Source organism: Gastrolobium bilobum, unplaced genomic scaffold (assembly GCF_033153095.1).
Source record: "Gastrolobium bilobum isolate Gb01-03AN ecotype WA unplaced genomic scaffold, APGP_CSIRO_Gbil_v1 utg41201, whole genome shotgun sequence".
NCBI classification, from domain to species: Eukaryota; Viridiplantae; Streptophyta; class Magnoliopsida; order Fabales; family Fabaceae; genus Gastrolobium; species Gastrolobium bilobum.
In genome coordinates, this window is record NW_026896352.1 from 132,866 (window position 1) to 204,954 (window position 72,089).

A 72,089-nucleotide genomic window follows, 5' to 3' on the forward strand; every position below is an offset into this window, starting at 1 on the left:
TTGGATTATGATAAGCTTGAATTTGATGTGTTCGGGTTGCAAATAGCTTGTAACAGCTTCATTTTGCATGATTTTGCTTTGCTTGTTATGTGCTTGGTAATGGTAGAGAAGCTGCACATTGTGTTCCTTGTTATGTGCTTTGCTTTCTCTCTGAAAGTTGAAGTGAGTGAGGGTTGAGAGAGAATGGGAAATGTGATTTTGAGGAACAAGATTTGTGTGTGTGTTGTGTTTTTTTTTTAGTGAGAGAGATAAAGTGTGAAAAGGTTGAATGAGATGGAAAAGGAAAAAAAAAGTGGAGAAAAGGAGATAGTAAAATTCAGGTAATGGTGGATCCAGCTAAGGTTCTGTCTTTTATTGTGCTTTGTATTTATTTCGACTTTTCACCCTTAATATTATTGCTTTATGTGATCTCAATCAGTCATTGTCCTTTTTTCTCTAGCTTGTTATTATGTGATATTTTTAACTTTTTAACTTGTTTTTAGAGGAAAGTTTTGTGTTGTTGATCTTTAAAATATTTGACAGATATAGTTCTTTTGAAAAAATTTGTTGCTGAAATTCCTCAAATAATCACAAACTACCGAGAAAAATCTACTGATGGTCTCTCTATTGCTTTCTTGTTGACATGGATGATCGGGTGAATTGAGTTTTTTTTTTTTTGAAACTTTCTAAGGGCTGTTTTCTTTCTTTCTTTTTCTTTTTCTATTCTTTTTATCAAAGCTTTTTTAGGTTTTAGTCTGAGTAAGTGGACTGCTATGAATTAAATCTGAGATTGTTCAAACCTTTTTTTTTCAATGTTGATGTTCTTATTGATTGGGAAAAGAAAAATATTATACATTAGTGCCACCAATAACCCATAGTATTTCGACTTATCTAGAGTAATGACAATTAATAAAATAATCAACCTGTCAAAAGAAAGAAATATCAATTTGTGGGCTAAGGATCCGCGTGACAGTAATATAACATCTATACACTGCAGAGAAGCACACCAAGCATGTTCATATAAAGCACAATACTTTTCCAGCTCAATTCAATAAGTGTATTCAATCAAATAGGGAGGAACTCACATGATCCAAAACAAAAAATGACATTAACCTATCTTCCTCATTACATGGCTTCTCTTTTCTTTTTCTTTTTCTTTCAGATTTTGTTATATCTGCATTAAGGTCTTGCCATGTCCAATATTTTGATACTATTTTGTTTTGCAGAGATTTATTCAACCTCTTTGGATGCTTACTGGAACCTGCTAGTGTGAGTGTTTCTGTTGTGTCTTAAATATTCTATGTAGCCTTTCTTTTAGATTCTGTAAAGTTTGCTTCAACTTTTTCTTGTTATTTACGTTCCCATCACAGTACTATTGAACAAAATCCAAAGATCAAAGCAAGTTTAGGAGACTAGGAGAGGACATTAGCTATATAACTCAATTCATACTTGAAACAACAAAATTTTTATAACCAAACTATATGTTCTAGAAAAATTAAGTTTATTAAAGGTTTCTTAGATGATGCCTTTTTTGTTAGCCTTAGATTTTGAAGTGAAGAAATTACTTGAAAAAGCCTGAAAATTCTGGCTTCACCTTGACACCCCTTAAAATTCTATAGCTTTTATAGCTTTCTTTGTTTCTATTTTTTATTTTCTAACTTATAAGGAACCAACCCAACTCAAATAATAACCCTGCCATTCACCTTTTTTAATTTAATAAATCATTACTGAAAAATTAATTAACTAAGGTATGGCTTCTACTCCAATGGTAATGATTTATATGGTTATTAATGAGACTATGGTTATTAATTAATTAACTTTTTCATCTTGCTTATATACAAACGAAAGAAGGAAGAATTCCTCTAGAGTTGGATGCATTGTTGGGCATGGCTTCTACTCCAATGGTAATGATTTATATGGTTATTAATTAATATTGAACTCTATATAATACAAGTTCTTGAGTTAAGTGCTTTATTCGATGTAGCATTCTAAAAGAGTACAGTAAATTGTTCTTTGACAGAATGAAGGAAGTGAAGCTGGCCCAACACCACGCATGAGTTGACACTATATATTGTGGATTATGGAGCTTTAAGATGGATGTATTGTGTATTTTGGTTTAGGATAATTGTAACTTTCTTACTATTGTTTACATGGCAATGACCTTTATGCGTTCTAGTTTTTTTGAGATGATAAACGTTATGTCTGTTCGAATGTGTACAATTACAAAATACCTGTTTACTATATGGCAATTGTGACCAACAAATATTCCATTGTCCTAGCTTTCTTAACTAACTAATTAGTTTTCTAGTTTTTTTAAACTCTCTGTCACGTTTGTTGACATACGTGTTCCATTTACATGTATCTATGCATGCATTAGAGACATATGGAATCATCTTTTAGATGGTTATAAACACGAGGGGGCAAAGTTCAAATTATTAACCACATTCCGTGCATGCCAACAACTATAAAATTAGGGGGGAACTACAACTGGAATAGAACACAGATAGTGTTTTTTTTTTGGGGTGGAGGGGGGGTTCAAAAAATGCCAAAAAATGAAACTTGTGGGGATTAGAAAACGTCAGAAAATGAAGCATATTGTAGAGGTTTATAAATGCCAGAACATGCAACATTTTGTAGAGGTTTATAAATGTCAGAACATGCAACATTTTTTGGGGGTCAATAACCCCCACAAATTTCTTCAACAAATACTGGAGGTCATGCCAGCGGCTGCATAAAAAATGCTACAACATATGTTGTGGCGAACGTCATACCAGCGTGTTGGTTGAATGCTACAAATGTAGTATGTGGAGGTTTAAGGCCCCCACTATTTGTAGATATGACCCCCACTATATGCATATTTTTTTGTAGTGATTGTTGTTATAACAAATTTTGTTTTATTTTATTTATAGATAAAAAATTCTATTTATTCATATAAATCTATAATATGCATCAAATCCAACCTTAAATTAAAGTATATTTTAATACAAGATACATCAAACCTAAATATTTTTTTTTAATACAAGATATACATACTAATATATTATTATGTTATGTGTTTATTCTTTCTGCTTTTATTGCAGAATATTTTTTTTTAGTGTGAAATGCTCAATGTTGATGATGATGGATTCCTATTGATTGTGAGGCTCCCGGCCAACTTGGTATCAAAACCTATGATACTGTGTGTGTCAAACCATCTCTGATGGTAAGCTTAATGCCTTATGTAGGTAGTATTGGGAAAACTATGTAGTTTTTTTTCCAGAGAGAGGGTGAGAATAGTAATAATATTATATGAGGTGAGTAGGAAACACAACAAATCATGGATAACCCAAACACTAAGAACACTCAACTAATCAGGACTCCCTAGACACATCACTTCTAAGATTTCCTCAAAAATAGAAAACGTCATAAAATACTCTTATGTTCCTGAAGATACAAAAATACTGGAAACATTACCATCGTTGTTTAGTGTTTATAACATCTTTAAGCGACAAAGATCTGTGTTTAAAAGTATTTCTAAGTCGATCTCTACCTAGAGACCTACTATGAAAGAATATGTTCAATCCTCCAGGATGGATGATGGGATGTAAATTCGTTCCCATCTAAGCCCATTTTGATGGCAAAATACTATACGTTGCCTCATCTGATGAGCAACTTCAGCATGAGAATCACTTGTTTTACACATTTGTGACAAAAATACAGTGGGGGAACGGATGGTAACGTATTCCTTTAAAATATATTAAAAGGGGAACAAACTGAGACGCATTTAATGCACCTGCTCCATTCATTTAATGCTTCTATACACTTTGCAGGTAACATAGAGTTAAAGACTTCTAAAAAGCAAGGCGGTGCACCAACTGAGCAGCTGAAAACGTGAAGAGCAGAGAATCAAGAGTTCTCATTGGCTGAAAACAGAAGCAAAACATGGGAAGGTCTGCAAACAAACGGCTAATCATCACCAAACCCTATTCCATTCAGCAATTCACGCAAGCTTCACACTCTGCCGCCATCGTCCCGTCCCCTCATTCAAGCAACTAGCTCCAAGAGAATTACAGTCTTGCCACTCCTCTTCCAGTTATAAATAGGACCACCCTCACACAAAAACATCATCGAATCCTGGAGGGTTTGCAGTCCGAAAGGAAGAGATCACTTAGTAGTAGATAGTAACTTAGTTTAATTTTTAGTTGTAACTGTAGTTAAGTGACAACCCCTTTTCTCTTCTCTGTAAACAACCATCAAGACTCCTCACGAGCAAATACCCATCTTTCTCCATTTTCTGTTTCTTTTTGTAAACTGTCTTTTAAATTAATATAAGTGTTTTTCTCTTCGTTCCAATCGTTATCTCTTGACTGAATCTCGGGTCTATGTGATCTCAGTTGCGAATAATTATGTTTAAACTATCAGCCATGAGCTGAACTATCTGTGGAACGGGTAAACTGTGAAACTCTTAAAGAACTGTTTTCAAAACTCTTGACCAAAGTTTTTTGTATTTCTTTGGCTAAGTAAGCTATATTCATTGTGCGCCAATTGAAATTGGGTACATACTGAGAAAGGAACTTCCATAAGGAAGGGATTTGAGACAGCTTAGCCATTGGGGGAAGGTAGATGTCATGGCAAAACGCTACTGGTCACCTTAGGAATAAGGGGCCAACTCGTCCATTTTAAGGTTCTGAACTAAGTACCTGTTGGAGTCAAGGGAACCATAGGAATATGGAAACTTGTGAGCCATCTAGACCATGAGCTGAGAAATCAGAGTTGGCAGACAAAGAAACTGGGACAAAGCCAAAAGGTACTAAGTCTTGAGCAGAGAAAACAACCCCTCTAAGAGTGAAGCCGTGAATCCGTTCCTTCTGTTAAACTGTTTTAACCACCACCCTGTTGTCTCTTGATTATAGTTATTTCTGTTTTAGTAGTTTTATTTTATTTTATTTATTACTTATAAAAACTCCAATGATTGTTATCTCACCTTCTTCTAAACAGGAAGGATCACATACATAACGCAGCGAGCAACTGTTTGCCATCAGATTGAACCTATTGTTCCTGAGGAACGTTGTCAAGACAGTAGGGAACGTTTGATCAGACAGTTCATTTACTAACTTTTCTTCTCATTTTCACTTTTTATAAACAGTGATAAAACAGTAATTAGCACTCTATCCTCGTGGGAACGATAATTTGGGCATTAATACTCCCTTTATTACTTGATGTGTGCACTTGCGCACTTGGGTTGGAACTAAGGGACGAATCTGTGTTCTGCAAGAACAGAGGAATGTCCCCTATCAGAACTTATATTTTTCCACCATCAGCAAACCACCCAACAATGGACTAGTGTGAACTCCAAGCCACTTCTCAAGAACAATATATAGATCTAGAAATTCCTACAGAGATGATCACTCATTGGAGAAGAGAAGGCTATATGACTCTTCACTTTGATGCAATCAGACTAATCCTTTCACTCTAATGAACGAAAGGTCTTCCAGTTACTGCTCATATTGCTTTATTATATTCAAGTTTTATCCACTATGAAAATGATGCCATAGGCACTTTGCTTACAACACTTCACGCAGGAAGTGTGGTGTTAACCATCTTTCCAAATTATAATGTTAGTACGAAGGATAGAACTCTATCCAAATGATTCAAGGTGCAGATACAGCAAATAAGAGCTGACTAAGTTTCTGAAGCGTACGCAACTACTCTTCATTATCAAATGATCTATAGACTTCAAGATCATGTTGTTGATCTCCCACAACTGCCAAATAGTCATAGTGATGCTTTGTTTGTTGTTGCAAAAATTCCAGAAGATACTCCTTCAATTATTCATATTCCGAAAAAAAATATTTCGTGAAGAATTAACAGAACTGATTCCATTAGAATGAGTAACTAATTATGAAAAGATTTATAAGGCCAGCAAACCTATTCAATCTCATGAGGCAAGTTTCAAAAGATCTATTGATGGAACTGTTAAAACAGTTTTCAGAAAGCCAGATGCATTTGCTAGCAGTTTATCTCTTCCTATTTTTCAATTACTGATGATTTCTCCATGCTGTACTGAAGAACAAATTTTCGTCTGTGGAATCTTATCAGATGGATCTCCTATCTTTATTGATCGTGTCAATGGTCATTTTATATGGGATACTGATCCTAATATGTGTGACCCCGAGTTTGATTGTTGGATACACTCTGGAGATACCAGTGATGAAGATAAGGATGAATATGAAGAAGATACAAGGAGACATAGGAGATGTAAGCCTCCACCTCCTCAAAAGAGATTTGACCCAGACAATTGATCATGGATTGTTCTTAAAGCTCAAAAGAAGTCTGAGCCTCTTTGGATCTATAAGAGAGGTTTAAAAATTCTTAGAGAAGAATGATTGCTTCCTCTTGAGCCACCAAATGACCCAAAGTTACATAGTTTCTAAAAGATACTTTTTCCAGATGCAGTCTGAATCGTTACATATGCCTCAGCCAATACCCAATATGATGTTTTTAGGAATTGACTTCCCACCTTTAGAAAGGCAAACCAACCCAGTCACCAAAGTTACCACCAAACCAACTGTCAACCAAGGAGAGGTTTTCCAAGATGGAAAACCTAAACCTTTGAGCCAAGCTGAAGAAGTGTTGAATTGGTAGACTGATAATGCTCAAGCTCAAAATTCTATTCAAAAAAGACTTGATGTTAAGATAGACAGAATCTCTACGCAGATGGATACAACTGAAGATCGTCTGCAGCATCTCTAAAAAAAATGAGAAAGTACTAAGAGAAAAATATAATGATGATAGCTCAACTTGAAGAAGAAGTCAGAAAGCTAGGCTTTACTATAAAAGCTAGCTTAAGAAACGAGAAATTGAAAGTTGCCTTTTGTAGACCATGAACATAAAGGAGGAAACAATTAAAAAATTTGTGCGGAAGAAGTAACCTTTACCTACCCTCAATCATGTTTAACCTATGAATCATGCAATAGACATGTTAGGGGTTTAAAGTTGATACCTTTATTTGGATAACTATTCCTGATCAGATGCGTTCTTGATCAATTCTTCAGACTTAAAGAACACAAGTCCTCCAATGGAAATCCACATCACCTTATTATCTTGTAAGAGAATAATGTTCTTCGAATGTCCAATGTCCTTCAATAGATTTTGCTAGACTCAAGAGAAGAGCATACATTGGATGGTGCCTTTGGTTATTCCAAGAGAGGGAGAGGTAGCCGCTACACTAATGTGTGTGTTAGCTAGGATTTCAGTTGAGAAAATAGAGAAAAATAGTTACAAAATTAAGGAATAAGAAGGGTTATATATATGTGGCGCCTCATTAACATAAGACTAGGTCAAATCAGCGCCCTCATCAAATCCCAATATTACTGGGTAATTTTCTTAATTTTATCCAATAAATTCAATTGATTAGTTTTCTTAATTTCAGCCAATTAATTTAATTATTTGATTTTCTTAATTTTATCCAATCAATCTAATTTATTGGTTTCTTCAATTTCAACCAATTAATTTAATTAATTGGTTTCCTTAATTTTGGTCAATCAATCAATCTAATTGATTGATTTCTTTTATTTTCTCCATCTTCATTAAATTTAATTTAATGACTATATTCAAATTCAAATTTCAAATTCAAAATTCAAAATTAGTATTCAAATTAATTTTATTAATTGAACATTTAAATTAATTAGGTTACATTATGAATCAAGTCCAACTTGGCCCATGATGCCACCTACCCTCTCTTGACCCAATACGTGGGTTTTACCAACTTAGGCCCATCATGCCTTATTGGGCCCAAACCACATATGCTAAAATTCAAGACAACTTAAGGTCTTTGTGTGTGACCCATCAGGCCCAACATAGCCACTGACATAAATGGGCTTGGGCCCATTAGGGCCAATCCATCTAATGACAACACAAAGCACTAGCAATGCTTTGTTGTCCCAGAGCTAGTTGAGTTCATCGAATGATCAACCTGTTATACTTATTTGGTTACCGTGTGAATTGTCCTTTTGTCTCGGTTATCCGTCTCATTGACCTAGGTCAAGGAAAACATATTAACCCCTGCGGTCTAGGGTTAGCTTTTGTCGAAATAGAGAATCTTCATTTACGGACTCTAAAGAGCAGGTCATCTCATGACTCTTTTATTATGCATAAATTTCTGAGTCTCGTAAATGTCATCCCAATTTCATTGGTCTACGGATAACCTAATTTCTCACAGAGATTGACGAATTCCTTCAGCTTGTCACACTAGCCCTGAGTCCTTAGGACATGTCCAAGAGTATACTTACGAGTCTCCATGTTTCAAGCAGACAAAGTATACAATCAAAGCAAGCCTTCCAAAGCACAGGTCTATATGAGAACGTCAGGTTTAAGGAAAGACACACCCAAATAATAAGAGACATTACCTATTAATATTATCTGTAAAATTTCCTTGTAGTGTCTCTTTGTGGGTCAATTCAGTGCGAGCTATTCTCCAATAGGTCCACCCACAAGTCAACTAAGACATCTGCATGTCTATAGCTCACGAGGACTCTACCTTGCATCTCCATGCAAGTAGCTAAGTCGTGCTAGTCTTACCCGATATCACCAATGCCCATTATCTATATCTCTAGACTAGGAACATATTTCTGGCAATGGATGTGTGGTGTTATTGAGCCATCTTGATCGTGATCCCTATCACAGATCCTCAATGTGACATCTGTTTCATTCTAAAAGCTTTATTCAATTACTCATATTCAATATTTGAGACATGTAATATGAAACAAGATAAAGAATGCTTTTATTCATAACAATAAAGAAGTACATGGGTCCATCTGATTCTCAGATTGTCTCTAAGACATCTATGTACTAACAGAAATAAGGAGATTAAAGGCAGAGATTCAAGATCTGGAAAGAATCATTGAGTAAAAGATCAATGCTCAACAAAAGTCAGAAAGAGCAGAAAGTTACAATCCTCTTTTGCTACCACCATGACCAACTTGTTACTCTCCTTTCCAGAAACCACCTGAATTCTAGACAAATCCACATCCTCTCAAGCCTTGGACCTTCCCAACTTCACAATTATGATCATAAAACCCATAGAGAAAGCAGAGAAAGGGGTAAACAATCATCCTCTTCTAGACGACATTCATCTAGAACCAGAATGGAAACAACTCCTTCACAATCATCAAACTTAACTGAACTTATTGAGAACTCAAATCCATCAAAAAGAGCTTTTTTCCTTTGAAACTACAGATATCAAAGACCTATCATCCCTAAACCAAGTTGAACCGCAAAACATAGATGAATCAAACTCATCTGAGGATGATACTCAAAGTTCTGAGAATTCATCCAAGTCATTTGGATCCTCTTTGATACCCAAACCTTTGAATCTTAACTAGAAATAACCATTGAAGAATAATCTGATTCAGTATCAAACTCATCGAAAGTTGCATGTGCTGATATTACTGGCATACTGATGGCCAGAACTGCAAAATCAAGAATTGAATCATGGTATGATTCCCCTGATTCAGAAACAGAAGGTGTTGCTAGTAGGAATCAAAGAAAAAAGACCACAAGTGTTGTTGGACCGTTGTTTAAACTTAATGATATCCCTCCAACTCAATGGATAAAAAGAATTTTAAAATTTGGAGCATGGATTGATACAAAGTTATTGCCTGCTGATGTTGATCCTTACAAAGTTATTGAAGAATTCTGTTCCAGAATAATTAGTTCACTCAAAGAATGGTATCATAATCTTAATAGTGTTAGACAAGACTAACTCCACAACATTGGTTCCACCTCTGGAATGCTAGGTATACTTCACCAAGAGTTTATTGGAGATGTAGATATCATAGATACATGCAAGAACTCTTTGAAATGAAATGTAAAATTAAAGATTTAGAAAAGCATTTCAAGAGGATGATGCAAAGATTTTATTTGCTGAATGGATACAATGATCCCAATCTTAAGAATACTCATGTTGCTTTATTGCCAAAGGAGATTCAACCTGAGCTTAACTGCATGGTTATAGCTCAAGGCAAAGATTTCACAACTCTTACAATGGGAAAATTCATCAACTGATCGTGGAAGCAGTAGACAAGCTTTGCAAGCATTATAAATATAAATGACTGACTTAATGAAATAAAAATCAAAGCATTCCAAAGCTTGCAAGAAGTCTTATATGAAGATAAAGTGCAAAGATAACAATAATTGTGATGGCAAGATGAAGAAGAAAAATCATTTCAAAAGGTTCAGGCAGAAAAAGTCTAAGAGGAATTTTAGATTCTTTAAGAAGAAGATATTTCGGGGAATAAATAAAGGCATAAATGCTTCATTTGCAAGAAGAATGACAACTATGCAAAGAATTGTCCCAACAAAGGTTGTAAAGCTGTGAAAATGATTAATGCTTTGAATCTTGATGATAATGATGATGAAAAATCGTTGTATTCAGAACAAAGTTATGGAAAAGAAGAGACAATTTTTGCTCTTCAAGACTCTTCCTGTGAGTCAAGTATCTCAAATCAGATGTTCCAATCTTTACAATCCATGAAGTTTATCATCTCAGCCAGCTATACTAAAGCCTAGTGTAGAAGTCCATATTCTCTCATCCAAATTTAGTCATCTAAAAATGGTGATTGATTGCTTACATGGACACAGGTGCTCAAAGGTCCATGATGGATCCAAAGATTTTACAACCAGATGCCTAGAAAAAAGAAATAGCCTATATTGTTGCAGCTGATGGAAAGATGTTCTAGACTAAATTGGTTACCAAACATCCCATTGGAATAAGATTTTTTCCTGAATGTGTTGTTTGGACCAATATAATTGGAACTCCATTGCCTAATAAAGATATTTTCATAGGAATGGATGCGTATACCCAGGCTCGTAGACTATAAATTCTTCCATAGGGCATAAAATTCAAAAGAGAGCTCAAATCCTATTCAGAGACAATGAGATTGTATGCACTCTCTGAAGCACCACCTGAACTTGATTTTATCAAATAAAAGCTCAAGCCTTTATGTGTAGATAATCATGAAGGATTCTCACATCCTAGTCCTCTGTGGAAAAATGAAGAATTCTTCAGTTAGCTTCCTTTTAAGCTAAATGAAGACATCAATCCTACAAAAGCAACTTATTATGGTATGGCTCCTTCAGATCTTCAATTAGCCAGACAAGAATGCCAATAACTCTTGAAGCAAGGATTAATAGAACTAACCAAATCCCAATGGGCATGTCAAGCTTCTTATGTAGAACAAAGATAAAAAAAATTCGAGGCTAAAAGAGAGTCGTGATAAATTATAAGCCTCTAAATTATTTTTTGCAGAATGATAAATTTCCTATTCCAAAAGCCTCTTCTTTTTCCATCCTGATTAAAGATGCTCATTTTTTTTTTCAAAAATTGATTTGATGTTTGGATTTTGGCAACTTGAAGTAGATCCTACTGACAGACACAAGACTGCATTTTGCAATTCAAATACGCAGTATCAATAGAAAGTTCTCCCTTTTGGTCTCAAAGTCGCTCCTCATTGTTTCAAAAGGCGATGACCAGAATCTTTGATCCTATCCTATATACTATACCCATCTACATTGATGATATTTTGCTTTTTTCTAGAGATATGGATTCTCATAAAAATCTGCTCAATCAGTTTGCTGATATAGCTCATAAATATGAAATCATGTTAGCTAAGAAGAAAATTCACTTAGCCCAATCTGAGATAGACTATTTGGGTATGCATTTCTCTCAAGGAATGTATCAACCTCAGCCACACATTGCAGAAGGACTCCTCAATTTTCCAGATGAAAATCTCAGTCAAATTAATTCAATAATTTCTTGAAATTGTTAATTATATAAGAGATTTTATTCCTCATGGAACCAAGTACACTAGTCCTCTTTCTAAGTTATTGAAGAAAAATCCTCTTCTTTGGAGTCTTGAACACACCAAAGCAATCTAAGAACTTAAAAAGATTGCTTGGAGTCCTCCAGCCCTAAAGAGTCCAAGCATAAGGAAAAGAATATTGCAGACAAATGCTAGCGATCATTTTTGGGAAGCTGTTCTCACAGAAGAACTTGATGGCAAAAAGCACTATTCTGGACATACAAGTGGACAATTCCAAGATGCTGAAAAACATTATCATACCACTTTCAAAGAAGCATTAGCGGTCAAAAAATGGAATCAAAAAATTTGATTTCCATTGTAAAGGTTATATGTTTGAAGTCCAAATATATAATTCATCTTTTCCAAAAATTTTGGAATTCAAAAACAAGACACCACCAGATCCTCAAATCCTGAGGCTAAAAGATTGGTTCTCAATGTATAACTTTATTGTTAAACATATCAAAGGAAGCCTTAACACCATTCGTAATTTCTTATCTAGACCTTCCATATCCAAACCTCCCATTATTGTTCAAGCCATTTCCAACATAACTAGTTTTCTTTGATATTCCTGAATGAACCTCTTCCTCCAAGAGCTAAACACAAAAGAATGAGTTAGGACAACCAACCTTTGTTGTTCAAATTCAAGAGTTTGCCAGAGAATATTACTTCTATTACCTTCACAGAACAGTGTGAACAAAGAATGTTATACCTGTAGCTTTTAATCCTAAAGTTCTTTACTTAGGGATTTTAAAAGTATTATGTGAAATTGGTTTTGAAAAAAATCTAGACACTCTCTAGAGCATATGGTGTCTTACAGTTCAACATTCAATTCCCTTAGCCTTGAATGTGTGGAGAACATATGATATTCTGACTCATCCTGAGAACTTAGATTATTATTTATAGACACTATTGGAGTGTTATTCTCCCTTGTCTTGGTAGAGAAAAGAACTACACAAGATCATCCAAGCTAAGGAACGAGAAAAGAAAACACAAAAGGAGATTTCAAAGGTCAATGTTATTTTTATCATCCTTAAACCTTATTGGCAAAGACCAGATGGACTTATATGATCTCAAAACATAGTTATCTATGGGGCTATTTCAATGACTCCAAAACCCAATTGTTAAAGAACATAAAAGAAATAAATAGATATGATGATCATCAGAGATCCACTCGGCCTATAGATCCATTTCAAGGCCCAAGTTCTTCTTAAGACCCAAGCTCTTCCCTAGGCCCAAGTCCAATGTAAATTGAGATTGTTTTTGACCCAGTCAAAGAACTAGATAAGCTTAGTGAATTTCATCTTGACCCTATATGGCAAGATTCACAAGATCCAAATGCTGACATCATGAATGAAATAATGCAAGAAAATGTGCAGACTCAGAAGAAAAAGACAACTTAACCAGTCACTCAACAGTGATGAGTAAGAGACAAGGTCACTTCAAGAATCGACTTTATAAAAGATAATGGACAAATGTATGATTATAAAATGAAGAGAATGCTTAATAATTAGTAAAGTATGATGCTTGCTTATGATGTAAGAAAAGTTAAAGTATCTTTTGTAAAAATATCTCATCGTATTAGGTGACATATCTCATCATGTCAAATGATGTGTCCCTAGAGTCATTATTATCATTTGCTTGTATTGTAAGTCGTGTATCTTCCTTGTCTATAAAAGGAAGTTTATGATATTGGAAGTGGCAGAATCAAGTGTGAAGAAATAAAACTCGTGATATTCTAAAGTTTCTCTTTTCTTTCTGAAAACCTAATATAATGTTGTTACTATGATTACTATCTCTCAAAGAGGAAGCAAATATGCTCTACACTTGCCCTGTAAAGGGATCATGTGTATTAAAAAGCAAACTCTGATATGATCCAATATTACGGTCATCTTATCTTTAAGGATTGGGTGATAGTCATTAGGAAAAGAGCTAGTAGGCTAAGGTGTGCGTTGAAATGCTTAATGTTGATGATGACTAACTCATGGATTCTTAGAGATTGTGAGGCTCTCGACCAACTTGGTATCAGAGCCTATGATACTGTGTGTGTCAAACCATCTTTGATGGTAGTATTGGGAAAACTCTCTGAGTTTTTTCTAGAGAGAGAATGAAAATAGTAATAATATTATATGAAGTGAGTAGGAAACACAACAAATCATGGATAACCCAAACATAAAAACACTCCACCAATCATAGAAAAATGAATGGTCTCAATATAAAAAGTAGAAAGAAAAAAAATATTAAAATAGAATTCACTAAGGTAAAGTTAGTGTATTTGTATTCACATATAACACTCTAAGTCTAAAATTCTATACACTCTAACTCCCAATGGTAGCTTAGTTAATAACTGAGTTTTCAAAGGTTGCTTGGGTCAGGGATTTAAACCCTGCCTTAAACAAATTCTTAAAAAAAATTTGGGGTCTAGAGGACGTGTTTCTCTCTTCAAATGAAGAAGTTCAATGCATCCACTGTTCTAATAAAGAAGTGGCGGCCTTCGGGATCCGTGTTCGAGCCGTAATCCAAGAGGAAGGTAATTAGAAAAGGTTAAACCAGGATACTACCGAATTATACCAAAAAAAAAAAATATATATATTGGTCAAAGAAATTCCTAACAAGAAGGACGTGAAACAGTGAAAGTAACCCCTTTTCACTCTAAACACTTCTTTTTTCTTTTTCTAATCTCACAAAAGTTTTTTTCTTAGTCTCTCACTACAGCAGACCAGACACTCCGGTCAGGTCCCCCGCCAGCATGCCCTTCAACCACCTCCTCACGGCGGCTCGCCGCCGCGCCTCCACCCTCTCCTCCGCCGTCAGATCCGCCTCAACCGCCGCGGCACTTTCCACGCCTTCCTCCCCTCCTTCCCCTCCTCCTCCAAACGTCATGATCTACGATCGCCTCGCCGAGGCCATGAAATCCAAGCTCCTCCAGCTGGAAAATCCGGACCCGCGCTTTCTCAAATACGGGTCACCCATCCCAACCCTCTCGGACCACACCCGGGTCCTGGCGGCGCCGGAAACCCGCGTAACGACCCTACCTAACGGCCTCCGCGTCGTGACGGAGTCAAGCCTCGCCGCGAAGACTGCCACCGTCGGCGTCTGGATCGACGCCGGGTCTCGGTTCGAGACGGAGGAGACGAACGGGACCGCGCATTTCGTCGAACACATGATCTTCAAGGGAACGGAGAAGCGTTCTGCCAGGGAACTTGAGGAAGAGATAGAGAACATGGGAGGGCATTTGAATGCGTACACGTCGAGGGAGCAAACAACGTATTACGCCAAAGTCACTGATAAGGATGTGCCGAAGGCGCTTGATATTCTGGCTGATATATTGCAGAATTCTAAGTTTGATAATAACAGGATTAGCCGGGAGCGTGATGTGATTCTAAGGGAAATGGAAGAGGTAATGGTCATTGTAGGGGGGGTTTCAATTTATTTTCTATTTTTTAATTTTCACCCTCCATTTTGTGTTAATCTTAAATGGTGTTGATTTATGGTGCAATTGGGTTTGGAAGAGTTTTCTTGCTTCTAATTATGGGAAATGGAGGAGCAAATGGTAGAATAGGGATTTGAATTGCAAGTTGTTGTTGTTATTATTATTTATTTATTTATTACTGTTATTATTATTTTGTGGTTGTATGTGTGTTTATGTAAAGGGAATTGGTTTTCGTTGTATTTGAGTTTGGAAGAGTATATATAAGGGAAAACTTCGAAAACAAATACCTGTAACTTTCCTCGAGATCATTTGTCCCTTTCCAAATTTTTGAATCATTTATTCCCTAACTTAAAGTTTTTTTATCATTTACCCCCATAAGTGAGATGGGTAAATGATAAAGAAACTTTAAGTCAGGCTAAGTGATAAAAAAATTTAAATAAGAGTATAAATGATTCAAAAAATTTGTTAGAGGTAAGTGATAATTGAGAAAACTGATAGGGTTTTTTTTTTAAGTTTTCCCTATATATAATGTGGGTTTCAATTTCAGGATTTTCTGTTCCTACGCCACCCCTCCCCCCTTCTTCCATTTTTTTTTTTTTTTTTTTGTGGCTTCAAATTATGGGAAATGGTGGGGGAAATGGTGGAGGTAATGGAATGTTGGGGATTGGAATTGCAAGTTTTTTAATTGGTTTACATTTTTTGTTTGTAAACATAGAGGGTATATGTTTTTTGGTCATTTGAGTGTGGAAGAGTTTTGTTGCTTCAAATTCGACTGTAATTGATCAAATGGCCTCCAATTTAATTTGTTTTTGAATTGGAAATGATTTTTTTTTAAATAAAATTTGAGGAATAATTGAGGAAATGTCGTCTAATTTATTGTGGCTAGGCCTGTGATAATTGGGTTATTATTGTTGCTATTGAGTGGTGAACTGAGTTGTGTATGTGAAAGTGCACCCATTGTTTTGTGGTTATGGGTTGTGTCTGATTGCAAGCGATGTAAATTTTACGCACCCTAGATCTGTTGTTTCTTTCTAGTTCAACCTTTTTTTGTTGGGTTTAGAAGATAATTTTGATTTTACACACCCTATTGAGTGTTTTAACTTAAGTAAGTTGGTAAGTTTATATCTTTGCATTTACTTGTATTATATTTCAAAGTGGTTTTCATATCATGATATTATGAAATGGGGTCCAATTTCTTACGTGTAGCACAGTAACCAAGGAGTAATTGTTGGTAGTATTCCTTAGCTCTCTCATTAATGTCATGATGGGTATTAAGCCTGGTAAAGGCATGTCTAGCTTGTAGGTAAGTATTAACTGTCAGACAATATGTGTTGGGTTTAGTCAATTTGTGTTCTAATTTTCAGTGGTGATGTTTGTTCTCTTGTTGGGAACATAGTTGTATGAGGTTTGAATTTGAATTAGAATTGGGTTGTGATTTTGTTTGTTTACTTACTAACTTATACGACAGCCACTCCATCCCCACATCCCAACCCGTAGAACTATAGGAGTCTAACTTGTTATGTGTGTGTGTCTATGTGATGAGAACAATTAATAAATTCTTGTGTGTCTGTGTGTTGTGTGTTTATTCCCTTGCGGCTGCCTTTTTTCTCCTAAATTGGTTTTAACAGGCTCTCATTCTTGTGCTGATTAGTTTATCATTTGCAACTGCTTGTAGGTTGAGGGACAAACAGAGGAAGTAATTTTTGACCATTTACATGCAACTGCTTTCCAGTACACTCCACTTGGTAGAACAATTCTTGGACCTGCTCAGAATATTAAGACAATCACCAAAGATCATCTACAGAATTACATACAGACACACTACACGGCTCCTAGGATGGTGTGCAGAAAATTATTTTGTTCCTGTTTGTATATATCATCTTTTAGTGATGGATGCGGTAGTATTCTTAGGACATGGTTATTTTGTAATTTTTATTCTATATAAATTATATTTTAATGCCTAAATAGACAGGTGCCCTCATGGCTATTTTTTTGGGTCTGCTTTCTCAGGTGATAGCTGCTTCTGGAGCTGTCAAGCATGAAGATATTGTCCAGCAAGTAAAAACATTGTTTACTAAGTTGTCAGCGGATCCCACCACAGCTTCTCAATTAGTTGCAAAAGAACCAACCATTTTTACGGGTTCTGAGGCAAGATTATTAGAAAATATATATATTGAGCGCATATAAAACCATCTTGGTAGTAAAATTTAATCACTATTTTGGTACTTATTCCAAGAACAGGTTAGAATGTTGGATGATGATATTCCCCTTGCACAATTTGCGGTAGCTTTTGAAGGCGCAGCTTGGACGGATCCAGATTCGATTGCCCTGATGGTCATGCAAGCCATGTTGGGTTCTTGGAATAAGACAGCTGGAGGTGGAAAGCACATGGGGTATACCACTTGAGAACCTCTTTTCCCCCCCAAAAATAGACTAATGGAGAACTCCTCATAGTCACATAATTGAGTAAATTTTAATTGTGAACAGTTCTGCATTAGCGCAACGAGTTGGCATTAATGAAGTTGCTGAAAGCATGATGGCCTTCAATACCAATTACAAGGATTCAGGTCTTTTTGGTGTTTATGCTGTTGCTAAGGTGAGAATCGTACATGTTTGACAATGCATTACAGTAGACTTGAGTACAAGAAACTAAGTATTTGCCAGTAACAAATGAACTTTTATCCCCATAATTACCGTTTTGTTTATCTGCTTTTCTTTCCTCTTTACTTCCAATGGCTTTTTAGTTTCCTTTTATAATCATTAAGACTTTATTTGGACAGCAACAACAATAGTTTTCCGGTTCTTGCTTACCGATTTGGTGCAGAAAACATGTGGCTCCCATGCCAGTTTCCCCATAAATTTATCTTCCTTCCCAAACAGAAGAAGATGCAATTTTCTCCCAATTCTTTTGGTCCTTATTCTTATTCCCCCCAGTTTTCCCCAAGTCCTAAACCAAATGAAGCATTAACGGAGAAAATATAATGATTAGTATGCAGGGTATTTATACTTTTAGACTTAAAAGCAATTAAGGATGCTGTTTTGGGGCTGTGAATAGGATCTACAGATGGTAATGCTAAGATTTAATGTGATTAAGAAAAGTGCGTAGAATGTTGGTCTAGTATTTTTTATATTGGGATAGTTGAAGCTGTCTTATCAAGTTAAATTATATAAGAAGATAAAGAAAAACCTATGCTTCACACCTAGGGTTCTTAGTCATCTCAACTAAGATGCATCAGTCCTGGCAGCTAAAGTTTAGTTGAAATAAAACTATTTATTTAATTTTTTTTTTTGACTGAACACATCACTTGATGAAGTTTAAACCTACTCATCACTCTCTAACCTTTCTGGCATTTAACATGCTTCAGAATTTTGTAGCATTGTGAACTTCTCTAATTTATTTGTGAATCAGAAAGAATTGGTTTCACTATTTGTAATGATGGATGTGCTTCATTACAAGCTTGCACTTGTTAGGAGAGAAATTTTGTATATATTAACCAAGGGAAATGTGAGTGTCATGTTACATGATACATCTTGTGTCATGCCATAGACACAAAAAGGTGGGACCCACACCTTATTTTTTTTCAGTGGGACACACAACTTTTTGTGTCTATGGCATGGCACAAGATGTGTCATGTAACACTGACACTCACATTTCTCATTAACCAAGTATGTTAATCTTAGTTGTGTCCAATATAAATTACTTTCTGTGCAGGCAGTGTTGAATTTTTTTTTTTTTTTAAAGAACGTTATGCTTAAGTTGCGTAGAGGATAAATTGTCTTATACATTCTCTGCCCCTAGAAGGTTTTTTTGTTACTTTTTTTTGCCCCTGTATCTTAAATTCTTCTTTGATAAAACCATGTTTTAAATTTGATCTTTCAGAAGGATTGCTTGGATGATTTGTGCTATGCAATAATGTACGAGACAACGAAGTTGGCTTATCGGGTCTCAGAAGATGATGTTACGCGTGCTCGTAATCAGGTGGGCACCATTTCTCCTATTTTACATACTGATTCCTGCCCAGCTAATTCAATGTGAAAAAAAGGAATTTGGCTTGTGCTTGCAAGATATGATAAATGGATTGGCACTTGATTTTGGTATTGCACCTAAAAATGATTCACTTACTATGCATTCTGCTTGGATGAGTTGCTTGCAATTGGTTTTTGATGAACTTATATGCAACATAAAATTGTTGGTTTCTCAAAGTCTAATTCTTTAGTTGTTTTATTTGAAGTATCTTTTTGCCTAATAAAGGGGTAAATGTCACTTATGTTGATTGGATGTAATGTCTCAGGGGAGCCATGGCATACTATTTGAAATGGAGATTTTGAGTCATGAAAGTTTTAGATAAATGAAATACGTTGTTATTGGCTCTCTATTTATGATGCCAAGTTTTTTTACGCTCAAATTAAATTAATTTATGGCTGACATGTTTCATCGCATATGAAATGGTAATGCAACATCTGAGCGATTTTATTCACTCGTTTAATTACATATAATTCACGTGCAGTAGCTATCAATTATGTTTTTATTGTGGCAATGCAATTTGACATTGCTACTTCCTAAAAAATGTAGACACTGGATAAAAAATTTACTGAAGTTGACCCAATATAAATCATACTCTCACCAATTGGTGTATGTTATGCAATAAATTGACTGGGTTACAACATTCAGATTAAAATTTTGCTTTTGTGTCCTCAGGATACAATCATTCCCTCACTTAAGTGGTGTATGTTATGAAACTTGAAAAGATGAAATAAGTTGACTGAGTCACAGCATTCCCAAAAAATGTGATAGATGCCTAACTATGAATAAATCAAGGTTTGCACCATTGACAATGTATGTACACGCATTCTACGACACAGTAAACTAGCCCTAGTAAATAGTCTTTGTACCTCCAAAGGGCCGGTGGATCCCTAGATATGTAGAGTCCTCCGTAGAACCTATATTCTGCTTAAATCTTTCTTCGGTTTTTTTCATTATATTGGTCTTTTGCATTTATTAAGCAAAGCTTAAAATGTTGCTTTACTCAATTTATTTCTGTATACTATTATTGTGCTGTAGCCACTTAAAATTGTGTTTTTTACAGTTGAAATCTTCTCTCCTGCTCCACATAGATGGAACAAGTCCAGTAGCCGAAGATATTGGGCGTCAGGTACAATAATCTTAACTCTCAACTTCATAATGAATAAAAGGGGGATGAGAGGGCTTTTCTACTTTACAGGTGTAAATAAAATTATTTACCACTTTATTGCATGTAGAATATCATTAGCCTGTTTAATACAAAATAGACCTATTACTTGTTACTTTTTAGTTTTCTAAATAATAAGTCTGTGTCCGCAGCCAACACTTTGTTAAAACTATGCTATGTCCGTTGACAGATGACTGACTTTCATGGTTTTATATTTTGAATGCATGCACACGTGAATTTTTTTTAACACTTTCTTCTTCTTCTTCTTTTTTTGGTGCATTAATTTATTTTCTTTTTGAATAATTATTAATTTAAAAGAAAAAAAACTAATGTTATAAAAAATATTTTTGCAGCATTGCATGTAAGTAGGAATCTATTTTACAGCGGTGCTATTTGTCACGAAAGAGATTTTCTGAAAGAAGTTACGAATGAGATAGTTGTATTATAACTACATCGCTTTACTTTCTTGTCAAATTAAAAAATATGAAAATATTTTTAAATGCAAGCCAACTCATTCGTAACCATTTCTACTAAATGGTTTCGTGTGAATCATCGTTTTTCTTTCAAAGTGTGTAAAAAATTAATAATACACAAAAGTAGAAATCTATTTTTAATAATTTGTGGTTGAATAAAAATCTTTAAAAATCTATTTTTTCTTTCATGCAAGGAATATTACATTCATTATTTTTTCATTAAAAGTTATATGAATAAAAAAACAGATTAAACCAACTATTTTTTATTATAAAAATTATAACTTTAATAAAAATACTTTAGAAATTTGCAGAAGATTTTTTTTTTGCACCACAAATTCTTTTTAACTATATATTTTACAAAAAAAAATTGTTAAATTTAAATTTAAAAAATAATAACTAAATAAATTTTGGTAAAATATTTGTTTAATTTATTCTTATTAATTAGTTTTTTAAATGTTTAAAAGTCACTTTTTTAAAGTTAAAATAAAAAAATTGTTGCAATGTAAGAATTACATTAACTTTCTTAAAAACTAAATTTTTTTAGTACATGCAATTAAAATATTTTATGCATGCATTCATTGAAAAATTTAACCATGTCAGTCCTTACTTGGATGGTTTTAATTTAAGTCTTGTTTGGTATATGTTTCTATAGCCGCTTCAACTTGTTACTTGTACTGTTCACTCTGCGCTGAACAGATAAATAAGTATCAACTTGCACTAAAGTGGTAAATAGCTTTAGAGGTTTATACTTTATCATAGGAAAATAATATCTTATTTCTTACTATTTTTCAGTGACTTTAAATCTTAATGGTGATAGTTGATATTAAAGCCATTACTATTGATAAACATAGGTGGTGTTGGAAAATGGTGCTATTTATATAGTAAGGGTGTTGGTAAGTAAATCAATGACATATTCTTTACAAGCCTCTATAACTGGTAATTTCATTTTCAAATTAGAAATCTGTTTAACGGCGTGATTATATCTTTCTGTATGTAGAAACAATGATATTTAAGTATTTAGTATTGACAGTTTGAACTGGACTGTATATAAAACCTTTCTTATTTAGGCACACTATATTTAAATAAATAAATAAAAAAAGCCTAGTAAGATGAGTCTCTAGACATTTCCGTGGTCAATAGCTTGTCATACTAAAAGGTTATTATCTGTTGCCCTAGGATTATAATTGAATATGTATCATGCTATTGCTATACAGAAAATATACTGCTACAACTTGATATTTCATTTATTTATATCTGCCCTTGTGGTTGTTTCAGCTACTCACCTACGGAAGAAGAATACCATTTGCAGAATTGTTTGCTAGAATTGATGCTGTTGATGCAAGCACAATTAAGCGTGTTGCAAACCGATTTATTTATGACAAGGTCTTTCTTGAACTATATAACTCATTCAGTGATAACAGCATTGTGTGCTTTTCTCGGGTTTCAGTTTCAGAACTTATGTTATATTTTCCCTTTCAGGATATTGCAATTGCTGCCATGGGACCTATTCAGCGTTTGCCTGATTACAACTGGTTCAGACGCAGAACATATTGGAACCGCTATTAGTTTTCATCTCTGTTTCTGCTTCATTTCTATTTTATGGGAGATCTGGCCAAGCACATTTTTGTTCAAATTTGCACCTTGCATGTCTCCGGAAAGCTGCTGCTCTGGCCGTCATTTTTTATTTATTTGTTATAGGTATGTTTTTGTAACATTTTTGCAAAAATAAATAAGCTGTTATGAGTGATGTAATTGTGCTCTACTCGTAACACTTGTTGAAAATTTTATGGGCAAAAAGTTGCCATTGTTTCCCCAGAACATGAGGCCAAGCTTCCTAACCCGCTAAATCGTGAAATAGTGAAGCTAAGCTTAGAATTAATGAAAGAGATTTAGTAGTGGCCTGTTCGAATTGATTTATTTTCACCCATATATGATTTTGTATTCTTCTCACATAATGCTAAAGTACTGAGCATATCAATACCGTCCAAACGTAATATAAACCCTTTGTGTCACGATTAAGCATTTGGAAGAGTTAATTCATGAGATGGTATCAGAGTCGATCTATAACCGAGTAATTTAGAGTTTGAACCTTGTTATCCCATTTTTTCCGTAAAAGTTTAAATATAAAATAGCAGACCTGTATATTATTCATACTTCAAGTTATAAAAAGATTCAAGGTGTGAGGAAACATGTTATATAGATATAATATAAATTATTTGTGTCTTAATCTAAACGTCTCTTGCGAGTGATAATTCTAGATTTGCCCTTGGTCTACCCTTTGCGTTTGGAAACATTACCAAACACTAAAGCCCATTATATTCACGAAACGACGTGTCTTCCTTCGGTCTACCTTTTTCTTTTGGAAACATTACCACACAATATGTGTGTAATTGTCATCTTGAGACAGTACCTTTGAGACATGGGCCTTTGTAGGTAAGCAGACGTAGTAGTAAATACGGGATAATGTTATGGATGATTATTAGAGCCGAAAAAGGACAAATTATCTGGTTTAGGTTGTAACTTGGGTTAAGGTCAGAAAATGGTTGAATTTGGGTCTTGGACCTAGTTGAATTTAAGAGTGTATAATAGGAGAGGATTTATTGTGGTCCGGGACTATCATTTTTTAGGTGGTCCCTTAGTATAAATGGGAGGATAAAATTGAAAAAGACGAAAAATAGCAGGGGTAAAAAAGGAAAGAAAAAATTAGTGTTGTGAGAGGGAGCACCAAATCATTGGGTGGTCTTAGAGCATAAAAAATATTTCCGTGTAATAGATATTGAGAATTTCACTTGTGGCGAGATTTGCATGTTATTTGAAAATGTAATGGTAAAAAAATTGCTTAGTAAAATATTAGTTAAATTTAGTTTTTATGAGTAGTGTGAATGTAAGTATAATTTTTTATATGTAGTTACAGACTTTTTTGAAAAAAAATATAAAGTAAAGTTAATTACTTTATTCTATACTACTGTCGTAATATACATAAAAAATTGTGCTGGGTCGTGTCAGACATGAAGAGACGCCAATTAAATGGTAATTTGTACGATGGAAATAATTATTGTTGAAGTCAACCCTAAACATTTAGGGAGCTTTGGTGTAGCAGAAATTTTTTTTACGGGGAATAAAAAAATTTTGAGAAAAAAATGTCAATTTTTTTTGATCGGGAAGGTTAAAAAAATGTGTTTGATATGTCAAAATTTCACCGAGAAAGTTTGGTGAGTTTTACTGATGTTATGTTTAGATAATTATAAAATATTGATGGGAAAGAGAATCAAAATTACCAAATGACCCCCAATTTTTAGTAGGGCTCATTAGCTGAGGTTTGAGAAATGTACTTTGATGCAGGGTATTTTCGTCACACAAAAGCAATCTGGATTTGTCACCGACAGGAAAAAAAACTTATCACCCCATCCATGGCAAAATTTTCTATCCCATTCGCTTTTTTTCCCAGCCAGTTTTTTTCAAATTCTCCTACTAAATATGGCCATATTATTTTTTTTATCCTATTTTCTTGGCCAATTTTTTTTTGCCCCCTACCAAACAGCCCTTATGGTGTTTGATTCATCGAATATATTCATACTATTGGATTTTCGGGACCTTCTGAATTTTCATTTTTGTTTCAAGATTTTGAAAAAACAAATTCACGAAAAAATGATTCTTGAGAATATCTTTGCTCAATATTTACACACTTTTTTTTTGTAATGGAATATTTACACACTTTCGTTCCTATGAAAAAGTATTTTTTTTTTCTACTGAATGCAAAAATCTGTTGCTTTCTCATGACACGAGAATATATTCACATAAAATGTCCAATATGTATCACGAAGCAAATTCGAGGCGTACATAAGCTAAATTAAATTCCTGTTTGGTGAGATTTTTGACATGTAGACGCTATTAATTACTTCAAAGTTCAAACTCAAAAAAGAGTGAATTGAGATTTTAAAACAAGTTCTAAAACTTTTTGTAAAAACTTGATCTTTAAAAGATTTTGTTGAAGTTATATGAACTTCAATTCAATACTATACTCAATGGATAATACTCAACCATCAGGTTTTATTCTCCAAATTCAATACCATGGCATCTAATGACAGTGTCTATTTATTTATTTTTCCTTTAATTATAATAAATATTCACTTTTTATTTATTTAATTGGAAATGATGATGTTTTGGTGGGATGGATGATGAATTAAAGGATTTTAGTATATTCTCTGTAACATGCTTTAGAGCGGACCTACATGCTAAAATTTGATTTAATTTACTCAATTATTTTGCTTCCGTACTAACCATTTTCCGCAGTCAAAGCTGGCGCGGAAATGCTTATACGCTTTGTGAAAACTAGAAATAAAATTCAGAAACCTTTTTATTCTCTAAATTCAATACCACGATACCTTATGCGTATTTTGCCCTTGCGATTGGTATGAAACAAAATTAGACCCTTCTAGTGTAGAAGTCAAAAGAATAAAAAGTATAGAAAATTGAGCAGATGAAGTGAGAATATGTGTTCGATCTTATGAAATATTTTCTTTAGAAAAGAGTTAAAGTTTTAATACTGGGATTCGCTTCAAATCAGACTAGTCGCGAAATGATGAACCGATTGAAATATCTTTAATAAATAAATAAATCAATAAATAATACAACTTTAACTTAATAGAATATATATTTTATTTTATAGTGATTTTGGTCTAATTTAATTAATGTCAAGAATTCAGAATAATAATAATAATAATTAAGAATTAAAAATACAAAAGAGAAAGGTTTGTGGTGTGTCACATGCCGAGTTCTGAAGTGTTCAAGAGAGAGTGCAATAGCAAAATGGCCAAATCTCCTTTCTCTTGCATCAAGACATAGCATATGATTATATTTATATTAACAATTAGTATCAAACGAAGAGTTGACACATAAAAGTTGAACAGGCGAAGATAAGAACATGTATTCGATGATTCTTAGTATTATCGTTTAGATAGTTTAAAGCCTTAATTATGAATCCATCTTAAACAGAATTACCTCCCGTAGAAGATACTTATAATTTATTAAAAAGAAAAGAAGATATAATATATGTAAATGATGTGTAATATTCCAGAATGTACAAAGGTGACAATAAAGTTTAGTAGGTGAGTAAGTGAATATGCCAAATGCGGGGGAATCAAGTTGCAATGATGGATAGTTGTTATTTGGAAAAAAAAAAACCGGGGATATATTCCATGTTGTGAATGTTTTGTCTCGTAGTAAGAACCATGAAAGAAGCCAAGTTCACTAATCTATAACAACAATTATATTTATATCAAGAGTTTTATTAATCTCATATTAAAGGAGATAAGTTATTTCATGTTATAGAGATAAATTTGTAGATCCTACCACCTGAAAAAAAAGTGGCACAGTTATCGAAGAGTGTGTAGGAGATAAAGTTACCACATGTAACATAAGGGTAATTTTTTTCCTTATATCAATATAATTTTTATTCTAAACTAATTGGGGTTAACGGTCAGTAAAGTCAAATAAAAAGTAAAAGCAATAAAGAAAAGAAAAATAAACAAGAGAGGAATTTTTAACATTACGTGGATGACAATCTCAGTTAACTCACTTTAACCGGTTAGTGGTCAATACAAAAATGAGATGGGTAGATTGATAAGTTTTTTTAAAATAGGTTCAAATCAACTTACTTGATTTCAGTGGATCAACACACTTAAAAAAATAATAGAAGAATAATTATTACTTTAACTTTTTAAAATTCAGCAAAAATGATAAGTTATGTAGGTTAATTAACAATATTTTAATGGAAGAGCACAAAAAAAGCATTACTCTCAATTCAGGGTAACATGACAATGGCAAGTAGTAATCAGATTTGAAGAATTCTTTTAATTTTGTCCATAGGTGAAGAATAATAATAATGAAAGTTTGAAGATATTTAAATCCGAATAAGGTTAAGATAAAGATTTGTACGAAACAACGATCCACTCTAATTCCTTCCTGACTTTTCCACTGCAGATTTTCCAGCCTATCATAGTCTAAAACATGAACAAGAATGATGGGTTAGATGAATAAATAAAGACAGAAGGAAAATGACCTGACGCATCTCCACCAAAACCTACAAGTAGTTTATATGGGACAGGATAAAATAGTGTGCTTAGAAAAATAAGTTGTAAATATTACTAAACTCATCAATTTTGGTGGGTCAAATGGACCAACAAGCCAATTACGATCCATTTTGCCCTTTGTATATTCTTAAAATAAATTAAGGAGAATGCTTGCTATCCATTAATAACAAGTCACATCCTCTAATTATATTATTATTGGTGGCAGAATCAGAATGAAAGTGTGAATAAAATGATGATGTGAGACTATTTATAATAAGATAGTGAAAATGTGTACATATATGTGATACGAAATCTATATATAAATAAGTGTATGTCGGATTGTTTGAAAGTTAATGATTGTTAAAGATTTTAACACGGAATTAAAAGTTCAGAAAAATATATTATGATAAAATAAAAAGAATGTATCTCATATATAAACTGGATTAAAGACTTTCTTTTTGTTTACCAAAAAAAAGAAAAAAAACTGGATTAAAGACTTTTCCCCCCATTGTTTTCATTAAATTTTTTTCTAAAAAATCACATGCAACTGCTTATTGAATGGCTTTGATATACGTGGGGTCCACGGAGCAGTACCAAATTGAACTAGGCCCGCACGTGCAGCACCAATAGATACAAATTTCTTCGGTATTTTAATTCCCACATTGATTTGTTAGAGGTTATGGTTTCAGAGAGAAGGGTTTAGAGATGTTTGAAGTATTATATCAAGATGTATTGAGTTTGAAATACTCAATAATTACCTCCAGCTTAGGAAATCTTAGAGATAATGCAAGCTATTGACTCTAGCCCATATGAATCAAAATAACTATGCTTTCATCTATTTGGGCTTATATGTGAACATATTATTGGATTATATTATTAATGTATATCCAATAATCTCCTCCTATATTCACCATACAACGCAATCCAATAGAAATATCGGTGTAATGTTCAAACAAATATGAATCATTCACTTCTAGTTCAAGACAATTAACTCGGATTAGTTAAGCTCGATCATAATTTGCAATCTAAATAAATAAACCATCATTATTATGAATCTGTTATGAGATCTACATACCAAAATAAATATTTAAAGTTTTAGATTCAATCTAACCTTATTCAAATCCTAACATCCAAAACAAGTTTCAAAATCAGTTCACAATCAACAATGTTGATAAAATAAAGATAGCAAAATGTAAGTCTCAAAATGAACTCCGTCAAAATGGGTAATAGCGGGTGAACTGTCAAGTCCCCACACATTCTAATTGATATATTCATTTATCAAGGAGGTGATCTTGATTAAGATCCCTCTCATTAAGCTCTCCTCCATCTCTGCCATCCTTTATAGAATATCAAATATGAATTTGATATTATCATAAATTCAATCAGTTGAATAATCTACCAAAGATGTCTAGTTTTACTAAAAGAACTTAGTATCATATCATCAGGAAAAGAAGAATATATATATTAATGTTATATAGCATCATAATATCATGTTCATAAGCATCAACCCAGTTTCATAAATTATGAAAAGGCCTAAATAGTTTGATTTGCAAAGAGCCATCAACTTAAGTTTATTTGGAAGAGAATAACCACCACTATTTGATGCTACCGAGGGTTCATGAACCGTCACAATTATCACCATTGAAAGGTCTATCAGAGGCGATTTTGATGAATAGGTGGAATAACAGCCTTAGCACAAATATAGGCGGTTTTGTTGGTAGGTATTAACGATGCAATCATCAAACCAAGAATCTGAAGTGAATTCAAGGGTGACTAGTTAAACCACCTCCAAATTACATTTTGAGCTTTTAGAGAGGCGAGTATTAATGCCGCAATCATCTAAGGTGAATTCAAGGGCAATTAGTTAAATTGCCTCTAAATTATATTCAGAGGTGATTACAGAGGCAAGTATTAAAACAATTACCAAAGCAAGAATCTGACATGAATTCAAGGATGATTAGTTAAATTGCCTCCAAATTACATTCTGATGCAGTTTCGTATGCGGGTGTTGACACCACAATAATAATGTCAAGATTTTGACGTGATTTCAAGGGTGGTTATATATCTAAACCAAATGACATTTGAGGTGGTTTTATAGTCAACTTAAGGCGATTTATTACCCGCCAAAATATGTAAATTTAACATTTTAATATTTTAAAAAAAGTATTTGTTCAAATTTTGTTACGTAAGGTGATTTATTACTCTCCAAAATACATTGTGCATTTAGTTATTTTTTCTAATGATGTAATAATTACATTTTAGCATATATATATCCATATAATAATCAATCAATAATTAAAAGCATAAGATATATAAATTCATCACAACATTAAAAGTGCATAATTTCATACACTATCCAAAATCATAGAACGATATATATTTAACAACAATAACATAAACTATGTCTCAACTGTTATATAAAAAACCTTCAACAAATTCACGATATTGACAACATCACTATCCAAAATCAATGACTGAATATAATATTCAACATTGTGGTGATGGAAGTGGAACATGAGGTGATGAATCTGTTCCTTCACATTGTGGGTCATGACTAGCATTAGAAGATCTTTTTTATTCTTGAGGAGCCCAAATATGCAATTTGATTCTTTGGGAAAAAAAAACATACACCAAATGCTACACATAGCCTATAACTACCTATATATATATATCAAGAAAAGTAATATAGAATTCATGCCTTAGAGCTAACAATATTATGATTTTGCTACACAAGTTTTAGATTTTTCAGAGCCAATAATGATCATCTTATCTAAAATTGTTGTGGTCGTACACAATATAATTCTAACATGCTTAAGTACACTTGCCAAATCTAACCTCCCACCAAAATACCATACCAATTTCTCATTAACCAAATCATACTTCAATTTCACAAACGCAAATATACTTTTTTCATGCGACTAACAGAACTACCCACACTTAGTTTTTCAAATTTTCATCTAGTTAACGCAATTAAATGTTATAAACCTTCTGAATATAAAGGAAGCATCACTTAACACAACTAAGTACAATGTTAGTTTACTATCCATTATAATATAACATCTACAAAAAATAACTAGAACAAATAAGAAAATTAAATCGCTATTTTTATCTTCAGCAACGAAAGTAATAATGCCATTATAAACAAACAACACACGTAACACTCACATGACTAATACAAAAAATAACTAAAACAAATAAGAAAACTAAATCGCTATTTTTATCTTCAGCAACGAAAGTAATAATGCCATTATAAACAAACAACACACGTAACACTCACATGACTAATAACATAAAGAACAAAACAAGTTATTACTAAACAAATGATACAGAATTTACATTTTCTAAAATTGATTCCAGATACTTTCGTATAAAAATTTTGAATATGCAAAATGTAAGTGCTTACACTTTTAATCTTAATAAAAAACAATTTAACTCTCAAATAAAGTTTTAATAAGGGAATATTACTCTCATGTACTCATTAATTAGAGTAAAGAAAAAATATAAAGTAAGCATCATTTTTGATTTGTGAATGTATAACCCCTCACATAATTGAAAATTCATTATTATGATTGAATTGTCGATTAGAGGGTTTAATTGGTAAAAATCTTGAATTTCAGGTGAAAATACACTCGAAGGGCAAAATGGTAATTTGACAATTACTAAAACCCTAAAATTATGAAATGATATTATTAGACATTATTTGGTGAAAATAATGTTGGATTTCGATTCAGAACGAAATTTGAAAGTAGATAGACACTTTTCTGGAAAATTAATGAATAATAATTTTTAGCGAATGAAATATCATAGTACAATTTTACTGAGAAACTCAAAAATCATATTAAAATTCTAGGAATGGATATATGTCGAAAGAAGTGTTTATAACCAAGAAAAATAATTATTTGAGGAATTTTGATATTTTTGGTGAAATACTGTTAGTTTGAGTATAGGGGCAAAAATGGAATTATGCAAAAATTACCCGGATCTTTTAAATACTATATTGTGACATTATTAAATTATAATTGTGCAGCTTGAATTTTTGAAAATATCCAAGTTATGAAATTATTCAAGAATTCAAGAAGAATAATAAAGTAAATTGAATTTAGATATTTTCTAACTCTTTTTTTCTTCCAAAAAGTCAAATAAATTGACTAGGCTTATTTAAGCATGAAATCAGCCTTGCAGGCTGATAAATCCTTGGTTTACCATAATATTAGGTATAAATACACTTGAAATGCATCATGAATTGCATGGAAATTAGGGTTTTACAACGTAGAGTCACAAGAATTGAATATATTGCTAACATCTTGTAATAATTCTTATTTCAAGGGATTTTAACATCCATCAAGGCTTTTTGGAGCCAAATGAATGCAACAAGATGCGCTCAAGCCTTAAAGAAGCAAGATTTCAAACATGTGCAAGCTGGAGGAGGACGTTTTGGCGTTCAAGAGAGCATTAAAACGCTCTAATGAAGGAAAACAGTAAGAATTCAGTGGAGCAGAACGTTTTGGCGGACAAATAGAGCGCTAAAACGCTCCAACAGCAACCAACTACCCTTCGAAGAGGGCGTTTTGGCGCCCAACAACACGTTAAAACATCCAGAGGCAGACAACAATACACTGGGAGGTCGTTTTGGCGCACAAAAAGCACGCTAAAACGTCCATGCACGAACCAATCAACCCAAGATTTAATCAAGATTTGCCAATGGATACCGGATTGTGATATCTGGAAATTAAGCAGAAACATATCAATCTTGATTCGTTAATTGATAGAGATCTACGGGAAGATTTGATGAAAGATAATAACAAAGATTCGAAGCTCAAATCTATCAACATAATCTGCAAGATCTTAAATTAAAAAAGGAAGCAATTGAAGATTTGATTGGAAATTTGATAAGGATTCATTGAGAGATTTGATGAAGGATATAGCTTCAATGGTTATAAATAAGGAGCTGAGGGTCAGACCAAGACAAGCAATTCACAAAATCCAGAGAATTACACAAAGACTTGAGGGAAGAATCCTGTTGCGGAGCGTTGGAGCACTAAGGAACCAAGTCAACATCAAACCAATGGAGGCTTGGGGTTCTCTTTTCTTTATTATTGCTTTTGAATTCAGTATGCTAGGTTAGACTTTTATGTAGTTAAGGGTAGATGGAACCCAAATGAATCTTTATGTTTATGAATTAAATTGTCTCTGAATTCTTTTCTTTTTATAATTGAATAAATTTATATGTCTTTAATGCTTTCTATGAGTTTGCTCCTTATAAAATGATTTTGGGGAATTGTATGACAATAGGGATGTTGGTGCATGAACCCTGACTTGGTAAATTTATCACAATCGTTGTGATCTAGGGATAAACATAGAGCAATTGTGCAATCTTTAAATTTTTGATCTTAATGTATGTTTTCTTGGAGAATAATCGGGGAACTAGAGTTCGTTCAAGATCACATAGATTTAGGGTAACAAGGAATTGAGCCCTAATTAACTTAGACATAATTGATTGGCATTATATTAAGAACAGATTCTTGGCATTTAATTCATAACTTATAGAGGAAATTAGGGGAAGTCGAAACATTAACTACGCTCTTTCTTGATTTTCAAAACTTTCATCTTTTTACTTTATTGCTTTTAATTCTGAAATTGCATGTTATTGATTGTTTTTAATTTCAATTCTTTTCATCTCAAATTCGATTGTCCAACTAAATCGTTGTTAGCGAACTAGTACTTGAAAACCAATCCTCGTGGGAACGATCTCGTACTCAATACACTTTATTACTTTTACGACCAGTGCACTTGTCGAAGTCGCAACAAGGCTCATCTTCTTCCTCCCCCTCAGCGTCTTGGGCGAACAACCCTGGAAGATATAACTTAGGTTTGTAACTTTTTATTTTGACACCGAATCAAGAAAGTTACAACTTGAAAAATACCCAGAATTTCTTTGTGATCAAAAATCCTAAAAGAATTCCTTGAGAAAGTGAATGTGTGGAGAGATCAAAGAGATGAAGGTGACAGTTTTGTGAGGTGAGAGTAGTCATCGTTAGTGGTTTTTGTTGCTTGGAAGCTTGTATATTTCTCTCTGGAAGCCTAGAAACTCATTGGTGGTAAGATTTCTCAATTTCATATAGTCTTTCTTATGGATCGAGATTTCATACATAATATGATGTGTATGTTGGTGGGTATGGTTGGAGAGGTTTTATGGCTATATTCTTTTGGAATTTATTGTTCGTATGGATAAATAATCGGTAGAAATCTAATAAGAATTTAAGTGATTTTGGTGTCAACACTTAGACAAATTTTCAAGGATGAAAGAATGATAATTTGTGAAGGAAGTATTTGATGGATGATATAATTGATTGGTAGTTGTTCTAATCATAAATTATGAAGTTTAATAAGAGTTTTAAGCTTGTGAATTATTGAAAATTACTTGGCCACATTATGTACACATTCGACCATATTGAAGAAATTAGGAAAAAATATTGTACATTGTGTTGTGGTTTGATGGAGAGTGTGTGAATGTATTGGTGGTTTGGTTGAGGAGGATATTTAAGTGATGATATTGGTTTGTTGAAATAAAATACAATTGGTTACACTTTGGGGTTTAATGATCGCTAGGATTTTTCTAGGAGTTATTATTTGTGTTTGCTTGTGTATTCTCAAGTACATGATTGATCATATTGTGGTATGATCATTGTAGGTTGATTCTCTTTGATCCAATCTTGGAGGATTGAGCTTTGGAAGCTTCTCTCTGTTGGTTTATAAAATTGCTTGTGAAACTTTTTATAGGTAAACTTTTGTGTGTCCTGGGGTTAGTCCCTTTGTGTGCTCCACCATATCCTTTGGGTATGGTTGGATTTGTGATCTTTGATAATGTGTGAAAGAGTATGATCATGCATTTTTACATGATGTTTGACATGTTGTCTGGTATATGTTTTTATATACATGTATTCTTGTTTGGTATATGTTTTGGTATACCTGTATCTCTGGCCAGTAGATAGATTTGTGAGGACTTCCACTGGATAGGTCTCTGTAAGAGTTTCAGTTAGGTTTTGCCGTAGTGCTATCTTTATTTTGGGAGTAGTACTTGGAATGTCTCAGGAGTTATGGTTGGAATTTTTATACGATATCCTTGTTTGGATGTTCTTGGATGTTTACCCAATGATTGATGTGATTTTGTATGTTATATTGTTCATATGTTTATCATTGCATGCACATTGAGTGAGTCATTGGGTGGAATGATCCTCTAGGACCCGTGCTTTACTGAGATTGTCAAATCTCACCCTGCGTTATGGGACCCTCTTTTCAGGTACCACTAGTGTTGTTGGGGAAGCCTTGGGCAAGAAACCCACTTAGTATGGACACGAGCATATGGAGTATTTTGACATGTACATAGGAGTGCATGAGGATTTACTTGGCATTTTGAGATATTATTTTGATGCACATTTTAGTTGCTTATTTTGTATCATTAACTTAGTACATGAACATTGATTTTGTATGAGATGTTGTTACATGCTTAAAGTTGTTCATGCTTTTGTGTCTAAGTCATTTGATATTATGTTGAGTATGTAATAGTTAAATTTGATAGTTGATGTAAATGTAATTGTATCATCGAAGAACCTTGCATATGTAAATATTGATGTATGTGATGGAAGGGCCTTAGACCTATTTTAGTTATTGATAATGTTTAATTATAAAGATGATAAATGGGACATTGTGTATGAAAGAGTAATGAGAGAATTGGTAAATTGAGTAAAAAGACAGCATGAATTGATGTATATTGTGGGTTGTAAGAGCACCAATGTATGTTGATCCTTTGGATGCCACCCTTTTGGTCTATTATGTACCATTTTTGAGTATTGAAACACCCTTGGATAAAGTGGAAAAAGGTTGTAAACACAAAGAAGAGTATGTCGAAATTTCTAGAAAAACATTTAGATTTTACCCTAACTTTGAAAGACCATAACTCTCTCCACAGTGGTCCGAATAAGGTGTAACATACCTTATTTTGAAACTTAAGATGTTCCCTATATTTTCATAAAATTTGGTGTCATTTGAAGTTGTAAGAACTACCCAGTTTGCGTTTGAGTGAGGATTGTTTTGTTTCGTGCTGAAGTGGATAAATTGAGTTTATGTTTTTGGAAAATTCATATCTCTCTCATTTCTTGCCCAATTTAGGCTTATGATATATCAAATTGAAGCTTGAGATGTCTACTAAAATATATTAAAATATGGTGTAAAACAGATAAGTAAAACGACTACAGTTTCAAAAGTAGTTTAGGACGTTTGTGTATTTGAAAGTGCGGCGTTGACAGTTTTAAGAAAGTAACTTACGGCAAGCATATCCGGAGTTTTAGAACTCCAAATGGGGCGTGTGATAGCTTGTTGGAAAGGTAAAATAGTTTATAATAACATATCAAAAGATGAGAATTTATGGACAAGTTTTCCAGCTGCAGTTTTTGAAAAACTGAATGTACTTCAAGTAGGTAAAATGTCAAATTGTGTATTTGTGCTTCGTTGGTTTATGGGAACCACTTAACAACTTTAAATAGACGTTGTATGATGTTAAGCAATAGTGTTTATGGTTCTGCAATAGTTTGAGTTACGATCACTTTTTTGAAAAATATTGAATATGGACGTTTTATAAACATAAGAATTTTGTAAATGGTACTAAAAAGAAAAAGTTTTATCGTATTTTTAAATAAACTATTGTAATTATAATTGCGCTTAATATCATAAACAATGATAACATGATCGGTCATAAATGAGGTGTTACATAATACATGAGAGAATTTTTCTCTTGTATAACATGAAAATAATATTCCGTTTGTTAAGTAAGGCCTCAACTTAGAAAACTTAATACATGTTCTATTTTGATTAAAAAAGTTACAGTAGAAAATCTTAACATGCATGCAGATGGTGACAGGTATGTGTATGTGTTTGTGGAAGTTTGTTATCTCAATAAAGCGTTTTCAAACGTACATGCAACCATGACCTTCATTGGTTCGTAGTGAGTCTGTTGGCTTTAGAACTGTCCATTACATACCAAAATTTCGCAAATTTTGTTGTACCAAAATTTCTTGTTTTCCTTTCTATAAAAAAAAAGGTAAAATTTTTTTCGTAACTTTTGAATCCAAAACCTCAAAAAAACAATAATAGACACATTCATCAATCATTATCCATATGGCATATTCCTTTTCAAACATTCAAAGATCACCAACCCTTTCATTATCCGCCTCTAACATTTATTTATTCATTTATTATTAAGCAAAACCATTCTTGAGCCTAGGTATCGAAATAAGTCACGCAAATCCTGTGACCTGATTTTGCATTAAGTTTATCTTCATCCGAGCCTATTTATTAAATAAGTTATATATGTTAAGAGTCTTTTAAAAAATCTATTTAGTCAAAAACATAAAATTTTATGTTTTTTCAAAAAATATTTTAGAGATGATGATCGCTATTTAAGTAAACATAAATAATATGCTAATTTATTATTACTGTTAAATTTTTACTGAAATATTTCAAAACTATTGTCTTGTTAAAATATTTAAATTTGTTAATCCTACATAAGTTTGCTAATTTTTTTAAAAAGAAACTTGTTAGTTTATTTAAAGGCTTTAAGAACAAGGGAAATTTTTTAAAAGATTAGGCCAAGCTTAAATTAAAAAAAAAAAACTTATCTGATTTATTCAACGTCGATTCCTTATTTGTTGAGTCCTCCCAATATAACGACTAGCATTGGACAGCACAGTCACAAACGGATAACCTTTCAGACTCACTAAACGGCAACTTCTATCTCCCAAAACCACCCCACTTTTTTTTTTTTTTAAATTTCTCTCAGTTATCGAATAATCGACTAATTGATCATGTTAGATATTACTACAAAGAAGAAAAAACTCTTCCAAATCAAAATTTTAACATAATTACATACTCAAAATTCAAATTTAATACTATTGATTAAGTTAAAACAATCCAATGTCAGGTATTCGAGTTAATCCATATGCTTGATGATTAGTCACTTTCTTCTTGCTACCTTATCAAACCAGGGTGTCAACCTAACCACGTGCCATGCTCGTGCAAGCCCACCCTTAGCTTACTCACACATTGTGAAATCACACTTCAACACGTCACAAGCCCATGACAGAACCCGAATAAAAGTGTATATGCCAAAGGCATCTATATAACCCGAATAATTAAGGATCCTACCCGCATATCCCTGTTTAGTTTATAACTTCGTCAAACTCCTTTATTCACACTGAAATTCGGATCAAAATCACAGCAATTATAGAAGTTGGAACTCGAAACAGTTTCCCTCGAATATTCTCGAGAAAATTCCAACCATTCCCATCATCTTTATAACCACCTTCCCACGCACACTCTGCAAAACCCAAACACAAACCAAAACCCATCTTTAGAATCATCTTTCGAACATAGAAACTTCTCCGAATTCTTCTAAAGAACTCGTTTTTCCTTCGAATCAATGGTGGGTTTCGCGAGAAAGAAACGGGTCACTGACCCGTTCGACGATGAAGCAAAAGCTCGCATCTTCGGCGGTGATCAACGGCAACTGAGCGGCGTCAGCAGCGGAAGCGAACATTCCGGCGACGGCGACGGCGAGTCACCGTGCCTCTCCGGGCTCGTGCATGATTATTTCCTCAAAGAGAACGGGAACGAGTGTGACTCGGTGGGTAACGAGTTCGACTCGGAGGGAGTTGACTCGGTCTCCGATTGCATGGACTCGGTGGAGGATCTAATTAACTTAAACGCTGCGAACAGTGTCGATTCTTATAAGAACATGCTTCGTGCGCACGTTTCGGAGGCAGCTGAGAAGTTCGCGTTTCTGAGAGAACGAAACGTCTCGGTTTATCGTCGAAACGTGATGTCGTTTTTGCGCGAAATGGGACACAATGCGGCGATCTGCAAAACGCGGTGGGACTCCTCCGGCGGAAGCACCGCCGGCAGCCACGAGTTCATCGACGTGGTGCAATCTGGACCGTCCACGTGGCAGAACCGGTACTTCGTGGACCTTGATTTCGCCGGCCAGTTCGAGATTGCCAGGCCGACAAGCAGTTACGAGGAAATTCTGACTTACGTTCCCGGAATATTCGTCGGAACGGCTGAGGAGCTTAAACGCACCGTTTTGATCATGTGCCGCGTGGCGAAACGGTGTTTGAGGAACAGAGGGCTCTCTGTTCCTCCGTGGAGAAAGAACCGGTACATGCAGAATAAGTGGTTCGGTTCGTATAAGAGGACAACGAACCCGGTTCAGGGAAACCCGGTTCCCACGGTTGTGTCTGCCGTGAGTGGGGCAAAATGCAGGTTGGTTGGGTTCGATGATGCCGTTTCAGAGGATAGACGCGGCGGTGTGTTTGTTCGTATCAGATGATGTATGAGTAATGAGATGATGAATTGGATAATAACATTTTTTTTTTTTTTGATAATTGTTAATTTTGGTTTCGGATTGGATCGAGTCTGTGAAAATTCTATTTTAATTTTAAAATAAGAAAAAGTTTTGAATGATGAGTGGAGTGAGAATTATAATTTATATGCGGCAAATGTACATCGTTTATGTTCTCTGCGGCGAATAGGAGACATGATTAGACACGGGCTGGACCACTTTTTCTGAGTGACATGAAACTCTACTTTGTCTGATTCATGAATCTAGACCGTTGTTTCTAACCAATACAAAAAGTGGGACCATGGAAGAAAAAATTGTTTTAATTCTTTGAAAATAAATTTATTAATTAAGTTAAGGGATTAATCTTCCTCTTTAAAAAAAATTAAGCAGGGTTCCTACTTCATATACTTTTAATGCGTTTATAGTAAATAAAGTTTTTCCATATAAACAAGCGATAATAATATCCCTGCATATATATAAAAATAGGTGTGGAATTTCTCTTAGAGAGGAGAAAAAAATAACTAAGTGAAACTTATTAATTTTTAAGTCCAACTGAAGTCCAAGAGCTCAACTCGTTTAGAGGCTCACGATCAACCATAGACCACGAGCTCGGATCGTGGGTTAAACCCATGATCCTTTTCCGCTCGTTTAAACAATGATCACCTTGATCACATGATAAGGCTTACTAATATCAAAAGGAACACTTCAAAACTAGTCATCTCACTCATCCATTCATAGAGTGCATACCTACGTAGCTTACCATATTCATCACTTACATCAGACCTTAACTATTGCTGGCATACCCCAAACACTTGACCTACAATTCATATATCATAGTTGGTGTTCGTTCAAAATAGTAATAAATAAACTTATCTTTTATTTATAGAAAAAATATTAAACCTTGAATCAATGATATATTTAAAATTATCTTAGAATAAATACAAATTTATTGATGTATTTATCAAATAAATTTATTTTAAAAGATTTAAGAGTACTGATAACGTCGGTAAGATTAGGAATTTAATTATGATGTGATAGGTGTTAGAATACGGACGGTTTATTGTGGAAGCGTGGGGACAGTAGGCTTGAAAACACAGGCTGTAGAACAAACTACAAAGTTCGAGTTATTCAATTGAATGATGAGCATGAATGGACATAAGTTAAGGATTAAAAAGAAAGGAACGGATAGAAATTAAAAAACAAAAAACAAAAAAGGATTATTTTTCTTCTTCTTTTGCTTTACTTTTATATCCAAAAAGAACAACTTTTTCAAAGTTCGTGGAAAACTGTGTTTTTAATGAAAAGATTAGATTATTATATTTTGGATTTGTCGTTTCTAACGGATAAATTTATTTTTATCTTTTTTTAGTTTCTTCAAGATATTTTTCGAGTGATAGTTAAAAATTAATTTTTTTGGAGGCATAAAGATCATTAAAGTAGGTTTTATCTTTACTAATAAAGTTTTTTTCCATGCACACGACAAACTCTTATCAGCATGTTTAAGGAACTCAGTTACCCATTCATCCACCAATTGTGTTGGACTTTGTTGATAATTTATCTTAATTTATCTTTTATTTTTTTTTCTCTTCATATGGTTTCACATATTTTTATATGTATATAAGAAATAAATTTATTTTCTACAGTAAAACAAACATTAAATTCTTATATTTTTTAGAGGGGAATTGCCAAAAACTAAACTATTCAACAATAGCACTAGGGTATTAACATGTCTCATGAAAATTAACAGTGTAGCACAAGCATTTGATTGTTAGTACCTATGATGCACGGACACTGATACGGGACACGGGACACGACATGACACGCCGACACATTAATTCTAAAAAATGACATATTTCGACACGTTAGGACACGTTTTGATATTAAATAATATTTGTAATATATATAATATAATTTATATTTAATTGATATAACAGTCCATAATAAGTCATATAACCAATCAAATATTCAAATTTTATTACATAACTATATATAAAAAAAATTCGTACCTTGTTAACTTTTCATGTCAAATTTCATAACAGAAAAAAATTGATTTATAAATAATTTTTTTATTTTTAGTTAATAAAATAAAATTAAGACTAAAAAAAAATGTGTTCGAACGTGTCCGAGCGTTGACCACGTGTCCCAAAATATTGACCACGAGTCGGACGCGTGTCCGTGTCGGACACAAATTTTTTTTAAGAAGCGTGTCTGTGCTTCTGAGGTTAGTACCGCGGCGGAAAGAAAGAATAAAAATGTTGAAAAACAAAATATTAAATAGAGAATTACACCAATTTTATTTGATTTATAAAAATTTAAAAATTGGTTTAGAAAAACAAGGGTGAGTTTGTGAGTCAATCATGTAGGTGCATATAAAGTAGTGTTTTGAGTTTTCTTTCTGCTATGAACTTATATATGAGGCTCATTTATCATATACCCTAATAAGGAACAATCCAAATAAAATCTGATATAATCAAAGGAAGATATTCATCAAAGATATCAACCATAATACGACAACATTAAACATGAGCTTGGGATACTAGAAGAGGCACAGAAGGTCTATAATTCTAATACCCACAGATAAACCGTATAAATAAGAGGTAAAATCTACAAGTATATTTATTCTCTTTCTTTACTGTTATGCTGTCATTGTGCACACACACCACCCTTTAGTGAAAATTGTTCTTTACTCTTTTATGCAATGTGATCCACTAAACTCAAATGTATCTAACTCATAAATACCTTAGAAAGAGCCCCTAGATCCAACATTGGCGCCATCTGTGAAAAATCGATAAATTGTTATTCCCACGATCAAGAATGGTGTTTCGTACAAGGAGTAGCAGTCAATTGTCGCCACAACCGAATCTATCATCGAATCCAATTTTGGAGGAGGTAAATCAACCATCAAGTCAGCCTGAACATGAGGCAAAATCAGATTATGATGCAGTTCATGCAAGCGAAGATGTCTCAGATACAGCCTCTACATCGGCTCTGGCAGGTAATCCTAATAATCAAATAGTGTCTCTTCAACATTAACCTGCAAATCCAGAAGCTCACCTTACATAAACCTCTTTCAATACGAGCTAAAGGCGGATAGAGGAAATGGAACATCGTAACAATCTTTAGAGGCAGGAAGATGTTCAAAGGTTTCAAGAGACGAAGGCATGTCTAATACAATTAAGAAATTTGGAACATGCAGGAGGCCAGATCCGAGATGAAGAGAATAGAAGAAGAGAAAGGCATAGGGAGGCTTATCATGGTGAAAATGCTAATGAGCCCAGGAATGCCAGTGTTACAAATAATCAGGTCCGGGTTAATGTGGACCATAATCAGAATAATTAGGTACGAGTTAATGCGGAACATAAATAATCAGGTCTTGTTTAATATGAATCATAACCTGGATAATCAAATTCGAGTTGTAGTTACTCAAGGTCGAGGTAAAGCTAACACTGGCCGAAATTCAAATGCTAATAATCAGGTCCGATTAGAAGTAATGAAGATTGTGGCCTAGATGATAATGATTGCAATGCAAGTGTGATATCTTGTAACTTGAATGCTGGAATAGGAAGGAATATGGAGCACAACCGGGATATCCAGTTTCAATATAATTGAGATCAAACTCAAGGTCGTGCTGAAGTTGGTGCGTATAGAAGGAAATATAGTAGAGGACAATACAATAATAGTCCTTTTACTAATGAGATTGTTAGTGCTCCGTTCCTAGAGGAGTTTGCCTCTACATACTTGCTGAAATATGATGGAAGCCAGGATCCGCAAGTTCATATTGTTAAGTTTGATACTGATATGTACATAAGAGGAATTGATAAGCCCATCATTTCCCATATATCTGCTACAACTATGACTGGAGCAGCGTAGATATGGTTCTCAACTCTTCCTGCAAATTCGATTGGATCCTTTGAAGATTTTGGAGATAAATTTTTATTGAACTTTCCATACAAGGGATAGAACTCCAGCAGTGTGGGCGTAGGGTGGATCCTTATACTTTGTGATTTTTTAGCGCACCTACATGATATACATATTGATATGCCTCCAGCATATGGAGTTTTCTAGACTAAAAAGAGCAAGGATTTGATATTAATTGAGTGATAAATGTTTTATTTATTAGAATTATTAATAATCCACACTCTCACAAAATTTATGTGTTTTGTAGAAGAAAAATGCATAAAAGAGGATGATTTCACAAAGGAGAAAATGACAGCAGTTCAGCCGCGTGAATGGCGTGGGAGTGGCGATCACGCCAAGAATGCTGAAAAATAGCCAAATCCACTGTCCAACCGCGCGTTATTGGCGCGGATCGCGCGGATGCCACATGCAATATTTAATGGATTAGATTTTTATTTAAAGAAGGACTCTCAATCAAAGATTTGATCAAGATATGAAGAAATTTGGTAAAAAGGCTGTGAAAGGGGGATAAAAACCCTTAGAAAAGCATCTTTGGCTGGAAAGTTTTTGAAAAATCAAGAAATAGATAGAGTTTTGAGAGATTTATGCGGGAGATCAACACTTAGAGAAATTGAAAATTGAAGATTAAAGACTACCTTTCTTCCTTTCTTTCTTCTTTTTGATGAATTCTTTTTATTCTTTTATTTCGTTTAAGCCAGTTATGTCTGGCTAATTTTCCTTTGTAGTTAGGGTTATCGATCCAATGTGAATCCTTTATATTTTCTGAATTATTTTATAGTTATTTTAATCCAATTAGTTTTATTTTACCTTGAATGAATTTTCCATATCCTTATTAGATCTGATCAATTTTATAGGGTTTTGAGGGTTAGAGCTCACAATAGGCATATTGGGGCTTTAATCCTGACAAAGGTAAAATAACAATTTATGCATAATTTAGACATAGGCTGAATTGCAGACTTTTTAATTCATCAACTTAATGCTTGATTCAAGAGGGATTACTAGGACACTAGGGTTCTAATTAGGTTAAAGAGTTAAATACACTAAGACATTAGGGTTTAACTAATTGATTTGAGAAAGATGAATTGTCTGAACTAATGAGTTAATTAATTATAAGAATTAATTCATATTTGTAAAGGAAGATCAAAGGTGAAGTGCATCCTAGTTACAATTCCTTATTATAGTCTTTATTCACAATTCTAGCGTTCTTGAATATTCTTGAATGTTTTAGATAATTACTGCAATTAATTTTAATTATTTTTATTTTAATTCAAAATCTATTTTCTAAACCAAATCGAATTTTCCAAATTAAGGGGACTAGTTATAATAATACTTAGTACTTTAATCCTCGTTGGACGATACTTTACTTTCATTTTTATTACTTGAAACGATCAGTATACTTATCGAAATCGCAACCCATATGTTGCATCTTTCTATTGTTTTATATTGTTCATATTTATATTATATCTGTAAGTGAACTTGGAGGAGGAGTAATCCTTGGAGAACCCCAGTTTACTAAGATTTTTCAAAATCTCACCCTGTGTGGGGAATATTTTTCAGGAGCAGATATTCATGAGATGGGCGCATCTTGAGGCAAGAGGCCGACTTAGATAATATAGCATGATATGAGACATGTATTGTTGTGATGTGTTGTTCATATATTTTTATGAGGCATGATTACCACTGGACATGTTATGTTATGTTTGTATTTCGGAAGAGCATATGGGTTGATTATGCCTTCTTGAGTAAGCTTATGTTATTGAGTAATTGTAGTTGGTCATATGATGTTATGACACGTTGACTATGTTGATTATCGATTGAGACTAATGCTATGTATGTAACGTCTATGCCATGTATTGCTAGGCAATATGGTATATACATGTTGGATGTATAAATGTATCGAGATAGGTATTGTATAATGTGAAGCCTAGGTAACGGATGACTAGGGAAATTAATGAATTTAGTAAAGTGGCATAAAATAAATAACTTAGCTAATGGACTGCTAGCAAGATATACTATGCCAAGGACGTAAGTAAGATGATAACTTAGATAACAAGAAATGTATGTACTAAGTGGCATATTAAGGTTTATAAGGATCGCCCTTATTAACTAAACATAAAGGAATCTTACGTAGACAAACGATGTATGTTAAAAAGAATTGCAATGCCTTAATTTGACATGTGTAAATGTGAAGAATGAAGCATGCATAATGGACTAATCAATGGTTAAGAGGAGACATTAAAATTAAGGACACTCTCTTGTAAGAAATAGATCATTAAGTGTGTAAGTAATGATTACAATTTAATGAAGAATGAAAAAAGTTTATCTTCCGCATTTATGTGATTATTAGCTGCGCTTAATACCATTCTGATGTTAACAAACTGGATCAACACAGGGTGTTACAGTGGCGATAATGGAGGTGGTGGATGTGGCGGTAGCAATAGTGGCGGCGGCGAGGGAGGTGAGATTGGTTGAGTTGGGGTGGGGTGGGTTGGGGGCAAATTTGAATTTTAAAAAAATATTTGATTTTTGATATTTTAAAAGAGGAAGGTTATACTTACAACCTATTTTCTTTTACAACCTCTTACAATCATATTTTAATCGTTGATTTCCGTTAATCAATAATTATCATTTATTGCGAATTAATAATTAATTAATTAGTTTGATTTAAGAAAATAATAACAGTTGATTGACGAAAATCAATAGTTAAGATATGATTGTAAGAGGTTGTAAGCAAAAATAGGTTATAGGTATAACCTTCCTTTTTTTTAAAAGATAAAATGTTTAGTTTCGAAAAAAAGCATATTGTTAGCTTTTTTGTGACTTCTCCTTTTTGTAAAAGCAAACATCCAAACATTAATTTGTAGTGAGAAAAACTTTCTTTCTAAGGAAATGCAGTTTTTAGAGGAAAAAAAAATCCATCCAAACGAGCTCTTAGAGAATAATGAACTATGTGGTTCTAAGGAGTACCAACACAACTTAAATTACAACCCTTATCAATTTTTCAAAATTGTTTTAGAAATCAGTCAAGCAATATTAAGATCAAAATTTATGTGCAAGGTCCCTAAATGCGCAATATGAATTAGTCTAGATAATGTCCTATGTGATATAGGTAGTGAAAGAAATAGCGTACCTTATGCTGTGCAATTTTTTTGCACCACTAGCTATATGTGTGGTAAAATTAATTGGCAAACAACAGTAAAATGTATTTCAAAATAAGAGCCAATTAAGAAATTATTCAAAAGTATCACCATAGCAAGCTATGTAATCAAATGAGATAACTTCAAAAAATAATTTATTGGCAAGTTTTCAGTATGTAAAATATGCAGTAACTTTGCATACTATGACACAAATATTGATCACTATCAAATGTGATGTATTTCAACCGTAACAATAATAAAGTCGCAAGCTTAATAGTATGAGAGTTGTAAGAGTAACCCAAACTTAAAGCTGACAAATCTATTGGAAATGTTTAACACGCTAAAAGTTATTTTGCATCAGATTAGAACTGTTAGTAATTCTACTAACTTGATTCAAACTTCCAGTTATAAATAGAAGCATGACAGCACAAAAAAATAGCAGAAACAGTCTTAAAGCACCTGTTATTCGTATAGAAATTTCAGTTCAAAAGCACAATAATATTTGAAGAAATAAGAGTCAAATTACTCGAGTAACGGTTTGTGTGTATATTAGTACCAAGATTTAAAATGCATAACTTAATGTATATTAGGTAATTCAAATCACCCTAGAAATGTTGAATAGCAAATGCATCAATTTAACCCAAAATAAAATAGTATCTCAAGTTTTGTCAAACTGTATATCTTGTGCAAAGGAATAATTTACTCTAGTATATAATATGCTGCTAATTACGAAGATGGATTAATTGCGATAAAATAAAATAAAAATATAAAAATTAAATATTACGAAAGAAAAAAATATGTGTCATTTTAAAGGAGCTGAAGTTGTGTCATTGAGAGAAAGAGATAGATAAAAGAGAAAGAGTGGACAAAAATAAATAAAAATATGAATCCCACATCTTTGTGAAAATGAAATGACATAATTATGTCATTTGAAAAGACAAACACTATTCCCGTTACAAAATCATTATGGTTTGTTTGATTATTAATGGTGAAAATCTATTTCCATATTAAAGAACTCCTTCACAACGGTTTAGTGTAATAAAGTTCAACCCTAGTCAGTGGTCACCCGAATCGCGTTTTCGTTTCCTTTCGCCGTATCACTCCCAACCGCGATTGGTCCCTTTACATTTTGCCGGTCTCCTCTCTCTCTCTCTCTCTCTCTCTCTCTCTCTCTCTCTCTCTCTCTCATACACACTCACTCTAGCTGATTTGCAATTTTGCATTCGTCATTGATTCGTTGTTCAATTGAAGTGACTTGCCATGTAACTGTTAGTATCAATTGCTGAAGCTTGAAGTCACTCTCCCTTTTTTCCACTGCAGCAGCAGTAATAACATTCTAACTTGGTATTTCTACCTCACTCTTCATGCTCTTCTTTTGAACAAAAAAGAACAAAAAAGTATTATTTATTTATTTTCTTTTTCAAATTTTAGCACAACCCAGTTGTTCCTCATATTCGTGATTGTCAAGCTGATTGTAACATTATCTCATGCTTCGGTTTCTTTCAACTGGGTCAAATCTTTTTCAGTCTTTCTCATACTCACCACCAGTTATAAAAACTTTGCGAGTGTTCACTCCTGCCACCTGTTCGACCATTGGCCTAGCCGAAGCCAAGGTTGAAGTCCAAGAACTTGGAAATGAATCGAAGGATGCTAGTGAAGTTTTGAGTAAATGGGGTTGTAATGACGATGATTTGATGAGAATATTTTCACGCTGCCCTTCATTGCGCAATGCTGATGCTACTCAAGTTCAATCTAAGCTCTGCCTGCTGAGTGGATTGGGCATACGGGCATCTGAACTTGTGAAGATTATCATTTGTAGGCCACGATTTTTCAGGTCTCGGTATAACTTAGAGGAGAGGCTTGCTTATCTTATGTCATTGTTTGAGTCAAAGGAGAAGCTTCACAAGGCCATTGTGAGAAACCCTTCACTGCTGGTATGGGACAATCGCTTTGACATTGAAGCTACCCTCGTACTGTATGAAGAGTTAGGTGTTAATAAAAGTGACTTGATTCAAATGCTCCTTTTGCGGCCAATGATTATTACAAGGACTTCATTTGATGATGAGAAGCTGGAATATATAGGAAGGATAGGACTTTCCAAGGATTCAAAGATGTATAAATACGTGGTGACACTAATAGGCATCTCTCGCGTGGAAACAATTCGTGAGAAAATGGCGAATTTGGCAAGATTTGGTTTTTCTGATGATGAGATATTTGGTCTTTTTGGGAGGGCTCCTATTGTTTTGACATTGTCTACTGATAAGGTTCAGAGGAACATGACTTTCATCTTGGGCACAATGAAGCTTGAAGCTAAGATAGTCCTAAAGTACCCGTATCTCTTGTATGCTAATATGGACACTGTTTTGAAGCCACGCGTGCTTGTAGCAATGAAGATACAAGATATGGATTATACGTTTCATATCATAGGACCCACAATAGTTAGGGCACTGAGGATGTCAGAGGAGAGGTTTTTGAATTCGTTTGTCAAATGCCATCACGAGGAAATGGCCAATGAATTAATGGAAATCTATAAAAGGACAAAAGAGGTGAAGAGATTAGCAGAGTCGTCAAAGAAGTGCATTACTAGAGGATTCCCATTCTGAACTGCTTTTATATGCTTTAAAATACTTCTGGACCTGAAATTCATATCTGCTTTCTGGCTCATCTCGTTGTTGCAAATTCTTTTTGTGACACTAGGATTGATTTCTCTCTCTCTCTCTGGTTCTTAATGAAGATTTTCCGTTTAGTACAGTTTTATGATACAGGTGAGCTTCTAAACTTTAAAGTCCAGAAATAATGTAGGCTCTGTATTTGGATAGATATATTTGAATTTGAAAGAGTGAGCTTTGAGATATAAAAGCCACTCTTAGAAACTCTATGACTGAGTTTTCAGGATTGAGGAGTTTGATCCTCTCTGCCATTGATTTTAATTATTAAATTTCAGCATATCTCGGCGAAGTTGGCTTTGCATTATCTATGCTTCGCCCCACTGATTAGATTTGCCAATCTATATATTTTTGTTACATGTACATGCTGTTAGGAAATTATATTTCCTAATGTGTTTGTGGGCTACATATTGTATTAATAATTATATTATGCTATTTAATATATATTGAGTAAATTAAAGTGATCAAATAAAGATGCCCTAATAGATTTCTAAGTAAGTATTGGGCCAACTAGGTACAATGAGAGCTTACTGACCCAACAATAAAGAAAAATACTATAAAGGGTTCTGGTCCCCAATATGTCAAATAACAACTCTATTTTCTCTTCCCCATCAAGAGAGAGAGAGAGACAACACACTAAAGAATAAAGATTAGGGCTATTTGACCGAGGAAGATTGTAGATACAAGGTATGTTTTGATGATAACAAAGTGGCAACAACAAAAAGAGAAGAGCTTTGATCAAGAGCAAAAAATATCAACCATATGTGGATATTGAAGATGTATGATGTAGCCACACAAGAAGAGTGATGTTATATCAAAGTGACAAGATCATTGGATCAAGAGCAACAAGGAATAATTAGAAGAGCAACACCAAGATCAAAGACAACTAACCATGGACAACATCTAAGAGAAGCTCAATATCATAACAATGGTGAAAAATGATCAAAACCAACAAAGTATCAAGCATTGTCATATCCAACAAGTCAAAGCATCAAGTTCAAGAAAAGATCCAAGACACAAGATATGAAGCTAAGTCTAAAATCATATTTATAATATATCTTTATGACTTAGAATATATGTGAAGGTATATGATAGATTGCATTGCATGAGCTCAAAGTTTTTCTCAAAGTAAACATGTTTTTCAAATTGCATAATCAAGATGTTTTGCAAACATGTTTTTCAAATCCATAGAAAAGATCCTTGACATATTTTATAACTTCAAAACATATTTATCAAGTCAAGATCTTTCACAAAAAGTAGTTGGAAGCAAGCTAAAACACATCTGAACTTAAAATTTGTTGCTTAATTTCGCTGCTGTCTTCCATACACTTTTTCGTATCTAAGATGATGGATTTGGATCTTGTGTTCTTCATAGAAGTTGTAGATTTATCTTTTATCTTTCCAACGAGACCAAGATCACATCAATCTGACAAGTATAACTCAAATTATAGCCAAAATACGAAACAGTATTTTTGCTGTCAAGTTGGAAATCAATTACCACTGCGACAGATCTCAACAGCTATAAAATGGCTAATTTTTCTAATAAGATCCCAACGGCTATAAACGGCTATAAAACGGCTAATTTTTCAAATTAGATCCCAACGGCTATAAACGGCTAGTTTCCCAACGGCTATAAACGGCTAGTTTTCCAACGGCTATAAACGGCTAGTTTTTGAAAACACTATATATGCATTCCCAATGACTCAAAAACATTTGAGCATTATTTCTACACACATTAAGCATACTTTGAGAGCTTCTACACTATCACTTGCATATTCTTTCATATATTTCAAAGATCAAATATATTTGAGCTCATATCTTGAAAATCCATATACCCATAGTGCTTCAAGTTGTATATCCACACTTTGAGAGTGTATATTCATTTCAAAATATTTTCCCATTGTATTCTTGAGTTGAAAGGGTTGTGAGACCCATTGTTCGAGAGGTGGCCAAATACCTAAGTAAATTTGGAGTGAATTGTAAGGTTACCAAGTACTCGTAAACTTGGAGATTGAAAGGTATCCAAGAACCCGAAGTCTTGAAAGATTGTAAAGGTTTGTCAAGCACCCGTGAAGCTTGACCATTAGTGAAAGAGTTGATCGAGGGACTTCAGTCTGGACGTAGGTCACAAGTGGTAGTGACCGAACCAGGATATATAGTGTTTGCAATTCTCTAAACTCTAAACTCTTTATTTCTAGCACTTTAATTGCTTCTTTGATATCTTGTATGTGCTAGTATAAGTTCTAGAATTATGATACATTATATGTTATGGATTGTTTGAATGCATTGATTAGCTTTTCATATGTCAAAGTGTGCTTGCAATGATTATTTAGAAACTAAAAGGGGGCTTTTGTGAAAATCTTGTAATACTCAATTCACCCCCCTTGAGTATGGAAGCCACGTTCCTAACAAAGATCGCATACCCCAAAAAAGAAAATCATATTAAAGAATAAGAATTAGGGTTATTTGACCAAAGAGGATTGCATACCCCAAAGGAGAAGATCATACTAAAGAATAAGGATTACAACTATTTGATCGAAGAAGATCGCATACCCCAAAGGTGAAGATCGAAGTTATTCTGCTGCTATGGAGACATGTAAGGGTGTTAACGGGCCGAGCCAAACTTTGGTCTTAAAAGGCTAAGCCTGTGTTTAAATATGTCAGCCTGACCAAGCCTGTTACTTGTTATGAATATAATTATCGGCTTGTAGCCTGACTTATTTACTAAAAATTAAAGCCTGAGTTAGCCTGTTTAAAAATAAAATAAGACAACAAAAATTTATCCAAATAGAATATATAATCAACAACACTAGTAATTCCATAAATATATATAAATTCAATATATATCCAAACAATATAATATAGAACAAAATTATTCAAAAAGTCTGTTTAACCAATAAAATGGGGTGAAATGGATTGAGGAGAAAGAGAGGGCTATTACAAGTATTATAAAACATATAATATAAAAATAAAAATTAATATACTAGGTCAATTTGAGAGGCTTTAAGGCCGAGCTTTTAAATTGGAGCTTGAGGCTTTTTTATTAAACAAGCTTTTATATAAGTCCAAATTTGATTTTAACAACCAATTTTAGACATGTAAGCTCAGGCCTTCACAAGCTGAGCCAAAAATCCCTGATTCGTTTACTACCCCTAGAGACATGTATGTCTCCACCTTCCTGATAATATTCTTTTATGAATTGGTATGATGAATCTTGGATTGTTGGTGATGGTTATCACCATAAGGTTAAAAGGAATTATTATTCCAAGACATGCAAGTGGCTTTATCCTTCTTCACCAAGTTAGTCAAGCAATACACTTTAGAAATAATGGATATACTATAATTTCATTTTGTTACAACAGGCATTTGATGAGGCTATATCATTGTTGTCTGATCCTGCTTTAATTTTCTTAGAGCATTTGAACTTATCTTGCTTATACTGGAAGAAGCAAGATATAATCCAAAGCCAATGACAGTAATAAAATATGAAAAAGTCAATATTTGTGTGCCCTTTGTATTCACACACAACAAACAAAGCAACTCATCTAAGTATTATCAATTCATTTAGTTTCTGCATTTTCTTTCGCGAATTTAGTGGTTTAAGTAAATCTAATGTGCAATGATGATTGTAGTCATTGGCCCCTGTTGGCAGAAATGCTAGGTGGACAAATTTATGTATGTCAATGGAATTTCCGAATTAGGATCATGACATTAGGCACAATTGATATATTGTGAATTTAGGATTTTTGTAGAAATGTCGATATTGTTTGTGAAGTAAACCTGTCTATATGTCACATTTAAAAGACTACTGGAATAAAGGTTGGGGTCCTTATGTTATGTAATAATCCTTGGTTGGGAGAAGATACATATGAGTCAGTTCTTCCTGTGGCTTAGCTCCATGCTTACCTGATGAAGAGCCTAGAAAACAACTGGTTGGGGTCTCCTTGCTTTATGGTACGTTCTTTAATTGGGACAAGATGCTGACGAGTGAGTTGTTTCTTTTCTGAGGATTGTCTTGCCTCTATAAACTGATGGATCCTGATAAGAAGGTACTTGCATTTACTGCTAGTCTGACAGTGCATTTACATGGCTAATATTATTTGCATTTTTAATGGTGTTGTAGTGGATGCTGCTGCTTTCTTTTTATGTTAGTTTGCGCATGAATGTTAAAAAGTTCCTTATCAAAAGCTCATTGCAGTTTCCTTTATGTTAAAAAATGGTAATAAGCCTAATGCTTTATTCAATTGTATTTCCCGCATCTCTCTTTTTCTCTCACCATTTGTTTAAATTAGAGCGATATCATCCACGTGACATGAACCAACTGTAGTTGCAATTGTAATGTTTTTCCGGTTTCTAGTATTTCTCTAGTTACCGGAGATAAAGTTATTTTCAGTGAGCTCAAAACGATGTCGTTTTGAGTTATAAGATTATAAGATTAAAAGATTATAATGATAAAGACTAATATAACTCTGCAATATATTATAATTACAAAAATACCTTGATTTCCGCCTCAAAACGATGTCGTTTTGGGCTCACTGGAGATAACTTATCTCCATTGACAAGATAAATCCTTTACCCTTCTTTAATTCCAGTTTTCTTACCTAAGTGATTTTTCATATAGCGCTCTTCCCTTAGTTTGTTTTCTCATATAGTCATTAGGCTGTTGAATTGAAGATATAGGATCCACCATCCCGAGCCATGAGTTCATGTTTTCCCAGTTCGTTTAAAAGTATTTTTCTTTGCTGTATCGAATATCCTGTTGAAATATCTTTAAGTTTATTAATTTAATATTTAGTGGACATTTTTAAAATCAAGTCTAAAGCTTAGTTTAACTCATTTATGTCATGAAACCTAAAGTCAAGTTTGAATTTATTTGTTTAGTAAAATAAATGAGGTTGATCGGACACTTGTGTCAAACGGGAATAACTCAACTAATTTGTACCCTTACGTGAGAGTAATTTAATATCTTTACTCTCTTTTTTACGAAAGAATAACACATGTCTTTCTTAACTTCATTTTTATAAATTTAAATTCTTTTAAATCAACTATGTGTATCTTTTAATTTTTAATATTTTTTAAACTTTATTTAAATTGATTACGTCTTTTAATTTAAATAAACAGTGTCCATATTAACATGATTTTCATCTTGTGCACAATGAAGATTGAAGTTAAGATAGTCCTAAAGTACCCATATCTCTTGTATGCTAATATGGACACTGTTTTAAGGCCTCGCGTGCTTGTAGCAATGAAGATACAAGATATGGGTTCTAAGTTGCAAATCATGGGACTCACAATAGTTAGGGCACCGAGGATTGTTGGGCTTCCTTCTTCAATGCTAAGTCCAAGTTCATTGAAAGATTTTCTAAAAACTCTAAACCCTAGATTTCACCTTATCTATATATTCATTAGTTGTGGGTGGAGGCGAGGTTAGAAAATGAAAAAATATTTGAGAGATTTGTGAGCAAAGCTTTGAGCTTTGTAATTGAGAGACCTCTAGAGAGAGTTCGAAAGAAACATCTCTAGGGAAGTTTGATTATCACCATTGTTAGAGAGGTCGAGTTAACCACCATATTGGTGAATCTTGATTCTTTGTACCCATAATTTTCATAGTGGATGTTTGGACTGGACTAGGTCCCGTGGGTTTTTACTTCTTCATTGAAGAAGGTTTTTCCACGTTAAAATCTGTTTGTTTTCTCTTTCTCTTTCTCCCCTTTATATTTTTTGTTTTTTCGCTGCGCTGCCTGACCTGGTGAAATTCAGGCCGAAGTAAGTTTGCCGATATCCGAAATCTAGGATCTTGCTTTATTGACTTCCGCGGAAAGGCTTCTGAGCCGAGTTGAGTGAACCGAGTTCCCAATAGTGGTATCAGAGCCCGAGTTCGACGGGTTCTGAGGGAGACAAGATGGAGACCAATGGCATAACCCATGATGGAGACATGTTCAAGCTGACCGCAGACAATTTCACGTATTGGAGACCGATGATGGAAGATAAACTCTACTGCAAAGATTTACACGAGCCATTGTCCTTGATATGAGACCGATAGGCAAAACCGATAAAGAATGGGAGATCCCGAGTCGTAAGACGGTAGCTACAATCAAGAAATACATTGACAAAAGCTTCTTTGAGCATGTGTCCGAGTTCACGAACGCGTACGAGTTGTGGACGAAGTTGGAGTCCATGATTCAGAAGAAGACTCCCAGGAACATAGCACACCTGGTTCGCCAACTTGTGAATCTGAATACAAGGACGACTTGAGCATGATTGAACACCTCAACACCTGCAAAGGTATTGTTAATCAGTTGTCTAAAGCTGAGATGAAAATTGATGACGAGATGCAGGCTTTGCTGCTGTTGAGCTCGCTGCCAGAAAACTGGGATACTCTGGTGGTGACTTTGAGTATTTCGGCTCCAGAAGAAAAATTGAAGATGGATGCCGTAACAGATAGTCTCCTGAATGAAGAAGCTAGGAGAAGAGAACGAGGTGTTTCGAGCACGTCTGAGGCCAAAGTTGCGGAGAACAGAGGGAAATCCGACTCCCAGGGTAGAAGCAAGAGTCGAGGTCGAGATCGTGACAGAAGAGAAAAGTCCAGAGGCCGGTCAAAACCGAAATATGAGTTGAAGTGCTTCTATTGTGGGAAGACAGGGCATAAGAAGCCAGACTGCTGGACTCTGCAGAATGACGAAAAGAATGGCTCTGTGAAGCCGGATCAAATTATTCCAAAGAAGAGGGAAGACAAGAGCACCACTGCGGTGGCTGCCAACTCGGATGCCGAGATATTCCTCCTTGGTGAGGATAATTATTTGAATATTGCATATGATGACTGCACCTGGATTGTTGACTTCAGTGCCTCCTTCCACGGATTTTGGAGTCGTGAAGATGGGAAATCAAGTGACCAGCAAGATTGTTTGTGTCAGTGATGTAACTCTGACCACAAATGTTGGATGCCGACTTGTGTTGAAAGATGTAAGGCATGTTCCTAACATGCGATTAAACCTAATCTCGGTAGGCAAGCTTGACGATGCTGGGTTCGTGAACTACTTTGGTAGTGTTAGATGGAAACTGGCTAAGGGAAACTTGGTTGTTGCCCGAGGTTAGAAGGAAGGCTCCTTGTACGTGATACAAGGAAAGATCAATGGCGCAGAAGCCAATTCTGTCCGAGATGGACCTAGTTTGGAGCTACGGCATAAGCGCCTCGGCCATATGAGTGAGAAAGAGCTTCAAATCCTGAACAAGAAAGGATTATTGACCGGGTTGAAAGGCCAAGCATTGGATGCACGCACTGCCTAGCTGGAAAGCAGCACCAGGTTTTTTTTTCGTGAAACTGGATCAACCCAAAAGACGCAGGTACATTCTTGACCTCGTCCATACTGATGTTTGCTCCATGTCAGAGAAATCTCTTGGAGGAGCTTAGTACTTTGTTTCATTCATTGATAACCACTTCCGCAAAGTGTGGGTTTATTTGTTGAAATCTAAAGACCAGGTACTCCAATCCTTTAAAGAGTTTCATGCTATGGTTGAAAGGGAGACTGGCAAGAAATTGAAGGTGGTCCGATCTGACAATGGTGGTGAGTATTGCGGCCCTTTTGATGCATACTGTAGAGCGATCGAGATCCGACTTGAGAAGACGCCCCCCAAGACTCCACAGTTGAATGGACTTGCTGAAAGGATGAACCAGACTATTGAGGAGAAGGTCCGAAGTATGCTATCCAATGCCGGATTGCCAAAATCATTCTGGGAAGAAGCTGTCAGAACTGCTGTTGACTTGATCAACCTCTCACCATCACGGCCACTTGAAGGAGAAATTCCGGAAGAAGTCTGGACAGGTCAAAAAACGGCTATGATCAATTGAAAGTATTTGGATGCCGAGTTTTCGTGCATATCCCTAAAGATGAAAGGGCGAAACTCGATGCGAAGACTAAAAAATGCATTTATCTTGGTTCGTCGAGATGTGAGTTCGGGTTCTGACTTTGGGATCTAATCAATAAGAAGATTGTGAGAAGCCGAGATGTGATTTTTCATGAAGATGAGACCATTCATGACATCTTGAAGCCCAAAGTCCGGATTACTGTCAGACGTGAAGAATTTACCCCTTCTGTCCGAGCTGAAGCAGGGGGAGAAAATCAAGAGAATGAAGAAATTGATAACTAGCAACAAGCTGATGATGACCAAGATACTGAGGTCCGAGTTGATGTTGAGATTCAGGATGAGAATGATGAACCGGGTTCTGAAGTTGAAGAACAGCCGAGATATCGAACTCGAGAAAGAAGACCTTCTACAAGGTACCTGATGTGCCTCTGGCAAGTGTAGTTTTCTGTGTTATAATTTATAAGAATTGAGTCATAAAAGAGCAACTTAAATACATATTTGCTAATTATATTGATTCTTTCTTTTCAATAATATTTCTCACTTATATGTTGTGCTTTTACAAGTAAAAAGAGTAAAAATTGCAAAATTATACAAGCTTGTTAACGCAATTCCACACGGATGCAGAGAAAAACAAAGTTCCATGTTGCATAGGCCAAAGTCCAGAGAAATGGCACCACTTAGCGTCAAACTCATGCTAAGTGGCGCCAAAGTCAAGTATCATGGCGCTAAAGGGCACCCACAATGAAGGAATCATGGCGCCAAAGGGCGCCCACAGTAAAGGAATCAAGGCGCCAAAGGGTGCCCAAAAGTCAACAATAATGGCGCCAAGGAAGAACAAAGGTGGCGCTAACTGGCGCCACTTTGCGAGGAATATGTTCTGCTTTTCAATAATATTTCTCACTTATATGTTTGGCTAATTTACTTTTTATTGTAGTTAGGGTCACGAGCCCTATGTGAACCCTTTTTACGCTGGATTGATTTATAATTCTTCGTTTATATAATTATCTTTATCTTTACCCTGTTCGTAATTTATATTTTCTTTATTAGAATTGATCACTCTAATAGTTGATAATAGTCTGAGGGTTAGAACCCTAGATAGGAATATTGGGGTTTTAATCCTGAAAGGGGGTAGGATAACGGTTCGTATGCATGCTAGGAATATATGTGTATTGAATTGCGGATGCCTAAATTATTGAGTTCATTGCTTAATTTTCATGAGGGGTTGCTAAGGGATTAAGATTTCAATTGAGATTAAAGGGTTAAATTGCCAAGGGATTGAGATTTAACTAATTATTTTAGATAATAATTTATCCGAGTAATTTTATAAATGAATATTGTAAGTCAATCCAAAATAAGAAGTAGGGATCATAAGGTGAGTGCGCTCTAGCTACAATGCTTTTCATACATTTAGAAAAATCAATTCTTATTTTTATTGTCTATTTCTCATAAACAAAAATTACAAAAATAAGTCTTTAATTTCAGTTCTCAATTTCAAATCAATCGACAATATTTGTCAAAATCATTTGAACTCATCCATTCTTGAAAAGAATTATTAATTGATATTCGACCTAATCCCTGTGGAGACGATACTCTACTTATCATTATATTACTTGTGCGATCGGTACACTTGCCGGTGAGCATCAAGTTTTTGACGCCGTTGCCGGAGATTGGCGTTTATTATATCAATTAATTTTGATTTTTAAGATTGGATTTTTCTTTTATTTTTATTTTTATTTTTATTTTTGATTTTACTGTGATTCTTGAACAGTGCTACTAATCCTTTTTCTGACTTGTATGCGAGGTAAAGAGCCCGAATTTTCACTTGATTTGGAGATTACAAAAACAGAAAAGAGGAACAGAAAATTTACTCGGAAGAAGCTTGCTTTCAACGAGTTAAAAAATCTGTTTGAAGAAGCACACAAGATGGCAGCAAACGATGAAGCAAATAATCCATTCATGGATTCCATTCTTACTCCATTATTCAACAGGCCCAATGCGAGCATTGTTCAGCCGAATGTTGCCCACAATTGGGAGCTCAAGTCCTCCCATATTCAATTAGTGGAGAGAGCTCAATTTGGAGGAGAGGAGAGTGAAGATCCTCACCAATTTATTGACAGATTTTTGATGATCTGTGACTCCACCAAGCATCCTTAAGTATCTAATGATGCGATCCGGTTGAGATTGTTACCTTTTTCTGTTAAAGGGAAAGCTCTCAATTGGTTGGAAAGACAGCCAGCAAGAAGCATTCCAACCTGGGATGATTTATCACAGAAGTTCTTTGCTGAGTTCTTCTCGATGGAGAGGTACAACCAGATGGTAAATGATATCACCAATTTCATTCAATCTGAGGGTGAATCAATGTGTTCAGCATGGAATCAGTTCAAGGATTTAATGAGGAGGTGTCCTCATTATAACTTGACTACTGGTAATCAGGTTAGAATCTTCTTCAATGGTTGCAAACCTGAGGTGAGGATGGTGCAGCAGGTGGCACTATTAAGACTCTGAGAGCAAACGAGACTCTTGAGCTGATTGAGAGGATGACTGCCAATGAAAACCAAGTGTTGTCAACAAAGCCTAAGAGAGGTATCCTTCAGCTGGAAGGTAATGATGCAGCACTAGCTGAAAACAAATTGTTGTCTCAGCAGGTAGCCAACTTGACATCAAGGCTTGACAAGATGCAGCTTGCTAATGTTCAGACTAAAGCTGCTGTTGTGTGTGAATATTGCCAGGGCAATCATGAGTCTAATGAATGTCCTGAGATGCCTTCTGATTCACGTCAGCAAATGCAAGTGAATGGCATTTGGTATGATTAAAGACCTCAATAGCAAAATGTTCAAAGAGGTCAGAATTTTGCTCCTGGAGGAAATAATTATCAATGGAAGGGCCAAGGCACATGCCTTGATTACAATTCAAACAACTACTTTCAGCCTCCACCAATCCTAACCAAGGAACCTTCTGATTTGGAGAGACTAGTGGGACAAATGGCTCAACACTCCAATGCCGTCATGGAAGAGACTAGGGCCAATACTAAAAACATGAGTGCCTCTATCAGGAATTTGGAGAATCAAATTGGCCAGCTGGCTAAGCAAGTTGCTGATAGAACTCCAGGCACTTTCCCTAGTAATACAGTTACAAATCCCAAGGAGGATTGTATGTTTGTCACAACTAGAAGTGGAAAAGTGGTAGCAGCTCCAGAAAAGTCGAGAATAAATGTGGAAGCTGAAAAGAAGCTAAAGGAGGTTAAGGAGCCAGAAAAAGAAATTGAAAAACCTGCTGAAGTGGAGAAGCCAGTTGAAAAGAAGAAGTTTGAGCTGAGTCCTGAATATGTGAGAGCCATGACACTTTATCCTGACCGATTCAAGAAGGAGGATCAGAAGCAACAATATGTAAGGTTTCTTGATATATTCAAGAAATTGCATATCAATATCCTTTTTGCTGAAGCCTTGGCTAGCATGCCAAATTATGCCAAGTTCATGAAGGACTTGTTGTCAAGAAAGCACAAGTTGCAAGAATGCCAAACGGTGACACTCACTGAGGAGTGTAGTGTTATTATTAGAAAGAAGTTCCCGCCTAAGCATCATGATCCAGGGAGCTTCAATATTTCTGTTGAAATTGGTAACACCAAAATTGGCAGGGCATTATGTAATCTAGGGGCTAGCATTAATTTGATGCCCCTTTCTATTTGTAATTCCTTAGGGATCACCGAGTTAAAGCCTACTTTACCATCTCTTCAACTTGCTGATAAGTCTTTGAGGAAGCCTAGTGGTATTATTGAAGATGTTCTTGTGAACGTGGACAAGTTCATCTTTCCTGCTGATTTTGTGGTGTTGGACATGGAAGGGGGAGCTGAAATGCCTCTTTTGCTGGGTAGACCTTTCTTAGCTACATCTCGTGCACTGATTGATGTTGAAAGCGGGAAGCTCGAGCTAAGAATGAATGATGAAACCATTACTATTCACGTCTTCGATTCTCTAAAACAGTCTTCTCACAAAGACGATTGTTTTAGTTTTGAAGTCGTAAAGGAAGAAAAAGATGTAGCGGTTGAGGTTCCTGAAAAAGCAGATGATTACAAGGAAGATGGAACCTCAAAAGTGGAATTGAAGGATCTTCCTTAAACTCTAAAAGATGATGTCAAAGAGGTGAGGACGTCTCAAAAGAGGCGTAATTCGATACTGAAAAAGACAATGAGAAAGGAAGTGGTGAAACTCTTTGATACGAGTTGGAAGAGACACCAGGAGCTGAAGTTTGACAAGAGACACCGAGACTCTATCTCTCGGAAAAATCAAAGCTTCAAAGAGTTCTTAACATGGATTCATGGTTTGGAACAAATCTGGGGATGGTGGTCTCATACACCAAAGCATCCAGTACCACCGGATCTTTCTTTTGCTGAGTCATCCCACGCTGGTGAGGGGGATGACATTGATAATTGATATCTCCTTGCTGACGGAGATTTTGTATATTAGTTTATTTTTCAGTTTCGTATTTTTAGTTGTTTTGTGTTTGGTATATCTTTTTCTGATGTTTTAATGCGCGCATTATAGTTATCCTATATGCCACTGTTTGTTCCATTGTGCAGATTTTTCTTCCTTCTTGTGGTTTAATTATTGCTGAGGACAACAATTCTCTAAATCTGGGAATTGTAGGCTTGCATCTTAGAACTGCTGCAATTCTTCTATCAGGGGAGATATTCTAACTCTTTTAATTTTCTTAGTTATTTTTGTAGTATTTTGTGTGCTCTTTATTTTTATCTTAAAAAAAAAAAAATTTTGGAAAATATTTTTCAAGCAATTCTCAGGTTTAAATGTGCTTATCTAGTTAATGTGCTTAACTGAATTCTTGGAAGCATGTTGTATGAACTTCTGGCATGATATTGTATGGGCATGAGTAGACTTCATGATTGCTCGTTTGTCTGAATTTTGTGCTTGAATGATTAATGATGCCTGATGTTTCTTTTGGATGTCTAGCTTGACATCATAGCTGGTGAGGTTTTGTGCTTAAACACTTATGTTATTTTAAGAAACCTCACTGTGATAAGATTCTAGAACTTGCTCTGTTTCTCTGTTATGCATGCATTGGTTGATATGATAAAGTTATTTTGTTCTTGTTAGCTATTGGCCAAAAATAACCCACCTGTATGAATTTTTCCATTGCTAACCCCTTTGAGCCTGAGCCTTTTTGTTCATAATTTCTGCTGATTGCTTAGCTTATTTCCAAGTGACTTACCTTAATTGAGATTGAATTACTGTTGTGTTGAAAAATAAAATAAACAAATTGAGGTAAGCTCCACAAAGGTCAAGTAATTAGGGGAGGAAAAATTTCATCTGTGCCCTTAAAACAAAGGGAGAAAAAGAAAAAGAAAAAGAAAGAAAAGCAAGAAAAAGAAAAAGGGTGAATGTAAAGAAAATGTGGTTGATACGAATTAATTCTAGAAATTCTGTGGGAATGTTAGTGGAGCAAAATCATTGAATTGAATGTGTTAAAAATGAAATAATATCAGTTTTTCAATCTCATTGTTGTTTGAGCTACTTTCCATATATTCCTACCCATTAACCAGGCCAAGTTACAACCTGTGAAGTCCTTTTGATCAATTGATGCATGTGTTTGATTCTTCATTTTTAAGAATTTTTGAGAATATGATCAAGCTTATGGTAATGTTATTGCTGTGATGGATTGAGTGATTGTTACTCCCTCAAACACTTGAGTGCTGAGCGTTATATGTTTTGTCTTGGTGAGGGGTGTTCAAGCTAGATTCTGACATTTTTATGAAAATAGAAGGCATTGTTAGGAGTTCTTTGCATTGATTCAGTCATGCTTAGCATAGTGATCTCTTGATTGTCTCTGTGATGTTGTGTTGGAATAATTGATTGTTTCCTGGATTGAGTCTTGTACATTGCTGGGGATAGCAACGTTTAAATCTGGGAATGGTTTGATATGCCTCTGGCAAGTGTAGTTTTCTGTGTTAAAATTGATAAGAAGAGAGTCATAAAAGAGCAACTTAAATACATATTTGCTAATTATATTCATTCATTCTTTTCAATAATATTTCTCACTTATTTGTTGTGTTTTTGCAAGTAAAAGGAGTAAAAATTGCAAAATTATACAAGCTTGTTAACGCAATTCCACACGGATGCAGAGAAAAATAAAGTTCCATGTTGCATAGGCCAAAGTCCAGAGAAATGGCGCCACTTAGCGCCAAACTCATACTAAGTGGCGCCAAAGTCAAGCATCATGGCGCCAAAGGGCGCCCACAGTGAAGGAATCATGGCGCCAAAGGGCGCCCAAAAGTCAACAATAATGGCGCCAAGGAAGAACAAAGGTGGCGCCAATTGGCGCTACTTTGCAAGGAAATTGTTACGACTTTTCATATCAGACAGAAGCGCGGCGCAACTGGCGCCGGTTTGCGGGAAATTATACCGTGCTGCGCGAAGGGTATTTTTGGAAGAAAGAAAAGAGGCATATAAATAGAATCCTCATGACAGAATTAGGTATTCAGACCTATTCTATTAAGAGAGACGACAGTGGAGCTCCGAGAGGATTCTGAAGAGCAAGTTCTTATTCTTCTTTCTTTCTCTTTAATTTTATGCTTTCATTGAATATTGGATTTTTATCCATGATTATGTTTAGCTAATTTACTTTTTATTGTAGTTAGGGTCACGAGCCCTATGTGAACCCTTTTTACGCTGATTGATTTATAATTCTTCGTTTATATAATTATCTTTATCTCTACCCTGTTCGTAATTTATATTTTCTTTATTAGAATTGATCACTCTAATAGTTGATAATAATCTGAGGGTTAGAACCCTAGATAGGAATATTGAGGTTTTAATCCTGAAAGGGGGTAGGATAACGGTTCGTATGCATGCTAGGAATAGATGTGTATTGAATTGCGGATGCCTAAATTATTGAGTTCATTGCTTAATTTTCATGAGGAGTTGCTAAGGGATTAAGATTCTAATTGAGATTAAAGGGTTAAATTGCCAAGGGATTGAGATTTAACTAATAATTTTAGATAATAATTTATCCGAGTAATTTTATAAATGAATATTGTAAGTCAATCCAAAATAAGAAGTGGGGATCATAAGGTGAGTGCGCTCTAGCTACAATGCTTTTCATACATTTAGAAAAATCAATTCTTATTTTTATTGTCTATTTCTCATAAACAAAAATTACAAAAATAAGTCTTTAATTTCAGTTCTCAATTTCAAACCAATCGACAATATTTGTCAAAACCATTTGAACTCATCCATTCTTGAAAAGAATTATTAATTGATATTCGACCCAATCCCTGTGAAGACGATACTCTACTTATCATTATATTACTTGTGCGATCGGTACACTTGCCGGTGAGCATTAGTACCCATATGATGAATACATCGTTGTTGCTAAAGACGGTGAGCCTCAAAGTTATGATGAGGCTGTGACGAGCTCAGAGAAAGAAGAATGGAAAAAGGCAATGCCAGACGAGATGAAGTCTCTGCACGAGAATCAGAGTTTTGAGTTGACCGAGTTGCCTGAAGGAAGACGAGCTCTGAGAAATAAATGAGTCTACAAGATTAAGAACGAAGAGAACGGGCAGAAGCCGAGATACAAAGCCCGGATTGTAGTGAAAGGCTGCAATCAGAAGAAAGGAGTAAACTTTGAGGAGATTTTCTCTCCTATAGTGAAAATGACCTCGGTCCGAACCGTGTTAGCTATGGAGGCTTCGATGGACCTCGAGGTAGAACAAATGGACGTGAAGACGACATTTCTTCACAGTGATTTAGAAGAAGAAATATATATAGAGCAACTTGAGGGGTTCCGAGCTCCAGACCAAAAAGACTTAGTATGTCGGTTGAAGAAGAGCCTCTATGGCTTGAAGCAAGCACCTCGGCAGTGGTACAAGAAGTTTGAATCATTCATGACTTATCACAAGTTTGAGAAGACAGAGGCCGACCACTGTGTATTTGTGAGGAGGTATGAAGCCATGGATTTTTTGATTTTTTTGTTATATGTTGATGACATGCTTATTGTAGGTAAAGACAAATCGAGGATAGCCGCCCTAGAAGGCGTTGAGCTCGTCCTTCACAATGAAGGACCTCGGCCCTGCAAAGCAGATACTCGAAATCAAGATTATCCGAGATAGATAAAAGAAGCTATTGTGGCTGAGTCAAGAGAAGTATATTGAGAAGATTCTGAAGAGATTCAACATGGACAAAACCAAAACAGTAAGCACCCCCTAGTTTGGTTCCTTGATCTAATCAAAGATTTGCTTCTAATTTATCTGGTTGTGTTTTGATTCTTGCTGTGGTCTGATGGTACATAAAGCAAATTGACAGGCTGATACTCTTTTACCTTTGCAGTGGAATGACTTTAGTTAAAGTAGAGATGAGGTAAAATTAAATGTTCCAAATTAGGGGGGAAATTCAAGAGAAATTTGGTTTTATGGAAGTTGGTTGACTGTTAAATTCTTGATGTAAATAAGTTATGCATGTGTCCTATATAGGGTGTGGGTAAAGGGAATTAATGATAGAAAGTGGGAGGAGTGAATGTTCTTTTTTGGCCAGCATACTTTTTTATTTAAGAAATTGTATTCAATTCTAAAAATTTTTTGTTGGGTTTATTAACTTATTTTTTTCCTACTAATTGTATTTATTATTGATATTTTTTAAGTGTAAATAATTTTTTTCGTGATATTTTTAAAAAAAAAATATGTATGGATACACAGTGTTTGACAACTTAAAATACTAGGTTCTCTATTGGTAAAAATGTGTTGCAGAAAAAATGTAAAATTTGTTATTTCATTATGTCAACAAGATAGAATTCAAAACATATAATTAAATGCTACCCAGATACATACCACATGGGAATGAATCGCCGATCTCTGCGTTATCCATCTGCGCGATGTTAGGAAAACCACTGGATGTACGTTATGTTGACAGACAGATGTCCATCCGAATCGTTCAGCTGTGCACCCTGAACAACGAGGGCATCCCTCGAATGCCACTGCGCTATATACAGACTGTGTCGGTCCCTCTAGTCCATGTCACCCTTACCAGGGAGGGTGACAGTAAGCAGCTCCAAACATAGCAACGGATCACTCGGGATCGGCTACCTAAAACCAAATTTCCTAAGCACTCTATCGGGCTACTGGTACACGAAAATCTGGTAGTGTATGAGTGGACATACGGCTAACCATCTACGCAATTCCTCGGACGATGGCCTATGTGCAGAGAATCCATTGTGTGACCTCCACCATATCCCGCGAATGGGCATAACGTCAATGTGATGACGGTAGTGTCTGATGTGGGGGAACCGAATCCATCTCGACGTATAGATATTAAATCTGCAAAATAATTAGACAAACAATATTACTGCATAACGTAATAAACACAAAATGGAGTTATAAAACAGCTGTGTACATTGATTGCAAGGAAAATATAAATAGCAAAAGGTAGAGACCTGGCCCCAAATATAGCGTGGACGTCAATGATATAAGGGAGCCCTGGTGAGATAGTACGGAAACACGTCCATGCCCACAACTGTAGTAACAGAGCTCATACCCCCATGTCTGATCATCGTGGCTCTGTGACCTTGCACAACTCCCTGTACAAGGTAGCTAGTACGGCGGAACCTCAAGAATACGTCCCCATCCGCTGGAAATTGTCATGAAATAATAGATATTGGGCATGCACGAAGCTGGATGCAGTCTCCACAAATAACATACCACCCAATATGCGCATGAGCAAAGCACATGTGTATCTCATGCGGCCAGCTTCAGTGCCAGCATGGGTATGGTAATGCAGAAACTGTTCCCGAAGAAATGTCAGTGAAATTTTGTTTTTATGAAAGTCTCACTGCCGGGAGGGCTCTACTCCTAACAAATCTGTAATAAGCTGGGAGAAGGGATGGCCTCCAATGCTGCCACATACATCCTCTCCATCTGTGGGCAACCCCAGCAGATGGTGTACATCCTCCAACGTAATTATAACCTCACCCATCGGCATATGGAATGTGCGTGTCTTAGGCCGCCATCTTTCAATAAGGGCCGATATCAGTGAGTGATCGATCTGTTTAAAAAATAATTAGATTTTATCAGAATTTATGAAATATATAGCATGTAATGTGGATTTTATCAGAATTTACTAACATTAACATGCATATGGCTTAGTCATAATTGTGTCTTCTAACCTAATGTTACATCATATATATAATAATTAAAAATATTTAAATAACAATAAAAAACTGTAAAAAATTTAACTAAACCATAAATTACTAACCTCAAATGAAGAGAGAAAAATGAAATGAGAGAGAAAAGAAATTAGAAAGGAAGAGAATGAAAGAAGAAAAATACGAGAGAGTGAGAGGGGGACAGGCTCCGGTGGGGGAAATGGGGGGAAGGGAAGGGGGGGGTTATATAGGGCTGTGAAAAATAGTCGTTGCACCAAGTTCGCTGCCCCCCAGTGGACTTGGTACATGTCAGTCACGTGGCATGCTAGCCAATATGCAGAGTTCGCTGATGTGCCCAGCGACCTTCGTTGCATGCAAGCCACGTGGCTTGACAGGTGGGAATGTGCAGGGCATTAATTGCTGCGGAGTTTGCTGGTGTCAGTAGCGAACTACGTGTCCACTAGAAACGTGACACATCATCACACAGAGTTCGCTACTTCTCTGAACGAACTTGCCCTCGTGGCAGTTTGGAAAAAAAGTTTGCAAGCATGGCATTTAGGTAAAAAAGACTGAAAACAATGACAAAATAATCACTGTTCTCAAAATATTAGAAGTAGCCAAATAATCATGCAACTAAGGTTTACAGTTATTTAACTAACCATGATTGTTGATTTTGGGCCAGAGTTCGAAAAAATTTAATATGCTCCAGGCCCACCATTTATTTAGTGGTCCCTTTATTATAAATGGAAAATTTTCTTCCATTTTTATCATTTTCTTTTTTATTATTTCCCTCTCCGTCCCTCCTTTTTTCCTATTTTGGAAGGGACCACCATGGTCCCGGTCCACTAAAAATCTTCTCCCAGAGTTCAGACACCTTTATGATTTATGTTTAAAATTCAGTACTCGCCCTCCTTCCTTATTCTAGGTGTAATCATTACTCAACCGACCCACCTAGAACTAATTTATAAAACATGGGTTGGTCTGATAATTGGATTGAATTTTGTTAAACTCGAACCAATCGACAACCCAACTTTAATCAGTTCGGGTATTATATTTTGATTATCTCAACCTAATTAATTCTGAATTAATTCAACCACCATAAATTTTTATTTTTTAAAAGTATATTAATAATCAATACTATTGTGATAATATTTTAAAAAACTTAACACAAAACATTATTAGAATAGAGTTTGTTAAAAAAGTAAAAAATAATCAACCCCATCACTTAACCTGAACTAGTCCAACCATAATCAAGTTAGCTTGGCTTGGGTTCGTAGAAAAAATATCTCTCAACTAGATTTATTCGTGTTATAAAATTATGGATGACTTAAATTTTGAATATGATTTTTGTAATTGTTGACAATAATAATGTAATTATCCCTATTTATGATTTTTGTAATCACCACACTAATGGAGTATCAATTCTCTATTCATGGTTATATTTCTAGATAGACATGTTGCATGTATTGAAAATGGTTGATCTAATGAGAATAAAAATTCTACCCTACTTTTCTTTGTATTCTCTCTCCTTTTTCTCTTTGTCTTATCTCTTTTTTTCTATTTGATGTAAATAACCAATTCAATCCAAAAACTTGAACTGGTGGGTGAGATTACATTAATAGTTGTATACTTCTCTAACAAGCTCGTTCACATGAGAGTCCACTCGGCTTGCAGGGTGGATAATGCACAGACCCACCTACATGTGCTAAGAAACTCTACAATATTTAATTAATTATTAATTTAATGGGAGGCAGTGAGGATCGAACCGTGACATCGAGACCCTGATACCATGTAAAGAACCAATTCAATCCAAATGCTTAAGCTGATGAGTGGAGTTACATTAATGGTTTTTGAAAAGAAAATAATGGCTAAACAATCACATAAAGAGGGTGAATTATGTCTGCCTTCTTTTGCAATAAACAATACTCCTTTTCAAGAACACAAGCAAGAACAAAATTATTCAACAAAACAAACATTCCCCAACCCAAATACATATTGAAAATAACATAAACAATGAATCAAAAATGAGTTATATTGCAGCAAAAATTAAAAGGATAGAGAAAGGAAGAATAACACCAAGATTTATCCTGGTTCACTCTCTAACCACTTGAGAGCTACATCCAGACTTAGGTCAATCCATTCCACCATGTTCTAGCTTCCAACTGGTGCCAGAAAATTGATTTACAAGAGGAATTTTACAAGTCTATGATCACACCCAGACTAAGTCCCTTAGGATCACTCCACTTGTCTCACTAACGATTACAGTAATCAAATTCGTCCAAACAGATGTAGGGTAATCTCCCTACGTTCAGAATCAAAAGAAAGATCGAAAAAAGACTAAGAAACGAGAGAGTAATTGGATTTTTTCTCAAGGATATGCAAAACTAAGCCAAATGAGGGTTCAATTTGAATTCTATGTGTTTTGGTATTTTCCAATGTTAATTATACGTTCAGAAACCCTAAGACATGTATTTATAGGTGCCCAAATGAGTTACTAGCCGTTGGATGTCTAATTTTTGAATTACTTTGAGTTTAAGTCACTTAAAACATATAGTAATTGATTACTTTTCGGGCAGTAATTGATTACTTCTTCAAAACTTTCAGGTAATCGATGACTGTTTATAAGGTAATCGATTACTTCTTCAAACGGCCTAGGTAATTGATTACTCTAAGAAAGCATTTGATTACTTCAGCACAATTTTGCATTTTGCAAGCTGGTTTTTGAATCTAATTACCTCCGAATTATTTTCAGTGACTTCTAAATAATTTCTAGTGACGTCTAATATATATATGCTCATGTCTTACACTTATATAACAATTTTCCATGAGTGTGTGCTATTGTATGCATGATCAAAGTTTATATGTCACTAATGCATGAGTTTATGGCCTATTGACTTCCTAAGACTCGAAACAACATTACAAACCGTATAAGCATTGAGTCTTCTTTTTCTTAAGTAGTCTTCATACTTTGAGCCTTATAATACTTCTTTTAACTTGAAAACTTTGACTTCTAGGTTTACTTTGCACATTTGAGTAGTCTTATCAATTTTTGACTTTGCTTTAGTCTTCTAGTACCATTTGTGACTTGTTGCATTGTTGTTCATGTTGTGCTTCCATGTTGAACTTGTTAATGCTTTGTAATTATCATAACTTCACTTTTACGGTCTTGAAATCCTATGGTTCAACAGTTTTGTACTTCTCTAACATTTGACTTTGTCTTGTAACCAATGTTATCAAAATCGCAATTTGGATCGTACGATCCCGCAATTTCAATGATTCTGAAAAAAAAACACTAAAGTTCCAAATTTGTACCCATAACCCATTTTATAAAACCAGAAACCCTTTCGACTGTGTTTATCTTTTGCCACAATCTTTTCCTACCTTTTGCACTTTCTCTTTTGCTATTGGCTTCCACCTTTTGTGACATTTTGCTAGGGCAAAGCCTCAGGAAGTAACAAAGAAAAAGAAGATGAAACACGAAAGAGAACTGAGTTTATTATTTGACACCCTATTCTACAGTGCTTTACCACTTTATATACAACAATAAAGCAAAACGACCGTATTAGCAATATTTTTCATAAATTTTTTCAAATAAAAGCACATTTGAAAAGTTGTGCCAAAGTAGAGCATTTAATCCCGTCAATTCGCATTAGTTAATATAAAACATTGACCGCACTACTCCCGTTGGCTATATTGACGGGACTCATACAGGTTTTGCCCAAAGATTTATGCTCCTAAGAAGTAAGAAGTATAGAAGAAGATTTGATAGAAATATTTCAAATAACATTTTTAGTCAAGTTTTCCTAACATTTCGCTTTCATCGAATAATTCACATCGATTACTGCAATTTCGATTCAACGGCCAACCACATTCACTCAATGCCTACCATTTTTTGTTTTATGGGTCGGCTTTTGTTGTTGGATCCAACCTTGAAGCTCGGTGTGGGTTTTGGTTCCTATCCAACACGGATTCTCAATCATGAATGAGTAGTATTTGATGTATTTAATTGAGTATATTAGACTAATTGCATTGTTAATTATAAAAAATATGACAATTAAATACTAATTGATTATAAATTTAATTAACTTAATACATTCAACATACATGATTTATATTTAAATATTTTTGCATATATTTATCACTTCTTTATTTTAAAAATATTTCCATCCATTTTAAATAAGACTGATTTATTTATCAATTTTAATAACACTCCACATCCGCACAATAGTTGAAATATTTTTCAATTTTGTATGAATAATTTATTATTTGTGCATATGATTTTCCTTTTATTATATTTTGTTAATGTAAAATATATACTTTATATTAAAAATATTATTTGATACTAAAATGTATCGAAACATATTAAAATATTTGTACTTTTAAAGTAACATAACCACATCCCGTATCAAAAACATATCAAAAACACCATCTTAGAATCGGTACTTCATAAATAACAGGAACCTTGTTGTAACACATTCTCTTAATTTTTGATTGTCTTTTCTTGAGCAGTATTTAGAGAAAGGTAGAGACGCATCTCCCAACGTGAAACCCACATTATGGTATAATTTTTTTCACTATGATTTTTTTTTCGTGATTATATTTTAAAAAGTAAAGAAAAGATCCGTTTATAATTTTTTTTTTAATTTTTGCAAATTACACTATGTACTCCTCGAAGTACATAGTATAACCCAGTGTAGTTCCAGGAGTACATAATATAATTTGTAAAAGTTTGTAAATAAAAAATTTGTAAATATAACCTTCCCTGAAGGTATCTGCAGCTGTTGCGTAAAATCAACAAGTGCACTGATCGTACCAAGTAATAAAAAGGTAAGTAGAGATCGTCTCCACGAGGATTGAGGCCCAAAATTATTTTAACTATTCCTTTCTTGTTGGATGAATAAAAGTGGTTTGGAGAATATTTGTGATTGTGAAAATTGAGAAAAATTCAAAACTTGTGAATAATTCAAAGATGATTTTGAGAACTTGAGAATAAAAGATTAAGATTCAGAAAATATTTAAAAGAATATTGCGGTAAAAGACGCCAACATCTTTCTAATCCCCACCTTGCAATATTAATTAATGTTTACATTTAATTACCCATTGATCAAACAATTCACCATCTATCAATTGATTGGTTAAACTCTAATTCCTTAGTGATCTTAACCTTATTAACCCTATTAGAATCCTAATCCCTTAGAAATCCTTTTTCAAGTTAAGCCTTTAAACCAATGAATTTTCCACGTTTGCAATTCATGTAGCCTATCCCTATTGCGTACATGAACAATTATTTTACCCTCTGTCAGAAACTAGAATTTCAATATTCCTATTGAAAACCCTAACCCTCGCAATCCCAAAAGAGTGATCAATTCTAGAAGAATTATAGATGAAGAGCAGGATAAAATAAATACAATTGAAATAATTAAATATAAAAATTATCCAAACTACAAGGGGTTCACATCAAGGGATGTGACCCTTACCACAATAATAAAAGACTAGCCAGACATATTCATGTCTGACAATTTAATGTATAGAAAAGAATTCATAAAAATAAAATAATAACCGGAAGAAGAAGAAATCTTGAATCTTCAGTCACCAAGAGCTTGCTCCGATTCCTGTTGTTCGCAATTTCTCTCGTGCTAAAGTTCTGTTCTCTTCAGGTCTTAGTCTCTATTTATAGAGTCTTTGACCTTGTGTAGAATCTTGATTGAATCTTCATTTAAAATCTCATTTTAATCTTCTGCTGATACTGATCAGATTTAATATGGATTTTCCGCACCTACCACGCTACTAGCGTGGGAGTTTTGTTCACAATATTGGAGCTCCACGCTACTAGGGTCAGTGCCACGCTAGTAGCGTTAATGCCTCGGGCTGTTCCTGAACTCTGGCGCTACTAGCGTGAGTTTCACGCTAGTAGCGTGGATGCCTCTGTCTGAAAAGTCTTCTTCACGCTGCCAGCGCCACACCCACGCTATTGGCGTGGGC

General features: G+C 34.6%; 3 protein-coding genes across 3 annotated transcripts; all 3 read left to right on the plus strand.

Annotated features, from left to right (window-relative positions):
- The first annotated feature begins 14,463 nt into the window (after window positions 1-14,463).
- LOC133299263 (probable mitochondrial-processing peptidase subunit beta, mitochondrial) lies at window positions 14,464-22,757 on the plus strand. The gene is made up of 9 exons (XM_061498702.1): window positions 14,464-15,216; window positions 16,925-17,089; window positions 17,260-17,397; window positions 17,491-17,642; window positions 17,737-17,845; window positions 19,130-19,228; window positions 20,337-20,402; window positions 22,187-22,294; window positions 22,391-22,757. The coding sequence occupies exons 1-9, from the start codon at window positions 14,566-14,568 to the stop codon at window positions 22,475-22,477; spliced, it is 1,575 nt and encodes a 524-aa protein (XP_061354686.1). The 5' UTR covers window positions 14,464-14,565; the 3' UTR covers window positions 22,478-22,757.
- Window positions 22,758-37,206: 14,449 nt separating this feature from the next.
- LOC133299268 (uncharacterized) lies at window positions 37,207-38,385 on the plus strand. The gene has a single exon (XM_061498706.1). The coding sequence runs from the start codon at window positions 37,457-37,459 to the stop codon at window positions 38,360-38,362; it is 906 nt and encodes a 301-aa protein (XP_061354690.1). The 5' UTR covers window positions 37,207-37,456; the 3' UTR covers window positions 38,363-38,385.
- Window positions 38,386-46,590: 8,205 nt separating this feature from the next.
- On the plus strand, window positions 46,591-48,227 carry LOC133299267 (uncharacterized). The gene has a single exon (XM_061498705.1). The coding sequence runs from the start codon at window positions 46,917-46,919 to the stop codon at window positions 48,030-48,032; it is 1,116 nt and encodes a 371-aa protein (XP_061354689.1). The 5' UTR covers window positions 46,591-46,916; the 3' UTR covers window positions 48,033-48,227.
- The last annotated feature ends 23,862 nt before the right edge of the window (window positions 48,228-72,089 follow it).

Bases quoted from the DNA above. Each gene is read 5' to 3' on its own strand.
- LOC133299267 (XM_061498705.1), top strand. From the start codon at position 46,917: ATGCTTCGGTTTCTTTCAACTGGGTCAAATCTTTTTCAGTCTTTCTCA.
- LOC133299263 (XM_061498702.1), top strand. From the start codon at position 14,566: ATGCCCTTCAACCACCTCCTCACGGCGGCTCGCCGCCGCGCCTCCACC. The intron at 17,643-17,736 runs GTATACCACTTG...AATTGTGAACAG, and splicing joins GGAGGTGGAAAGCACATGGG to TTCTGCATTAGCGCAACGAG. The intron at 17,846-19,129 runs GTGAGAATCGTA...TTGATCTTTCAG, and splicing joins GTGTTTATGCTGTTGCTAAG to AAGGATTGCTTGGATGATTT.
- LOC133299268 (XM_061498706.1), top strand. From the start codon at position 37,457: ATGGTGGGTTTCGCGAGAAAGAAACGGGTCACTGACCCGTTCGACGAT.